This window comes from Apteryx rowi, unplaced genomic scaffold (genome assembly GCF_003343035.1).
Source record: "Apteryx rowi isolate R43461 unplaced genomic scaffold, aptRow1 scaffold_353, whole genome shotgun sequence".
Taxonomy (NCBI): domain Eukaryota; kingdom Metazoa; phylum Chordata; class Aves; order Apterygiformes; family Apterygidae; genus Apteryx; species Apteryx rowi.
In genome coordinates this window covers 335,825-398,863 of record NW_020450008.1, presented here as the reverse complement: position 1 = coordinate 398,863, position 63,039 = coordinate 335,825, and the positions used below count along the sequence as shown (strand labels likewise).

The 63,039-nt window shown below is 36.7% G+C and overlaps 1 protein-coding gene across 5 annotated transcripts; it reads right to left on the bottom strand.

Moving 5' to 3' along the window:
- Positions 1 to 2,308: 2,308 nt before the first annotated feature.
- SLC35B3 (solute carrier family 35 member B3) lies at positions 2,309 to 28,624 on the bottom strand. Of its 5 annotated transcripts, XR_003254739.1 has the most exons (11): positions 26,098 to 26,321; positions 23,137 to 23,412; positions 21,605 to 21,726; positions 19,003 to 19,157; positions 17,222 to 17,329; positions 14,735 to 14,832; positions 10,368 to 10,460; positions 9,855 to 9,966; positions 7,520 to 7,638; positions 5,408 to 5,477; positions 3,853 to 4,273 (listed from the first exon to the last, which is right to left on the bottom strand). XR_003254739.1 is itself a non-coding variant. In XM_026072895.1 (10 exons), exons 2-10 carry the CDS (start codon positions 23,335 to 23,337, stop codon positions 4,123 to 4,125), a joined length of 1,110 nt encoding a protein of 369 aa, XP_025928680.1. In that variant the 5' UTR covers positions 23,338 to 23,412; positions 28,449 to 28,624; the 3' UTR covers positions 2,309 to 4,122. The 5 variants fall into 5 exon arrangements, 3 of the variants coding, with proteins under 3 accessions (XP_025928680.1, XP_025928679.1, XP_025928678.1); XM_026072895.1 differs by lacking the exons at positions 7,520 to 7,638; positions 26,098 to 26,321 and adding an exon at positions 28,449 to 28,624 and having other exon boundaries at positions 2,309 to 4,273; XM_026072894.1 differs by lacking the exons at positions 7,520 to 7,638; positions 26,098 to 26,321 and adding an exon at positions 28,339 to 28,369 and having other exon boundaries at positions 2,309 to 4,273.
- Between the last annotated feature and the right edge of the window lie 34,415 nt (positions 28,625 to 63,039).

Below are 63,039 nucleotides of genomic sequence, written 5' to 3'. Positions count from 1 at the left end.
AAAGAGAGGAAAGAGAGGAAAGAGAGGAAAGAGAGGAAAGAGAGGAAAGAGAGGAAAGAGAGGAAAGAGAGGAAAGAGAGGAAAGAGAGGAAAGAAAGATAAACCAGGTTAGTATGTAAGGCACTCATTAAAGAAAAAAAAGAGCACTTGCAATAATTTATTTCCTCTTCCTTTAGTTCTCAAAAGCAAGCAAAGGAGAAGAGAGATTTTCTGGGAAGATGGAATGAGGTCAAGGAGTTAACTTATAAATGTACTGGGCAAGACTTTTTCAAAAATATGGGGAAGTATAGAAATAAGGAATTTTTGTGGGGGGGGGGGGAAAGGGTTTAAAAGAATCCAGGCTGTCATAACTGATATAAAGCAAAAAATATGGAATATGACCAATTTGTAATAGCATAATGTGAGCCCTTAATAGCAAGAACAGAAAGCTGAAACAATTTATAGTGCATCAACAGAGGATGTTAAAAAGGGAAAGAGTTAGCATCCAGAAGTAATGGAAGACAAATGCTATACACCTATATTTTAGGTTAAAATACTTGGTGAATAAGTTCATAGCACATGAGAGGGAAAAAAGACTAAAAACTAATCTAATGCAGTATCATGAAACACTTTTTTTTTTTTGGGGGGGGGGGGAAGACCATTAGTTTTTCCACAGTTGCATTCACATATAGATATTAGAATAATTAGCAGTTTGTTGGTACTGACATAGTGACATACTGAAGAAATCCACTGCACAGTCAATTATTTTAGTATTCAAGAGTGCCAAGTAAATGCAAAATGCAATGTGAAAACAATTGCAAACATATACTAATTTAGGCAAATAGAGTTCCCTCAGTCCTCCAAAGGAGACAGAGATGGAGGATGTCAGAGAGAGAGCTTGGACAGCCTTAAATTTTACTATGAACTCTGGCCCCATTGGTAGTCATTGCAACTAATTCTTATATCACATTTTTCCTGTTAGAAGAAAGTTGAGTAGCATGAAAATAAAAAACAACTAATTCACATTATACTGTAATTTTTATGGTAACAAGTTATCTTTTATTCTCTAATTTCATAATGCCTATAGCATAAAGATCCAGGAGCTAATGAATATAAATGCCAAGGTTACTACGACCAGCCTACACAGGAGCTTTAGGAAGGGTTAACCTACGCCCCAGTGTAAGTGCTCTTACTTCAAAATTAAAGAATTGGGAGTTACTTTGTGGACAAGCCCTTACTCATATTTCAWAGACATCACAAAAACATTATACAGACACAGTAGAAAAGTTTCTAAAACAGACTTGTAACAAGAATACTTGAAGGTTTGTAAGGTTCTTTTATTTGCATAAAGCTTATTGTGCTATAAAGTGTATTATTAAAAAAATACAGCAATTCACTGAAATTTATGTTTTCTTAATGTCTCAGTGAAAGCATGAAACTGCACAGACCATGACAGGTGGCAAATTATGGACTTCTCGCACTTCTGTAAGTATTTTCTTTAACATAGTTGCATATTGGTGATTAATGAGTACTAAACTCACACCCATGAAAATAAAAACCTGACTCTTAAATTTATGCTATTAGCAATAAAATCTACAATACTGGTTTGTCTATAAAATCCAATTTTTTAAAAGTACCAAACACCTATAAGACAAAACAAACCTTTCTGTAGTTAAAATATATCAAAACTTTGCTTACTGTATACTCCATTAACTCAGTCTTGTATACACTAGAGAATAAATTATAAGGCAAATAATTCTGAACACAGAATAATTCTGAAGAGAGAAAATTCAGACAAAACTGGATTATATAAACAGTTCTGCAACCTACATACTGCATTTTAATTCCAATCAGACACATTGGGAGTGACTTCTTGTCTATTTATATAAAACCAGTACCAAATGAATTATTTTTATTATTACTTTCCACATGTATGGTAGCTTTCATATAGTTTGGCTCCCAGGAAGTTCAATAAAGTTTAGCAACAAACAGTTTACACATGGCAACACCGACACTGAAGAACTGTCAAAACTGATGCTCAAATGCATCAAGCCAGTGAACACAGCAGTCAAAGTTCCATAATTACTTTCTTTTCAATGTTTCAAAACCTGCCCCTCTTTTAAGCATGGTATGTAACTTAACCTCACTGGAAACAGCCATGTAAGTTTAGGGAAAGGAATGCAAAGAACAGAAGATCTGATAAAAACCATGGAAAAAGAAACACAGGCCAATCCCTCCAACTTGGTCCAAATCTACTCCAGCATCAAATCTGAAATTGTAAGCCTTTTCACGCCTTACCATAAAACTTTGGCCATGGTTATCATCACTATCCATTCTAGTGTTACAGCCATCCTCCTCTTTCAAGGTGTATCCATTTGTCACATTTGCACCTCCCTCCCTTGTCCAGGACACAATCAATCAACACAGCAGCTGGGAATTAGGAGAACAAAATTGCCACACTCATAATAAAATCTCATGACTTAGCAACAATGGGTATGGCTTTATGGGTTGAAGGGCTATGCTGACATACCAGAAGTAGCTTGAGTGCTGGAAGCACTGCAGTTATGCTAGTGCAGCTCTCCACTCCACTTATTTGTCCCATCATGCTAATACAGCTACATTATTCTATGTCCTGCTGTGCAACATACCTACCATGGCATATGTTACTAAGTCAGTAGCAAAACTTAAGGCATGTTCCGCATCTGTGCTTTGATTAAAAGCTCCTTAGAGCAGCAATTGTCTTCCTAAACGTCTGAAAAACATTTTGCACTTCTTGGACATTTTCATAAATAATGTTTTTGGCAGAAGGCAGTAAATCCTGTGAGATTCTTCAATTCTTTGTACATTCTTCCTGACTATACAATTCTATTATCAAGTTTAGATTTGTCCAAGTTGAGTAAGTCATTCATTTTGTATGAATGAACACAAACCAAGATGCAGTTAAGGGATATACCAAAAAAACCCATGCCTACATGAGAACATTGAACTGTAAGGTAATTAGTATTTTAACATGCTATTATTAAACATATAAAATGAAAAAGAGTGCAAATCATTCAAAAGTGAGTTGAATTCGAAAGTAAGACAGAGAAGCAGACTGTATGATGGCAATACTGGAATCTTCCTAAATTCAAAATAAAAGAGAAGGGGTGGTAGTTCATTGTCTCTTCCTGTCATTAAATAAAGAAAATTTTAATCTGTAGCCTAATCCTCTTAAATGCATCATAGAAGCAGACAAATATTGACACAATGCGTATCCCAAATATATTAGCAGATGCTGTTATTCTTTACTCCAATATTGGAAGTGAAGAGTTTTGATTTGAGGATACCAATTTAAAGGATTTCCCTCAGTGCCTTTTTACACCACGGTGACATGGAGGACCACAGATCACTAAAACATTAGTACTTCACCACAGAATAAGCAGATTACAGCTTGTTATATCATTGTTTCAATCATGACTTTTTCTGTTCTGTGTTCACAGCTAGTTCAGGCCTAAAAACACACAGGTGTTGACTGCACCAAGTTAATCTCATTTTCATTACTTGCAAGCAATAACTGCAAAGAATAACACAACTTGACATTTCAACAGAAAATTCAATTATGGCAATAAATACTAAGTTCTGGGATGATATGATCAAGAACTTTTAAAAAACCAGCATTTTTATTTAAAATAAGAATGACAACATACCATATTCGAAATCTTCCAGCATTAAAAATTGCAATTTGGTCAACCAGTTGCTGATTAGGTTCCATTAAATGTTAATACAGTATTACATTTAAATAATCCCACCCAAACAATTAATAAAGAAAGAACCACTAATCGCAAATCAGCCATATGGCCAGTATTATTAAAATGCCCAAATTATACTTCCATTGTGCCTCACTTGGAGTGCAGCTTCTCAGCAGTCTGCCAGGAGCTGCTGTCCTTCATTGCCTGATAATGCCATCTGACAATGGCCTGTAACACCTTTTTTGATGAATTCAAGTGCTCTGAAGAAAGGGCTCACAAAAATGTGCATTTCCAGCCACCTGTTAGCAGACAATATGCCTTCAGCTCCTTTGGTTTTAATAATGTTCCCTTTGGAAAGTGAATCAGTTGAAGACTGTTCCAATAAAACAATAAGTCATACTTAGACATGGCATGTCTATATGGTTTGTGACAACGTCCTTGTTTTCCTTTCTTCTGCACTTTTTTTCCAAAGACCATGCAGTGAAGGCAGTTTGATTTTATCCATATTCTTACTGTAAACATTAAGAAATATACCAAGGACAACCAGTAAGCCTGACCACACGTACCTAAAGGGGAGGGAGAGAAGAGGGGAAAAAAAAAAGTTACYGTTAATACTTTATTTGTAATGATTACATACTGGTATTTGTGGATTAAATAAAAACAAAGTCTCTGCCTTAAGGGGAGAATACAAGAGTTTTAGACAGAAAAGGATGAATTAGTGGGCTCAGAGGAAGTCTGAATTTTTGTTGTTACTATCCTTCCAACTTTCCCTTTCCTGTGCAGGCTGGACAGTTTATTAAGGTGCATTTATAGTTGAATAATAATTAAACAGTAACTTTTCTTTCTTATATGAATAAAGTAGTCCTGAGGGGTTTTAAAATGTTCTTCCTTCCTACATTTAGGAGAGCTATACTTTCTGTTACTGCTCCAAAACATGATACCCATTCAGTGCTTTGTGTCTGTACTTTACAATGTAAGCACCTTTTTGCTTTAACTCTCTATTATTTGAAGACTCAACATGTTTAGCAGGAGTAAATTATATTTGGCCATTTGGCCGTAAGCTTTGTTCTTAAGTCTCAAATACTTTTATACATAGCAATAAAATCAAATACTATTTTCTTTCAAACCAGAAGTAACTAGGATAAATGTAGTAACTTAGCTCCATTTTTCAATTTAAGTTCTTCGCTGAAACAAAATAAAACAAAAAAACAAAGCAAAAAATCTCAAGCCTCAAAAACTTGCAGCTTAATGCATCAAGATAACAAAAAATTGCTATTATTAAGAAGGGCTAGCTAAGAATTCAAATTTGAGCTCATAAAAGGCGAAACTATACTGTAACGGAGAAAATGCCTTCCCTTAGTCAAATCTTCCTTCATAGAGAAAGCACTGAAACAATTTATTAACTATCATAAGCATTAGATACTACATAAGATCTTTCTTAAAAACAACAACAAAAAAGCCAGCACATGGAATAGTAGTTTATCTTCCAGACCTTTAGAAAAATGGAAACTATTTTCTCTAGCATGATTGGCATCAACAAGGCAGTCAATATTTACAATAGACTGCCAACATTTATAGAAGATATGAAATGAAAACCATTAAAGCCCGAATATAATTAATTACTGTTGTTATATGTCTATGATAAAGAACCTAATTTTTATAAAATATTGGAAAACCCATTAAAAATTATAAATACTTACTGGAAAGTGAACGGCTTTGCAAAGAACAAAAAAGAAAGCACAATGGTCATTGCTTTTCTTCCTGTTGTTACTGAAGAGGAAAAGAAATGTTAAGTTCTTCAAGAATCTGGTTAGAGCATAAGAATATAAGACAGTTTTCAATATTAGAACATAGCCTAACTACATAATAAAAGTGCCTGACTATACTGATTATCATCTGTGGTGCAAACACAGACTGTAGATGCACTGGCTCAGTGTAAAATAAAACTAGAATCACCCCTGTTTGAAATGAGCACAATGCATCAGTAATATCAGCTCCAGCAGCAGAGAAATGTCCAAAACAAGACTTGCTATTCAATAGCTTCATTCTAACTAGTTCACAATATCTGAAAGCGATGGACAATCCTTGAAAATAACTGACTATACATTAAAAAGTAATAGTCTGTTAAAGCAGAAAGAAGTGCTACCAAGCAGAATAGGATTTGGATATACCAAACCTCTTACTATTTCCACCTCATTTGATTACAATCCAGTGGCACAGAGTGTTGTTTTTGGCTTTATTTTGAAGTGGAAAGGGATCAACATCTTGTAATTCTTCTGAAGCTATTGAAATCTTTACCTAACAGTGAAGAGAAATATAACTTCGGCTAGAAGCCTAATGACCAAGGATGTCAGATTTCAACAATTAAAATATGTAAGTTTTCATCAAAACCTTAGAAAACCTTCTTCTACACGTGATCTCATCACTGAAAAGAATCAAGGTGGTAATAAGAGTTGAGAACACAATCCCATTAGCAAAATGGGAATAAAATATGTTTGGGTTACTCCCAAATTAACTACAACTTCCAACAATTATTTGAACAATTTCAATCGTATCTGCTACAAGTAAGAATAAAATGTTGCTAGTAAATTAGGTACTGGGAAACAAAAAAATTTTATCATTGAAACATGCACTCTCTAAAGGAGTAAGTTATATGAAAACTCTAAAAATGTAATAGTGCAGCCAGACCTACAAATTCAGCTATGGAGATTAGGGGCCTGAGAAACTGTTATATGATAGTGCAGCCTTCTCACTTAAGAAAGACCCTAACACAATTGTCTCCCCAACAAGAAAACTATGCTCTTTATTAACAGAAAATATTTTGTTCACCATGAAGTACTTTTTACTATACGACAAAAAAGCTTTGCTTATATTACTACATCCACACTAATATGATTGTTACAGACTGACAAAAGGAAGCAATGACTACCAACATAAGTACTTCCAGGCTATTATGACTAGTAAAGTGAGTTTCATTCTCTCCCGTCCCCTCCCCATATAAGTATTTCCTTAAAAGCATGTTTAGCATTGGAAGAAGCATCTTTCACCATTGCTTAATCTGCACCAATCTCAACTTTTTGGTAATAATTTTCTCTACTTTTTAAGAAATTTATGCACATCAAATAAAATGATTTTCTATTACATGAAAAATTAAAGGAGAATGAAAAAGAAAATTGAGTTTTAATTAGAAAACAGTTTACAGATGAATAATTTAAAAAAATGGTTAAATTACTTCAGTTTTTCTAATTACGATTATTTCTGTTCTTTCAAATCAGTTATTAATTAAAATATTTATGTAACCATTTCCTTCTAAATTAAGTGCCTTTTCTTCTTTTACCCAATTAAGTCTGATAATTTCTCATTCTGCTAATAGAAATACAATTTTCATTAAACTCCTTCACCCTACTACCCCAGTATGGGGGAGGGTAGATGGTGGGGGGAAGACAGTAATGAATGTGGTGTTCTTCCAAGGCATGATAAACATTTTCACATTGCTACAGGCAAGACAGAAAGGGCTTGAGTGTTAGGATTGCCAAGGTCAGGCACAAGAAAACCTGGGAAGGGTTTGCTATTCTACAGTATTTTTAACAATTTTAGCACAGTAAGATTTGCTTTAAGAGCTAATACCTGAACCAATACTTTCATCTGTGCTAATTTCCAGACAGTAGATGTACTGAACTTTGTTAAAAACAAACATCAAGCAAAAGTGCTACAGCAGCAACAATTCATAGGAAATCAGAGCATGCAGTTTTTAGGTCAGAATACAACTGTCTATTTTCCTCTCCACTAATGTGAATGAAGTAGAGCATTACCTGACAGAAACCAGCTTTTGGGGGCAGAGGGAGGAGAGGAAAGCAGTTCCATGGCATCTTGCTACACCTCCCCCCCCAGTCCCTTGTGACTGATGTTTGTAGTTATAAGAAAAGGTAACCTGAGGAAGGAATGAGCCTGATGTAACTGTTCTTGACAGACTACTATGACGAGTATATAAACGATAGGAGAGACTAGGTAGGCAATGCCCAAATCTTGAAAAATACATACAAATGACATTTTAAGTTTGGAAGCAACAATTTTCTTCAGAATAACAATTCTATTTTCTATAGCAATTGCATATAGCAAAGAATAATAATTTTGGGAACAGTCTGAAAATAAGCATACAAAAAAGATGCTGAAAAATAATCAAGTGTCTTACACACTTTCTTTAGTGTTGTTAGGCACAAAAAAATTAACATTAACTGCTGTTAAAATTAACTACAGAGTCATTTCCTCTTATCCTAATTCAAAGACAAGGATATTCTGATATGCAAACACTTCAGATACTTGACTGTTTACAAACTCAAAATGATATAGGTTAAAAGCATTCACTTGTAATACAGTTAAAATAATTTTCACCTAGCTAGCTTTGCCACGCTCAGGTAACATTGTGTACTTAAAATATTTCATGGCCTCACAAATACAGGTGCAAGCCACAGTAAACTAGTACAAGTAATTTTTGAGTCCAAATTTCTGTCATATTTGTCTTACCAGCAGTTCCTTTGGTTTAATCGTACTCTATACTGCTCCTTCCATTAAGAATCTGAGGCAGACAAACTATCAACAGGCTCTTAGCACACTTCCTTCTTTGAAGCCATATAGTTATCATTCCACACAGAAGAGGTTTAGTTTAAATACTTTGCTTTTAATGCACACATCACCCTACACATTGGTAAAGACCATGCATAAAGAGATGACATCACTTGCCAGCATGGTGCTGAACTCATTGTGCTCAAGCGGCTTCCTCATTCACAGAGAGCCAACCAAGCTCAGCTACTGAGACTTCAATTTCTCACCACAATTTTTTCAGATGACTGATTACTCAACATGAAGAATATGTCCAGTTGCATATGGGATAAGGGTCAAGGGTGAAAAATTGATAGAAGCTGAAAATCTATAAAAGGTTGCGACTCTCTCTTCCTGCAAGTCCTCTTTTTCCTCATCAATCTGGATATATTCCTGTGGCATGCCATTGTGCATAGGTCCGACTTGCATTTATTGCTAGAAAATGATCACACTATTAGGTGAGAACAACACATTACAGAAACTCTTCATTTGTACATGAACTGTCACAAGAGCAGACATGATGGCATTGGATGACTTAACCTGGAGAGGATTCCAGTAACTTTCGACATATTTTAGGGGTTTACATTGTTCCACGTTCATGTGGGGATAACTAGCAGGTGCACCTGTGATAGGCCCAAATGTTTTCAGTACACCGATCACGGTTCTGTACATTTGTTTCTTCTGACCTGGCTGATGCAGTCACATGCTATACCAAGCATTCAACCAAAAATGATGCAAGACTTGCTTCCATTCTTTGCAGGACAGTTACATTGAAAGGGTAGGAAAGGGTAGAAGAACAACTGAAAGACTGTTTTTGTATTGAACAGGTGGCTACCCAGAGTCAACATAAGTTGCAAGTTACAGAAAATCCAGCAGCTGTTACAGAGTCCACCAGAGGCTTGCTTAGCTTAAATCATGACTTCTAAAACCAATTCACATCCATTATTCCCTTCAGTTTCACTAAAACAACTGAGACTGTCATGAAAGTCACAATTTGATCCACTTGAGTTCATTTTGAACTGCATCTGAAATGTACATTTAACATTGCTACAGCAGCATTCCACTTCAAGTACCTGGACATTCAGAAGCTTCAGAGCAGTTCTTCATAGCTTTTCTAGCAATAACATTTGCTGAAAATCTCCAGAAATTGGATGTTTAGAGGCTATGACACTGCCTACCTTGCCTCACTTGAATATGTGCATGTTTCAGATAATACCGATCCTCTTCTAATACCTTGTTATACATTTCCATTGCATGTCTTCTATGCAGAACAGTATTGTTTCTGCATTAAAACACAGCATAGGCTATGTGCACAAGGTTACTTAACAGGCTCTTCAAGGTTGAAACAGTGGCATAGAAAGAACCAGGAAGCTCTCAATCACATACTACAAGAGAAGATCCCCGCTATAGAAATCAAGACCAGTCAGCACAAAGAAAAGAAAAAAGAGCCAGAGAGTGAACAACTCTTAGAAGGTCTGTCCTAAATAGTAAGATAGGATTACTTCATGTTTTTATATTAAAAGCAGTAAAGGTATCATTTGTTCATACCTGTTACAGCCAGAAGGGCACCAAAGATTTTAATCAAAGCTAGAACAAAGGATATTCCAAAATATCCAGTCAGGGAGAAAAAGAATGCATAACCGTAAGTCTGAACTGGATGCTGCAACAACAACAACAAACTGTTAGGAAAAGGCAAAACAAACCCTGAGGTATTGCAAAATGACATAGAACTACAGACTTTAATCAACTGCTTGAGCAATAATAAGCTGTTCAACAATGCATTCATGCAAAGATCATTATTTAATTTTAGTTAAATAATGTAAAAACAATAATGAAATTATAAACTCACAAGTCTGATCCCATGATTTTATTTTGTTTTTAAAACATTACCCTACTTGGTACATCAAAGACTGTAACAACTTGCTTAATGTATGAATTATACAAGTCAACTGGTTTACATGACGAAAACAAAATAGAGAAGTGGTGAGATTTTCAAAACTATACAGAGCAATGTTTCCCAGTGGAGTTGTTCATAGGAAAAAAGGAAATCTTTACACCTACCTTTGAGCAAAATGTTACTGCAGGGCTTAATCCACTAGTGCATGTTAATCCCAATAAAATATACACAAAACCTATTGAATAGGAATACAAAACCTGGAATAGTTTAAGAGAAAATAATTAGCTGTTGTTGCTATACAAAAGTAGAAAATTAAATGCTTTCAAATATATGGCCCTATTAATATATTCAATTTATTTGAGTTGAATTTGTAGTGTTTAAAGATATTTTTACTAGCATTTCTATAACAATTGATGAACAGCGGAAAGTGAATAACATGAGTTAGAGATATTCTTCCTGCCCACAACTAAAAAAAAAAAAGTTTTATAAGCTTGTCAGTTAATAATATCCTGAAGTCAATGTTGATTGTAGTAAATCCTTCAAATTCAGGATCTCATCGCTTAAACAAAACTTAACACAACTATATAGCTACATAGTCTGAATAACATGTAAAACATATTTAGACTTCTGCTACTTATGCCACACATTAAAGATCCATATTACGTTAAATGCACAAAGCCAAGCACTCAACCATCATGAAATGCCAAGTTGTGTCACCTGTGTTACTTCAATTCATCAACACTGTGCACCAGCATTATGATTATAGGATATAAAACCTTCACATAGGACAAGCTCTGGCCTAATGTTCATTCAAGAGAGATTATACTTGGCAAACAGGTAAGCTTTTCATTTTGTTTTATTCTCATTTAATACACAGCCTCATACAGTGGCAAAAGTCTCTTCATCCTACCCTTTTCCATGTAAGAACAGCAGTTCAAGCTGGAACTGCCTGTCTGTACACAGGCACAGTGGGAGGCATCCAGYTGTTGGGCAGCATTTGGCAATCATTTCTCATGGAAAAGGGGGACAGCGAACGGAACTATCCTACAGGTTACCCCCCAGAACACACTGATTTAATACATTTTCAAAACTCAGTGTCTACTACAAAGCTACTTCTTTCTGCACATTTTTTTTTCCAACTGTTTCCTATTGTAGTATCTCAGTGGTTTGCAAAAATAAATCTATTAACAATTGATTAACAATGCCATGAGAGGACAGAATGCTTATTTCTGCTTTATAATAAAGGACGATGAATGGATATTTCAAGAGCAGAATTGTTTCCAACCTCTAGTTTTAAAAACCAATGACCTGATTTTCAGAGTGCTTTCTTTACACGCTGTTTACACATAGAGAAGTTAGTTCTCAGTTCTTCACTTGCCTTTGCAAGCATCCAGCTTTTCTTCCAAACTATCCCAAAGATCTCACTTCGCACAGTGAGCATCACATAGATAGTTCCTTGTCAGGAAGTGTGATATAAATCACTTGCTTGGAATTACATAAAAGGAAAAATCAGGTGTAATTTTCCAGAGCAGTGTTTAGTGTTTTAGCTACAAGACATCTTTTTTCTTTTCAGAATTGCTTAATTCAGGGCAAGTTTCAACTTCTGCAATGAATCAGAGATCCTATTGATGACAGGTTGCTTTACTATTCAATCATATTTCTCCATCAAGACTGTTAATGGAATATATGTATTAATGATCAATTTTAATAAAATCCATTGATGAAAGTGATGATAGCAACCTTCTTAAGAGTGGCTAGGTACTCTGATAGTGTCTATTAAAGAGTTGTATTAATACCATTAAGAAAATAATTCTTTTCATAAACAATTCTCAGAATCATATTTAACATATATTAATGACCCATTGATTTTTAAATGAGAATATGTTCATTACTGATGAATATCGTTATTTCAAACCCTTACTCTGAATTCAATTTACCTTTTAATCTCATTAGCCTAAGATATTTGTTACTGCAATTTGACACAAATCCTCTTGCTTTTGAAGTTTGACTATTCCCAGTGTTTTTCTCCCTTTCTCTCTTTTATCCTTGTTATGAAGCAACAAGGCAGAAAGCAATAAAAATAACTGAAATTATGTAAACTTTATTGATCACTGTTTCTTCTAAACACCTCTGTTCCTGAGAGGACAAGAACTTTAAAAATTGACTGATTACTGCCATGAAAAAAAAAAAATTGGGGCTTCAAATGGAATTTGAAATTCCATACTGCTCATTATTACAGCACAGTTCATTTTACAAACTCTGATTATTTTCTTAAGTGATTTCTAATGGGGTTAGTCAGAGTGCCTTTGGTCTGTACTAGGAACCAACCGTTGAACTCTGAGGAGGTTAAGTTTTAACAAGGTTCAGAACTCTCTCATGATCTCAAACTCTTCAGCTGGATCTGCTGTTCCTTTTATTTTAAATTTCATGCATTATTTTTTTTAAATCATCATTAGGGACTGATGTTAGCATTTCTTTTTTAAAATTTTTTAGTCTTAATATTATTGCCAGTTAGACCCATCAAAACTCTGTCAGGGTTTTCAGCAGTTTCAAATAATACAAGCTGTATCTACATTTGGTTTCCCATACTGTTCAGGACAATAATGCCTTTGTAATATCCACCTAGAAGCTCTTCATATAGCTCTGTTAGCGCATTTTGAGTAGCACTGCTTACTCCCATTTTCCCTTACAACAATAAAATTTGAAGTTAAGGTARTAGAACATGATACTGCAATTACATTCCTTCCTTTACAAAAAACTAATGTAGGCTTAATATTGGTAAGTATTTAAGTCAGATTTTCAAAGATATTTTAGATGGCTAAAGATAGAGAAGTAGTTAGTAAGGTTTCCCGAAACACTAATCATTATCATTGGTATCAATGGAAGTTAAAGACTCACTAAGTTTGGAATATTCAAGAAGTGCCCAATTATCTAAAAATCTGGTCCTAAACTGCAATTTGATTATGCAAAGCAACTGATGAGATGAAGTTAAATATGGTGTCTGATTCAGAAGGCCTTTTAAATTTTCACCCACAGTCTGAGGTCTACAAAAGTGATTTCTGAAGTTCTGCTAGTATTACTACACCAGATTCTTTGAACAGAATGCAAGASTGTCATTTCTAGGCCTCAAATGAAACCTTTATTTCCTTAACCACTACACTGATTCTCTACAAATAGTATGAATATACAAAACCAAAACCAACACCTGTTAAGACTAACACGGAATAAAAAGCAAAGCTCTGGAGATAACAGAAACATCATAAGGAAGGTAGTTACCAATTATCAAATGAACACTGGCAAGAGGCAAATGGGCAAGAAAGCAGTTACAGACTTTACTTTGTTTTGGACCTCTGACACTACAGCTATAAAGGGCTATACTGGGTCAATCTAGCTAAAAACTCTGTCTCTAGCAGCAGTTAACAGTGGATACTGAGGAAAAAAACAGAAATGGAAACAAGAATAGAGTAGTATTTTTCAGGTATATTCTTCCACCTTCCAGTAACCTGCAGCTCAAACTTCTTGAGCCAACCTAATGACTTTGAAGCATAACCCAAGCTTCTTCCTAATTAATTTTATCTCCATTATGAAGCTATATTTACTTGAACTTCATTTTTCATAAGCAAGAGACTAGATTGTCGAGTCGTATTCAACAAGCTAAATGTCCAACACATGTCAAATATTTAAACAAAATTTCAAGAATTATTTGTATTTTTGGCAATTTCAAAAAATGTGTGCTGTAATAAAAGGTTTGTTCATATTCACATTAGAGAAAAAGATGTGAAATTCAGAAAAAGTTTGCCAAAAGGGGGGGGGGGGAAGTCAGTCAGATAATCCATGTTCTGAAGTATATAAAAAATACTAACATAAAAAAACTGAGAAAGACTTTTTCAAAACAATGTATTTTGTTGAATCAAGAACAGGCGTATATATCTACTTGAAAAGACAGAGAAGTTATTACTGATTTCAACATAACGGAACAAGCTCTGAAAAAAAGCTACGTCTCTGAAATACTAGCACACTGTCTAGAATCAGAAGTCTAGCAAGTGATTAACAAAAGCAATTCCAATAAACAATAAAGGAGTTCTGTGTAGCATATACTCATCTATATCAGAAGAACAGTATATATTTTTAGTAAATTGTAAGTGCCAGATCACACAGGAAACACTCCATTGATTTTGGGGCTGCATGGCAGACTCTTCCCTGTCTATATAAAAGAAAATTGTTGCTAGAAAATAGATGCTTTTGTAGCTGCAATATACATTTGAAACCGCGTACAGAAAGCAGCACCCCTGAAAGGTAAAAAGTGAATACACCAAGAGTTATTATTTACACATGCAAAAGAAAAGCAGATTAATTCATGTTGTGTCATCGTATGTCTCATCTTTGATGAAATACACCCTTAAAATTGCAAAGAATTTCAATTTCATATTAATTCAGCGCTTTATCTCCCCCCAAATAGCTCATCACTTTGATTACTTAAATACTCTCAGAGTTTGTGTGACAGAGTACTAAGTTAGAATCTGGTATTTACCATTTCTGAATTAGAACCATTGTGCAACTTCATAGCTTTTTCCTGTACATTTCCTATAACTGCATCTGCGCAGAGGGCAAGGGATATTAGCACCACACCTAATATAAGAAAGCAAGAAAAAAAAAGAAAAAAAAAAGACGTATTCAGAGTATTTATCAACAAAACAGAGTAGTGATGAAAACCACTGTATTTATTCTGAAAAAACTCAGGAATAGAAAAAAAGTAATAAAAAAAATCTTTATATCATATTCCAAATGTCAACAAAACTACTTGGTTATACTGATATAAGTTTTAACAATCTATAAAGCACTTATTTTCCTGCTTAAGCCCAGAGCACTATGTGTGTTTAATCTTGACAGAAACATCTGGGCATTGCTGTAATACAAGTAAACTGTAATTTTTGCAGTAACAAGAATAATAGCATGTAAAAAAGAAGTATCCAAATAAATGCAGTTTATGAAGATAAATTACTAGAGAATATATCCTGTTAAGGAGCAAATGTTAGATTATTTTTTCTGACAAAGGAAAAAATATACCATGCATTTAACATTGAAATATATTAGTGATAGAACAAATGCAAGAGACTTCACAGTGAAAATCTTTCATTGCTAAAGTATTCCTTTTAAAAAAGTACTGGTCAGGTACAAAACCCATGCTTTTATGTTGTCATACTTGGTAATAACAAAGTCACTATGCAGTTAGTAATGTAATCAGCTTTCCAGTAACAAAAATTAATAACTACCCGCAGAGCGAGTGTAGTTTTTAATACTTCTTACCACTGGCTTTACACTTGAGTTGCTGTGTATTTCTGCAATACCAGATGCAATACATTTCTTGTAGGAAGGGTTTTAAGACCCATCTCTCTCCACAATTTATGCAAAAGAAGAAGATATCCTGCTTTACCACTATGAAAAGTTTCCTCTGGTTAAATTAAGGGATGTGGGAACAAAATAAGGTAAAGTAAGGGGCAATGGGGAATAGAGAAATACAGAAAATACCTCCGCAGAAAGTCAGCAGAAGAGTTTAGAACCAGCCTCCTAAGTGGAGATCCAGACTTTGGAATTCTAGCCTTATATTCTACTCTCGCAGAACTATTTTCCTGCAAAGTGGTAGTGTTCTAAACTTCAGTATATACAGATTTGTTTGAAATGGATTCAAAATAAGTTAACAGTAAAAGACAACCCTGTCTCTCCTCTAAAGATATTTAAAGGTTTTTAATCTTGGGTTTTGCAGATCTTTGAGGTTGTAGCAAAGTCCTGACATTTGCTGCACTTTAGCCTCTGCCCTTCAACTGAAGAGGCAAGTTTCAAAGTCTTTTGAAAATTAAGTCATAGCATATATTTAAAATAATTTACATTTTACAAAAGGAATGTATTAAGATGTGAATCCACTTAGCAACTATATTCTAAAATAGCTGTAATTATAACAGGTCTATAAACCAGAGTATCCTAGAAAAATTACATGCATATCAACTTCACACCATATCCAAAATATATATATTTTGTCAAAATGGTCATCCAGTTACATCACATACATACACATTAAATACATAGTATGTTGTATAATTCACAGATTTTTGTAACTTCTGGCACTGGCAATAGCACTAAAATGACATTAAAAGGTATGAGATTCAAATTATGAACAAGGCAAAAAATACAGTTTAAATGACATCACAAGTCCTTCCCATTAGATTATTACTTATCACTAGAAGAAATAACATTTTGTGAGGACAAAAAGTCTCTTTAACAGAGGATTTAATCATTATTTTTAGGAACAAAACTTCTAAATTGATGCTTCCACTATTAAGAAACAGTGAATGTCTGCCGTAACGATTATTATACCTCATCCCAAAATTTTAAAGGAAGAAAACACTAAAAGTAGACAATTCAAAAGTCTTCTGAGGTTCAGTATTAATCCAAACACTGGCCAAGCATGGAACATATTTTTTAAGAATAGCTAAATCTTCCATGCCATTTAAGATAGAAATTCCACTAAGTTTCTAAACATAAGAAGTTCAAAATCTTTTAGTTCTAATTTTATATAATATAGAGAAGTTAGAGTGAGTACCCAGAGTGAGATCTACAGCAAATACAAAGTAAATGATTCTGAAATGGAAAAAGACTGAAAGGTTTAACCAGAAGAATAAAACCCCTCACCGGCTGAAGTATTCGAAACATTCAAATAGGATTTTGACAAATTTATTTTAATATCTCTAGTCAGAAGAAATTATTTCCTAAGAACGAGGAGAGGATATTTCAACATAAAGGACAGTATTTTCAGAAAGTCAAGAATCTAAAAATGAAGGCTTAGAAAAAAATGCCTTTTCTGCCACAGATGTAGCTCTGCTAGTGCAATGACACAATAAAATCTGCATTTTTAGTATGATACCAGAAGGCATTACACCAAGAACACTTAGACCCTTTATGGAATGCTTACTGTAGACAAAATAAGCATTTTATGAAACTATAAAATATAATACATCTTTACCTGTCAAGTTGAAGTTTGGTGCAACCGTGCTATCAGCTAAAGTAAACCATATTAATCCAAGACTCATACACAGGGCAGCGGAAACATCTGCAATATTATAACGTTTTCCTATAAAAGCAATACAAACAACATGAATAAGACTGTAATACTCTAAGTATTTTGCATTCATCCTGTCAGCAGGCTAGAATTCAGAGGAAAAAACTGTTCCAATGTCATTCTTCTATTAAAACAGATGGCCTAAAGTCCTGGCCTTTCATGACCAGAATCAGCTTCCTCTACAGCAGCAGTTCCTAACAGGAAAGRAGGTCTTTGCAGATGTTATCTGATTTTTGTGGCCAATTTTAGTTTTACTCCCAATGACATAGAGTACATACTCTCTCACAAATCACCATCTCAGCAACTTCAGGACAGCTTGGATGCTTTCTGAAGAGCACTTTCTCATGCAAGACATTTCAGCTGCTTTATTGATTAGAGAGAAGTCATTTCCAACCATTTAGCTGTCCAGTTGGGAACCAGTACTTTCAGAACCCTGCATTATTTTTCAGTTTGGGGCAAACAGGATGTAGAGGGGGGAGGAATAAGAAAGAGAGAAGGAAAATAGAAAGGCAGGAGCTGGTATGTCTTGTTCTAAATAACCTATTATTTTTCCACAGAAGTCATAGCTTCCATATAAGCTTCCAAGGAAACTTTTCTGGTAAGGAAAATTGTGACTGAAAAATATTCACAGCTTTTGAGGATATACTATCTATCTATATTCATAAAATCTGTGTGTGTGTGTGTGTGTGTGTGTGTGCGCGCGCATATACACACACACACACACACACACACACAAAGTTTTAGAAAGTTTTCAGAGAGACTGATATTCCCTTAATTCAAATGATACACAACGACTCTTAATAAAGGGTAAAGAGTGTGTGCGTGCACGTATGTGGGCGCGCGCGTGTGCACACACATATATGTAAAGTTGTAAGGTTGACAAGCCTGGATAGAATTTTTTTCTTTAAATGCATTTACTGGCCCAGATACAGTCCTCAGGAAGTTCAGTTTTCTATTGTGAGTAGAAGGCCAGAAGAAACTACAACAACAGAAATGCACCATTTTAGATTCTGTTCCATAACACTTTCACAGGCAGAGTTCTACTGACTTAATGAATCCTTACCTACCATAGAACCAAAACCTATGTTTATTCACATAATTATAGTGTTTTCTGTTGTTTTCTAGATCCCTTTTTATGTTCTTGGAATATGAACAACAAAACTTTAGGATTAGGCATACAGCATTCGGTGCCCAGAATTAAAATCAGGTATATCTCTTATTAAACACTAGTATAAAAAAAAAAAAAAGAAAAAAAAAGAAAAAGGAGGGGGGAGAGGCAGCAGTTAAACAGGCTTTTTAAACAACGTGCATAGGGGACTTCAAAAAATCAGGCTTGGAATTTTTTCATTTCTAAGTTTTTCATAAAAAATGGTTCATTTGTGAAATGATTGCATTTAGAAAATAAAGTGACTTAAAAATTAAGAAAGTCTGTTTAAAAAGGAAGTTTTGTGACTGATCTATAGCACTTCCCCTGTCCCATCTTCTGTTTATCTAATTTTATCTGAACATTTTTTGAGATGTTGTTTCAGAAATTCACATTTTTCCTCATGTAGGAAAAATGCTACCTGCTCCTCTCTAACCAAGAACTTCAGTGAAATTTAACAAAATACAGGATTCTGTACATGATTATCTCCCAAACAAACAAAAATATCTAATACCTGTCTAACAGCAAAACCAACACTTACCTTGTATAAAAACCCCGCCTATCATAACTGGAATCAGTTTACAGCACTTGAAGATGACTTGAGTAGGGTAATTCAGATATCCTAAAGAGGTATTTGACAAACCCATAGTTCCCACTGTTAAAAAGGCTATTATCATGTAGGTTTTCCCAGGAATTCTACAAAATATAAACATATAAATCTTGGTATTACAGACATGTTGCAATTCTAAAAGAGATTTATTTTGGACAATCTAGATGAAAGAATAACTTCATAACAGAACTTGACCATTTTTCTCATTGATTTTCACCCCCTAGTAGAAACTTTAAAATGCATAAAAATGAGCGTTTTCAAATTTAATTTATTTTAATCACCTCTAATAGATTACATTCAAATACAAGACGCTATAAAAACTTCAAGGTTCATGAAGTACTCAAGCGATAATTCTTTAATCTCCTTCTGAGGAGGTATATTATTTATAAAAGAATCAAGACATAGGCTTTAAGTTATTTGGCAAAGGAGATACAGAAGGTTCGTATACCTAGATATCCTGAATCTCAGTCCTGTCATGGACTCTGGGTCAATTTTTTTGGTGACGTTTTCACAAAAACATTGGCATTTTAGAGTGGAGAAAGTGGAAAAATGTACAATTATTTAATAAAACTCTACAGAAATAAAAGATATGTGACTCAAGTATCATCAAGTGACAGGCTCCTTGCAGATGTTTTGTCTGCAGTTTGATGAAATTATCACCCGATGACAGGTGATGCAGCAGTAATTTTTAATGACTCTGTTGTATTTGTGAAGTGACTTTTCACATTATTGTGCATTATTGTGCACATGTTCACCTAATTTTTATGCATACTCAAAGCCAAATTAAGCAACATAAGGAGATGTCTTGCTGTAAAACCCTGTCTTACCCATAACTCAGTGTGCGATGTAGGCATACTGAGGCATGCAAGAAAAATAATTGTATAAGAAGATTTAAGAAAGACAGAATTCAGAATAAAAATTAGGAAGTAGATTTTTAACATCTAGAAGAGGATGCACAGATTACAGAAAACAAAATGTAAAATATATTTAAGATCTACCTTTCCCACACAACTTACTTGCAGGGCCACATTCTATAAACTTTAGCAACTGTTTTGGTAATCAAAATATAAATACTAATTATGGAAAGTTAGACAGGTAGAAATTTTGCAATATCTGAAGCATCTGAAAGAGTCAGATATCTCAAAATATAAGCTGTCAGTGTTTAAAATACAAATTATAATTTTTCAAAGTTACATTGTTTGGCTGTAAAAGAATTCTATAATCTAAAATCAGTATATAAAACATCAGCCAAGGATGACTACAGGTAAGGAAAACTGGATATGCTCAGCTAAGAAATAATGCTTTTAATGCACTTTTTAAATTTATATACATCATGGCAGCCTCTGTCCAAGCTGCAAAGAATGTACAGTTTGCAGAGGCTGTAGTTGGAGAGGAAGCCATAAGAATGGCCACACCGAGTCAGATCAAACTACCTCATTTCCATGGGATTCAAGACAGAAAGAATCTCCTTGGTCAACTACAGTGAAGAATAGTTTTGTGGCAGGGTGTTTTGAGCGCAATTTGAAATGAAAAATATAAAACCTTGAAACAGCTTTTGAGGAAAACCTAAATGATCACGTCAAACATGCAGCAGACCTCTGATGCTCTAAGATATATAGCTTGTTACAGGAATGTATTGCTGAGGATGTGCAAAGGTCTGAGGAAAACGTATTACGTGAGAGATGGCTTCAAGTGCTGTGAAGTGCAGTCTGCCTGTTCAGGATATGATAACCCAGAGTAGCACATACATGAGTCAGTCCACATCAGCTAGCTTGGGGATAGAAATTGCTCCATGACTGGGTCAAAATGATAATACAGACACAGTCAACAAGACTACTTACGAGTTTGAAATCTAAGCAGGTGCATTATCTGATTATCTGTATGTTCTGCCAAGGTCAATACCAAAGGCTTCCGTTTTTTTTTTTTCTTTTTTCTTTTGCCTACATATATAGAATACATTCTACATAGTACTATGGAGATTTATTTTAGAAGCTGCAGAATATATGCTGTAAATAATCCTACTTTATATAAGATCCAAGTACTGAAACAAAGAGCTTCATATCTGGGAAGCTGTTTGTTCATAGAAGGACCCCAGTTTAAAAGCATCCCGATTCCGAGTTTAAGAATCAGTGATAGCACTTATCACTTCTTAGCTTTAACATATCTATTCTCACAGCATATCTAAGAGGACAGCTTACTTTGCACATATAAGAAAATGAGACAAGAAAAAAAAAAAAAAAACCCAATAGGCTAAATGGCTTTTGCCAGATCCTAAAGGATATATACGTAAAAGCAAAGGATTAAGATTCAGGAATTTCTAATTCTAATTCACTAACCACAGCATGTCAGACATGACAGAAAATGAAGGGCACTGGTATATAGTTTGAAGATACATGTTGCTCTTTACTAATCATAAGCTCATTTATGAAATATTTACTAACATTGCCCAGTAAGTTAATTTAACTATGGAACTGCTACCAATGCCTCACAACATTCATATTCAAACAACAGATGTTAAATTTATCATACATACCTTCTCCTTTTGTCCTGAATCARCTGCAATTCTATTAGTCCAAATACAGAATAAAATCCAAATTGCACTAAAGTAAGGTACCAACCAAAGGGTTTAAAGCCTTCCACTGAAAATATCAGTTCCTGTAAAAACAAAAATACAACAAGGTCATGTACATATACAAAACAGTAAATCAAAACAAAATCAAGAGATTTATTTTTTCTTCATATACATGCAAATCTATCCTTTGCAGCTGTTAATTATTTACTAGAATTCACCTGCCATATACTGTTCAGGACTTGCAAAGTACTGAAAAAGACAATTATTTTCTGCAAAATACAATGAGAAAATTTATTGCAAGTGTAATCCACTGAAATTAATGGACTGATCCCTCAAGGAAATACATTTGATCCATGAATATTCATCTCAAATTACAGATGGTTTCCTGTCTGCTTTTCACTTGGTTTTCTATTCATTTACTCAGACTAACTTTGTTTTTAGCCAGAATTTATAAGCAGCTCACAATAAATTAAATACAAACTTTCTCTAAAAGACAAATTTACTGGTAATCTTCATTCCTTAGGAACATGCGCTTAGTATTTTGACTGTCTATATCAAATAGCACTTGTGAGCTTGTTAATTGGCAGGCTGTATGGATATTTAAAACCAGAGTGATTTTTAATGAAAAAATATACACAGTGCATAAGAAATTATGTAGCTGTGTCAATTACAGGCAGAGATGGCAGCAGGGCCTATAGTTAAAAAACCCCAACTGCCTAAATAGTTTCCTTTTTAAGATTCTGCTTTCAATTACTGACAACTTTGTCAAATGTAACTGTTTAGAATTTTTTTTTTTCATTTTAACAAGCTTCTCACATGTTTTTGAAAACAGCACAAGAAAAATATGATGATTTGACAAGTTCTGAGAAGATTCAGCTGAACTTCAAAAAAGGAACAGAAATGCAACTGGTCAAGATAAGACAAAAATGGTTAGCAGAAATAGAAATGCTTACAGAAATGCTTAATTTAAACTGGCATAAAACTTAGGATTTGTCTAAACATTACTCTTCTGCTTAACAAACAACCAAAGCACATATTTCAGCATTGTCAAGCATTAAGAGTAGAGAGAACAACAAACTATTACTATTGCAATGGACTTACTGAACTCAAGCTGATCTAAAGGTTTCAACTTCAATAAAGACTTATATGGCAGTCAGTATGGTTCTACAGTTCATTTGTTTTTAGAAGATTATGAAATCAGATACAAAAATATGTATTAAAAACAATATTGAAAGGTAAGTCATGCACACAAAAGTAAAAAAAAAAAAAAAGGAAAAAAAAAGTTAAGAAAGTCCAGCTGAACCAAACCTCATAGATAAGGAACAAAATCATACATTATACACTTACTGCTCCTAACTTCCGAAACCTTGACTTTGCAATTGATAATTGTTTCAGATGTCTTTACATATTAAATTAGCTACTATATTATTATGCTATTAAAAAGAAGGGGGGCATAGGGGAAGTGGCCTAAGACACAAGTTCATAGCATTTACCTGTAAATATCCATAGATTAGATAAAACATAAAAACTCCAGAAACACAGACGAAAAATTGAGTAGGTTTGTTAAATTTGCTGAGATTCATGCCAAGAACTACAACGTCATCTACTGATTTGATATGAGGCGACATAGCCTGAGATTTAGAAGGTACACTGATGGAAATGTATTTTCTTGACGAATTAAATTTCAGATCCATGATTCCTAGGTCGCTGCATTTGGTGCTGTTATCTTCTTTCTGTTCTTCTCTTTTGTTTTGTCCTCTGTCTGAAAGCTGAAAGAAATGCCAAAGTCAGATAAGACATAACATACAACCTTCCAAAAAGGACAGTAAACAAGTGTGGAGTTTACAGAGAAAATGTAAAGTTTCAAGGCTTTTATCGGATTGATTTCATCCATTTTTTCTGTTGTCCAAAGCTAAAAGGCCTCTCAACACTCTTACTTCCATTCATGCGGGAAATAGTATTCCTATACTCCACACATACACACACACACGCAAAAAGGCAGTAGAAAAACAGCCTCTGTTTCACAACAGTTCAAACTAGCCTTTTTATGTCAGTACTAAGAGGAGTGACTGCCTGGGACAGAAGTGATCTCTGTGCTCAAATCATAATGGAAGTACGGTGTGGAGGCACTGCAGTTCTGCCTTGTTTACTTTATTTTCACAGTGGGGTATACCAAATTAGCCTATTATATATGAAGATTTGCTAAGAGCTATAGAGCTGAGCCTGTGATTGGTTACAAGTGTTGAACTGCAAGAAATTTTTGCCTCATTCTCACTTTTGCTCAATRTTTCTCATACACCTTTAAGAAAAAGGACATGAAGATGAAAACAAAAAGATTAAGAAGCCAGTTCTAGAAAGAAGTCTGGTTATCTGATAATTTACATAGTACGGCAGTACCTTTAACATTAACCACATGTAGCCATTTCCACCTGTAATCTAAAACAAAATTGGATGACTGAAGTCCAGAGAAGGAATTTAGCAGCTCASTAGATTGGCAGGCAAATAATTCTTTTCTCCAGTTTAGTGGAGGGTGTAATGTTTGAGGCAGAGGTTTTTCTTTTTTCCTTCTCCCCGCTCCTCCTTTTCTTCTTTTCAGCCTCAAGCTACACACACTGGTCAGTAAGTCCTCCCATGATTTTTAGGTGTAGGTCAGCAGTCAGTAGTTAAATTTTATTTGTCTCAACTATTTAATGTTTTCTTCTCCCCAGCTCAAAAATACTTCTCATCCCACATCTACAAAAATCCTTTTTCTCCCAATTTTCAAATGGTAAGTGTGCTAATATATGAAAGGCAGATCATGCCACATTAACCCATTATCTCCCCTTGAATTTATTTTCCAGGCAAAGGAAATGCAGCAAGTCTAGCACACATGGACTTCGGTAAGTTATTATGCAATATGAAAAAAATTACAAGTTTAGCTGAAAAACGAAGGATTAGTATAAAACTTGCAATGCCATCAAGTTTTCTTTTCTGATACAACCTATTATCAGGCTGGAATAAAATTCCTATTAAAGTTCATAAAGAATAGCTTGGGGACTATAATAACAATTTAGGACCTATGATAACAATTTCTGTTTAAATTCAGAGCTCCTCAGTTGAAAACCAAAGCAGGAGATAGAAAGTTTACCCTCGTGGATTTTTACTTAAACACAAAATGAGGCGGCCGTTAAAAAAAAAGGTGGTGGGGGGGAAGAATAAAGAAAAGGTTAAGCAGCCACTTTTCAGCAGAGATAGGAAAGATGGGACAGAGTGTACCCTCAGCAAGTTTTCTAATGATAAAACCGGGAGGAGTGGCTGATACACCAGAGGGTTGTGCTGCCATTCAAAGGGACCTCGACAGGCTGGAGAGATGGGCAAGGAGAAACCTCGTGAAGGTCAACAAAGGGAAGTGCAAAGTCCTGCCCCTGGAGAGGAACAGCCCCATACACCAGAACAGGCTGCGGACTGACTGGCTGGAGAGCAGTTCTGCAGAGAGGGACCTGGGAGTGCTGGTGGACAACAAGTTAACCATGAGCCAGGCCCTCTTGGCAAAGATGACCAATAATATCCTGGGTTGCATTAGGCAAGATGTTGCAAGCAGCTCGAGGGGAGTGGTCCTTCTCCTCTACTCAGCTCTGGTGAGGCCGCACTTGGAGTGCTGTGCCCAGTTCTGGGCTCCTCAGTACAGGAAGCATACAGAGCCACTGGAGCAAGTCCAGTGAAGGGCCACTCAGGTGATTAAGGGACTAGAGCATCTTTCATATGAGGAAAGGTGGAGAGCCTGGAGAAGAGAAGACTGAGGTAGGATCTCATCCACGTGTATAAATGTCTGAAGGATGGGTACAAAGAGGATGGAGCCAGACTCTTTTCAGAGGTGCCCAGCAATAGGACAAGAGGCAACTGGCACAAATTGAAGAACAGGAAGTTCAGTTGCTTCCTGCAAAGAAAAGCTTCTTTACTGTGAGGGTGAATGAGCACTGGAACAGGTTGCCCAGAGAGGTTGTGGAGTCTCCATCCTTGGAGTTATTCAAAAGCCATCCGGACACAGTCCTGGGCAGCCTGCTCTATGTGACCCTGCTTGAGCAGGGCGGTTGGACTAGATGATCTCTAAAGGCCCCTTCCAACCTCGACCATTCTGTGAAGTACCATCATCATCCTACAAGGCACTAGTGAGACTTTACATGGAATATCATTGCTCTGATCACTCTCAAAGAAAGATGAATTCAAAGAATGGCTGCAGAAAAGTGTTATCAGGATGACTAGGGGAATAGAGAGCCCACCTTATGAAATGAAACGAGACGACAGCTTAACTTGTTTAACCTAGCAAAAAACATATGAAAAGGGGATGAACTTACTTTCAATAAAAGCATCACAGAGGTTACCACTAAGGAGGGAAAATAACTCTAATTTTAAGGACAGTGGCATGAGAACAAATGGGCATGAACTGATCATGCACAAACTTTACTAGAAATTACCTTCTGATTTCTCATCTATTGGCATTCTGTAACAGCCTAAAAATAAAAGAAGAAACAACTCAACTGTTTTAAGATGAGAAGTTTGTAGAAGTGATTATATATAGCTGTTAAGATTGGGCTTTATGACTGAGCAGCTCCCCTTTAGTCCTGTGTTTATAGCATTTCTCCACTGAAGAAAGCATAGTAAAGGTGCCTCCTGGAGACACTCAGTGATCCTTACTTGATCATCAAAAGGAGATCACTAAAAGAGTGTATGAATTATTACTTTCCCCAGAAAAACGATGTGCTAGGTTAGGGCTCTAAATTTCAAGCCCAAGAAGCAAATCATTATGAAGACAGGGCAGGGTATTTAGAAATATATCTATTGTTGACATCTTAGCTGATCCCATATTTTTATTAGCACCTGTTCAGATCTCTCCTGACCAGTGTACACTTTCCCTTGATAGACATACAGCATTTGTTAAGGTCACACTTTCTCAGCAAGATCAAGAGCTGCCGAAATAATCTGAGTCTCATTTTTCACTTAAGCAGGAACACAGAGAAGGCACAGTCATGTACTATCATGTGTACTTCTGGAGTCCCACAATATGGTGAACTGTACAATGCATACTTTTGTACCTAAGTTTTCCACTTTGGCCACTACTTTAAATATTATTTAACAGCTTCATCAATGGGACAAAACACCAAAGCTGAATCAGAAGAAGTAGATGGAAGAACAGATAGTAACAAGTGTATTTATTAACACAGTTTTGAATTTTCAAATATTTATATTCAAAATACTTAATCAACAACAATATCAGGTTTTATGATCTATCCATTTAACTTCCTGAAGATTACCAAGTCTGCCACTAAAGCCGTAAGAAACAGCACTGGTAATTATAGCCATGCCCAAGGYCGTCCCCAAGATGAGGCATAATAACTGCTTTTTCTGTATTATCTTCTAAATAAAACAAAAAAAATTTATCATGCTCCAGAAACACTTCAAAGAACATTGTTTAAAGCTGGAGAAACAGTAAATGTATGTACCCATTTGAAAAACTCTCCACCAAGTAATTTCATTACCAACAGTGATGGAACTCTTCTGATGACCGTTACGACTTCTTAAACTGTTATTTTTTTAAGTATCAAAAATGTTATTCATCTTCCTCCCACTGAAATCCCTCAAGCAACTGATTCACTTTTTGAACAAACATGCAGCAGAAATCCATTTAACAAGAATCTAGTAGCTCTTAAGTCTCCCTTATTTACCTAACCTAGCACACTCCCCTCCTTTTCTCCTCCTTGGTGTAAAACAAATAAAGAACACATTCATTAGATCGAAGATACTTTTTGTTCCTTCCCCTTTCAAAAAAAAAATCCTAGGCAGAACAACAAGATTTTAACCTAATGCAGTGGTAAAAAATAGTTCAGAGTGATTAATACACAGAAAAGAAGCAAATGATCAAATAACTAGAAAAGCAAGCTTTAACTTCTGAAAAGTTCATGACTTGTAACAACAATCATGGAAGAATATTTTAAGTGACAGATAGRGCTTTTTCTTTTTTAATCCTTAAGAGCATCCTTTTAAAAACAGCCTAGGTGGAAGCAGACTGTGAACTTCAGCCCTACAACCTCACCCATTTGGCAGAAAAAAGCACCTCAAAACTTCTTCAGAAAGATCACTTGCGTGAGCCGCCCAAGGCGATGGCGGACCTAAATTCCAACCCCGACCCTGACCAGGACTCATATCCTATGGAACCAATTCCACAAGGCCCTGGTAGGCACGACAGCAGCAGGCACCATAGCGGTAGCTCCCCGCAGGGATGCCACGGGTTGCAGGGCCGCAAACGCGCGTCCGTTGGAAACCCGAGCGAATCCTTCGCTTGGGGGCGGGCACCTGGCTCCTGCCCCGGAGGCAGGAGAGCGACAGGGAGCAGAGTGATCCCCTGCAGCCTTGCTTCCTGCCCCTCCGGCTGCGCCTCCCCGGTCGGGGGAGGTCGGGCCCACGCCCCGCCCCGAGGCCAGCACAGACGTGGCTCTGCCCTAGCATCTGCCACTGCCCCGGGCGGGGCCGGGACAGCGGTGCTGGCGCAGCGGCAGGCCGCCACCCCCGGGGGTGGGGGGGAGAAAAGGTTCCCTGATCGCCAGCCCGCGGGGCCCAGGGCAGCACGAGACACCTTCCCCTGCGGTCGATCAAATCCCTCCTGCGCGACGGAACCAACCTCCCCCCCCCCCGGGCCCGGCCCGGTCCCCGCTCCTCACCGCCGTGTCCATGGCCCCCGTTACCCGGCGACGCTCCCCAGGAAGCGACCCCGCCTCCTCCCGCCTCGCCCCGGGGCGCGAGGAGGGGCGGCCCCGGCCCCGCCCCCTACCTGTCGGCAACGGGAGGGGGCGTGCGGGGAGGGGCACGGCGGCAACTGCCGGCCGCCCTCCGCCGCCAGCCGCCGCGGCTCCGCCGCCCTTCCTAAGCTCTCTGTCCCCGCGCGTCGCCGGAAGTGGTGATGGGGGCGGTTGGGGTCAGCGCGAACGCCAAGCGCATCGACCGAACGCCGCTCGCTCGGCGCTCCTCTACTTGCCCTGAGGCCCGTGGCCGTTGCCGCTGCACCGCCCCGCTCGCGACTCCCCCCCCGTGGGGTGGGGCCTYCGCAGGAACCGCCCGCGCGAAGGGAGTGGCGGGCGGTGCTGCGGGAAGGTGGTCGTGCCCGAGCAGTCTCTGCCCCTCTGCAGGCGGCGCGGCGTGCTCCCAGCCGGGGCACGGCTTCTGGGGGTCCGCTCTCTAGGTCTGCCTCCCCCGGAGGCGTGCCGTGCCCAGGGGACAGCTCGCTACGTGGTGTTCCCCTCCAGAAACTCTACGAGGCAGGAGCTTCCCGGAGTGGGGAGGCCGCCACGGGGCGGCAGGAGCTCCGGCTCCTCCGCTCTGGCCGCAGGGTCCCCCTGAGCCCTCGCTTTTGTTTCCCCTGCGCCGCGGCGGCCAGCGGCCGTCCGGCAGCGATGAGGGAGGGGCGGCTTGGTTGGGGTGCCGGGGCGAGCCCCAGTGTAGCGGGACAGGTGTGGGTGGAGGGGCCAACCGCCGCCGCCAACCGCCGCGCTCGCGCCCCGCAGGGCCCGGGGGCAGCTGGACTTCCCCATGTTGCTATTGGTTTAATTAAAGGGATTTCAAATTACGGCACTCTGATCATGAGGGTTGCCTCTTACCGTGGTTTAGTTGGACGCTGGTTCAGGTCCGCAGTGAGCAGGACAATCTTAACACTCTCAGAAAGCCCCTGGAAAAAATATGATTGTATCTCATGTGACAGCGAAATCAAAATACTCCGTTCCCCCAGTAAAGGGTAGTATTGTTAACAAGAAGTTTTGTTCCAAGATTTGTCTGGTACTCTTGATATTCAAATGTAAGTAATAAATCCCCCGCATGAACCTGCCTTCATAAAAGTCACAAAAATGCATTTAACTCTGCAAGGAGACTTTCTTGTGATCTTTATACATGAGACTACAGAAAGAAAATCATAACATTTAATAAAGACAAAGAAAATCATAACATTTAATAAAGACAAGCAAAAAGGCAAATGAGAGCAATAACAGCAAAAGGCATAAAGAACATAACAGGCAAAAGAACCAGGTAAAAAGCTTAGAAGGAATGTAGCTGAAGGCATTTTTGTGAAAATACATGAATTAGATACAACTTGAAAATACATAAAATTAGTTATTAATCATACCAGGCTATGAAATGGAAATGTTGTGTTTCTAGTAACAATGTGCAAAAATATTTAATATTTATATATTTTATATATATAAATTTTGTACATATACTTTCTGTAGTGTTTGGGAAATTCAGAGTTTTCTTCAGTGTTTTAGAAGTTTTCCTTTGTCTTTGCCAAAGCTGGCATAGTAAATCAGTRTGCTTTATAGATAGTACTGACAAGTACATGCAACCACATTTAAAGTTAGCATTTTTAGGATAATTTTTAAGTGACAAACACCAAAAAGAAAGTGTGTGCCTGAGGCTGACTTAAAAAAAMCCCCAAACTCCAAAACCTTTCAGCAAAATGGCTGTTTCTGAAAAGGGACAGCTTTTGGTAGTTGCTGAGAAAATAGAGCAACAATCTTGTTGAGAGGTTCTAGTGATTCTAGGTTTGGGTTTCATTTGTCTGGGTTGAGGGATTTCGCATTTGGCAAACCATAATAGGGATGATGCTTTTTGCTGTCTCCATAAAGAAGTAACTATCCCAGTAACTCAAGTAAGTAAATGTAAGCTTTCACATGGTCAGTAGGAGTTTTCTAGCTTCTTACAGCTAAATTCTCTAGATATGTCATCCTTAATGATCTTTCCTATTAAGGATATAGTAGAGTGATCACTTCTCTATCATCTTGTTTTTTCAGCTGCTGCTAGGTGGGGAAAAGGTATCAAAATGGAGAATTTGCTTGTGCTGTTAATGTTAACAAGAAAGCACCCATCCATGTGCAGTCTGAAGACAGTTAAAATACAAAGGAGGCAAGAGTTGGACTTTGATGAGTGCTGGTGAATGTGCCGGAATGACTGAGTAGAAGTAGGCAGATAGGAGGGAAAAACAAACCATACTACTAAACAGGATTGGCTGAGTAAGTAACCTGTATTTGGAATGAAGAACCTGGGGGCACAGGGATTTTGTCTAGAAAGAGGGTTGAGGAGAGGCACACTGGCAAATGTAATTCTGGTATCGCTAATGTTTGAGACTTTGCAGTCTTGTTGTTGTCTTAGTGTAATTTTTTTATTGAGAAATGTATAAATTAGACTGCTTGATTTAGTCGTCAAAGGTCTTCTGCCTGTTCCTGAAGAATATGTGTTTTTTCCATTTCCAGTGCATTATTCCATTGCCATTATCCGTCTTCCATCATTCAACCTGGGAAAAGTGCGGAGTAAGGTGTATACTGAGGAATGTTTTTTTTAAATAAAGTGGAAGAATGGACCATGAGTAGGATGCTTATTATTGATCTCTCAGATGTTTTCGCAGTTTGCAATATGAGCACATATGGATTACTGATAGAGCTGGAAAGCAAATTACATTTTCTTTTATTGTTTTTAAAAATGAAGTTAGGGCTTATGAAAGGTACTGGATTCAGACTCTGGAGACTGAACTTCTCTGTTTATCCGCGAAATAGATATTGTACATCACTAGCAGAGGCAGTGGAAATACCAAAGATCTCAAAGTTCTCATGCTGCCTGTCTGTACTTCTGGTTCTTGACCAAGTGAAGGTACCACAGGGGAAGCTCTCTCTCTGCACAAAGCACAAACTTAATTCTTTGGCTTTCTTCTGGTATGCATAAATTAAGATGCAGAATAATGATGGTTGTACTTATTACTGACAGAAACTTTTGTTTGCTATAGTCATACTTAGAAATGTCAACTTTATTGTGTTGGACCATGTTGTCTTTCTGACCTCGCCTAGATTGTTTCTGTATTTTCCTACTCTTTGAGACTCCTTGGATATAAGCATTCAAAATTTCTCAACTGTAAAATGGTATCCATGTACCCATACTCCATTTAGTGTGTTGTGAATTAACCAGAACAGAACTGTTTTTCTTGTTTGCAGAGGGGAACACAAATATGGAATGTTTCTAACAGRTGCACGTCCTGCTTTTTGCTAGCAGATTCTGGACAGTAATATGCTTGTAGCAAAGTATGTTTTGCTATTAAGATTTAAAGGAGTAAAAGCATCTTCCCTGTATCTGCAAAAATTACCTGCTACTGCAGGCATTTCCTCATGAAAGGCATAGCATTATTGACACAAGTATGCACAAGCATTGTCACCTGGTTGATAAATAAAAGAAGTTAATGATGCAAAATAATGCATTTTTTCTTATGTTCAGCATGAAAGGCAAATTAATACTGCTTTCAAAAGCTTAAACCATCCTCTCAAAGCTGTGAGTTTTTTTAGCTTTGTATAAATAATTTCAGAATCTACTGTGTTGACTGAAACATGATATATTTAAATCAGAATGCAGTTTGTGACACTTGGTACAGCTAAAACCAATGTAATTTACTGCTTTTAATGCTTTTAATGTCTTTACCAAAAATGATACGGTATTACACACAAAGTTTTCTATTTTTGTATATGTTATACTTTAGAGTTGCACACAAGATGACTAAGTATTATGCAGAAGTTAGTACTGATTAGATAAAAGTGTTTTTTGGYTGTCAGAACTTGTTGTCCACTGAGTTTGTGGGAATTAAATGAATGTAGAAACTTGATTGACAAAAGAAGAAAGGATGTTTATCTTCATAGTTGTAGGGGGGGGTTAGCAATAGTTCCATTCTCCTACGATGAATATAGTGCTGTTATTAATAATGTAATACAGTACATTTCATAGTAAGACTTTCCTACCAGCTTTGTACAGATTTTTACTGCTGTTATTCTTGGACGGTGCTGCTGCAGAATGAGAACAAAACAAATAAGGCACATATAGAAGAAAGACTTACTTGGCTTTTTGCTGGGAATGTTTTTTATRTTAGGTATATGTGCTTATCCAAGCTGGGGATACCTAGTTAGGTATCACAATATTAATGTAATTTTAAAAAGATCATATTTTACCTTGTAAATATATATGTTATTTAGGCTTCTGTAACAAATGTTTCCTGAATCCTCTCCTGTCATTTTCTACACTTAAATTCCAGCTGAAATGATTTTTCTTAGCCTAATTCTTAAAAAATTTTAATGTATTCCATGTAGTACTGCACTTTACTGCCTCAGAAACTAAATTGCAGTTTTACAGTAACAAAAAGCTCTATGATTATAGAATACCTCATTTGAAATGTGTGATACATCACTTTATATTCAAGCTATTGTTTCTAGAATTATAAAGTTAAATTAAGTTCTGCGTCTGAGATTACAAAGTACTGTAATACTGATTTTTAAATTTTTAAATTTCACTTAAAACATGTAACATATGACCAGACAGATAATCTGTTAAGTGTTGATTACTCTCTAGATACGACTTCATTATTTCTGCCTTGTCACCAATGCATGCACATGCTAGAACTCAGAAACCCAAATAATATGTAATTTTTTCAGAAAGAGTGGGTTTGCACATGTATATTTTATCATTTGTTTGGAATAACATCATAGGAAATTTTGTACTCATAACTGGTTTGCTATTAGGAAAATTGTTGTTCTTAAGGCAGACTGTATTCGAATTGCTTTGAAATCTGTGGTTGAGGAGGTTAAARTAACATTACCAGTCAGTTTAGGTCACAAACAGCTTTCTTTAAAATAGCTTGTTTTTATTCATAAGCAGTTCTGAGCAGACATTATGACCCAGACTTGACTGTGTTACACTCGTGACACTCCAGACTGAGCAAGTGAAAGCTGTCTCACTTGTGCCTTCAGGTCTTTTGTTACACTGGAGACAATGGCAGAGTAAGTACCAACAGGGCAGGTTGATGGATAGAATATTTTCTATCTAGAAATTTCTCACTGTCCTATCACATTGTTTGTAATAGTTTAAGTCCTTCTAGTCTGTAAATAATGGGGAGTGCCATGGCTGTGCGAAGTTTGAACTCAGGCCCTGCTTCTGAGAACTGAAGATGCAATGGATGTTCTTTCTTGAAATGTAAGATTTGGGAAGTTTGCTGGATAAGAATATGGCATGTTGTACATCCTGAAGATASACGATGTGTACTGTGATGACATGTGAAATGGGAGATCTGAGCTTGAGAGCTAATCTGAGAAAGAGTATTGGGCCAGATCAAAGGTCCATTTAGTCACTCTTCTTTGACAGAGTCTAGGGAAGAGCATAGTAAATGGGGAAACATCAGATAGTCCTCCAAGCATAGCCTCCTAACTTCTAGTAGTAATTGGCATGGAGTTTGTGTCTAGATTGTTTAGTAGCTAATACTGGAAATCTCTTCCCTCGCTTTGTCTGTCTTGCTTTGAAACCATTTAAATTCTTGAGTTTCATAACATACAGGGAGATGCTGTAGAGAATTCTGTCCCAGTTGAGAATGTGTTTTGGGATGGAAGAGTACAGTAAAGGTTGTGAAACGGATAAGTGGAGACATAATACAGTATTGTGAGAGTGATATATGAAGTTGAAAGGGAGATGTTTGACAAGCAAAGTATGTTCCTGGAAGAGAAAATAACCAAAATTGTCTTGGTGTCAAGTAGTGCTGGAAAGGAAGGGTTGGTATTACTCAGAAAAAGGAATGGAGAACACGAGGTCTGTTTCATACTTCTGGTTGGTGGCTTTAGGGAGAGAATAGGTTTGTACAAGCTTGGCTGGAGAATGATACCCTGAGATAAACATCAAAATATTTTATATTGTGTTGAAATAAATTTGAATAATAATTCCAAAGCTTCTGAAGCTCATTCATCACTGTGTTTTAATTTGGCTTAAAAGGGGATTGAAGTAATTTTTAYGTTTCAGTGGTTTCTCCTGCTGAATTAGTTAATATTAGTTAATAACTTGGGTCAAAGAACTCTATATACCTTGCTGATATGCTAGAAAAATAGTCGGCTGGGAATTAGTTACAATAGCAGTTAATAGCAATATACTGTATTTATTACTAAAGGCTTGGTGCAATAAATAATGAGTTTTATGTGTATTCTCAAGTTTTCTGAAGGCAAAAAAGATTTGTGAAAAACACCATAACATAATGTAATTTGAAGAAACTACCATGTTACACATGGGAAGGTTTTGAAATGAATTCTCACATCATTTGTTTTGTATTCATGGGTGTTTTTGTGATACTTTTGTAATGACTTGTGAGTACCTTGCAAACATGAATTAATGGATAAAACAGCACTCCTGTGAAGTAAAGATTTGTGACCACTTTATGGGCATCAGAACTGGTATGCTACAAGGTACAATGGTATGCCCAAGTTTATCTGCACTTTAGTGGGTGAGGTAAGAAGCGAATGCAGATCTCCCTCTTGTTTCAAGTCTTCCTTTTGTTTAACAGTGATAGCAAAATTGTGATACGTGTGCCAACACTTTTTTTGCAAAAAGTTCTACATTGCAGTTAAGCTAACAAAATCTCTACCCTACATGTACCTGGATGGATCCATACAGCACACTAGGGCAAAGAGTCTCCACTGAAAATGTTTACGGTTAAGCTCATTTTTCTCTACACCAGATCAACATAAAACTTTATCATCAGTGCATGAAAAATATTTTGGAAAGTACGGCAAATTTACTGTGGTAGCAAGAAAATTCATTATCAAAGATATTCTCTGTCAGTGGATGGAGTCCCTTTTGAACTGACATGTGCTTCGTTCAGCTTCCTGTCAGTTGGTGAAAAATTCAGTTCAATTTTCACAGCAGGCTGGTGATCAAAAGTGTCAAAGATAGAAACTTTTGTAACTGCCAGCTTCACCCTCTTGGGTCTTCTTTGCTTTCAAGTTGCATTCTGGTTTGCTCCGTAGGGTTTGGTGTCATCAGTATTATTTTCTGTTATAGGAGACGACTCATCTATGGTTTTTCCACATTGTGGAATTGATGATATGCAAGTGATTTGTTAAGCATATTTTTCTATACAACCTCACACTTATTTGCCATATTTCAACTGGCAATAAGAAAACTTTGGGTAGCCTGAGGATTATTGTTAACTAGGTGTCTGGACCACTGGAATGGGCCTACAAGAGCATTGCTTTGCTTCTAAGTATTTACATTAATCTGAAACCTTAGCATTCAAGATCTTATCTGCTCTTTCTTCTACACTAAAAGGGTGTAAAAACAGTGCAAATGACTAAAACACCTTTAGAAATGTGAATTGTCCAAGTTCGGCAGCTGTGCAAAAGAGTAGCAGGGGCAACAACACAACAGACTTTTTTATTTTTTTAGAAAAGGATCATTATTTTCCTCAAGAAAGGTTTCCTTAATCTCCTAAATGCTGTATTAGCTTTTGTTTTCCTGTGTGTTTTTTCAATGCTATTATGATGTACAGAGACAACAAGCAGAACTAATTGATGCCTTTCAGTGTTATATTGTCAGTGCATGTTTACTGGCTTCACCTACTTTCTACTGGAGTGAACAGGACCTCTGGTTTCTTGTGTTAACAGTCTGGTCAAACCAATTGGCAATACTCTTGTAAGGCAGCAGTGTGCTGCGTGCTTTTAGGCCTGATCACACGATCAGCATGTGGTTGTTGACAAAGAACATGCCATGGGCCAGCAGCTTTACGGCTTTTGATTTAGCACAAAATMTTTTCAGGTTGAAGATTATGCATCCATATGATACTGAAAATGAACTAAGCTGCTAAGGACTGGATCAGACAGAAGGCCTATATATTGTTGCATTGTCTCTTACAATGGCCAGGAGCAAATGCTGAAAGACGAGTGTAAGAACAGAGTAAGCACACCGACTTTCCCAGAGTACTCTCCGAGCTCCAGTTTCTGTGCCATCTCTAATTACATTGCTGATGTTAAGAGCAGGTAAGAGTGCCTTGTTTGGAGACACATCTGCAAGGTTCTGACGTTCTGACCCTTGTCCTCATGCCTTTGCAGAATGAGTGAACCAGTATATTCATGATCTTACCTGGATAGCTGAATTTGTACAGAACCCTCAACAGACCATCATAACTGATGATCCTGGAGTTTTTAGCTAGGTTGACAAAGACGATGTATAGTTGTTTATTCTGCTTGCTGTACTTTTCAGATTTTCCTCTTGGAAAAGAAAAAAAAAACATTTCTTCAGCAGCCTCACATTTTTTTGACTGGGATTTTTTTCAGCAGTTGAGAGAGAAGCTATATCTCACTGTTTCTGTGACATGGATGGTCCTATTTCTCTTTCTAAGTAAGCACTATTTGAATCCTTGAACTCCTAAAGAACCATCCCTTCTTCCCATCTAATAGGAAACATCTGCCTGTGTTTTCTAACTAGGTGATGCCCTGTGCATTGGAATGTGTCATCAGGAATTTTACTGGAAATTGCTGCTGTAAGAAAGTTGTAAGTCACTGGAGAGACGGATTTTGATTAAAAAAAAGCATGTTTCACAAGCTTAATTGTAGCACCAATAAGAGTAGAAAATATTTATTGGGTAGATATTTTGAAATATGAAGAATGAATGTCACAAAAGGACTCTAAGCATTTTATTTCYATAATGTTCCCCTTTTATAGCATTTTTTTCCAGAACATTCAACTTTTTTGCAGAGTATGTTAGAGGAATGTACTTCCTCTCCTGCTGTTTCTGAATGTTGCAACAGCAAGTGGCAAATTTTCATTGCAGCAACAAAACAAGCTGGTATATTATACACATCTACCTAACAAGTCTCTTCTTTTTCCCATCAATAAGAAAGTCTCCTAATCCAATTTGGGTCTTATTTGTTTTTATTACTATGACATCTAGATTCTTCAAGCAGAACAGGGTTCTGATTATGCTAGAGTTTATAGAAAGTTGCAGTAAATAAACCTCTCTGACTAGGGGAGTTTAAAATGTGAAATAACTTAGGGAAGGATAGAAGTAAATAACCTAGGAGCATAATCTCCTTCTGTGGGATCACTTTTGTTTGTACTGTGCATGGAGAGACTCTGCAAGCATATTGTATACAACTTAAAAGTATATAGCAATTATCAACAGCTAATATGCATAGTGGATAGCTAGCACTAACATGCTGGGAGATGATGCATTAATGTGCTCACCACCTTCAATGGACGCATCTGATGAGGCTGACCAGGAGGTTGTTAGGTAGGGAAGTATTGGTCTCCGTTCCTCCTCAGAACAGACTGATCCTTAATCTTGCAGAGTGTCTCTTTTCAGACATTTCGGTTTTCTTGTTAGGCTTTTCATGTTGGTATTTTTCACTTCAACTCTTGAGTTACTGTTACTATCTCAACACATTTGCTTCAGTCTGTGTTTTTGCTTTTCTTGCATGGGTCTAGCTTAGGAATTCTCTAATAACTCARTAGAACTGAACTAAGATCACATTGTGTGTTGCTCAAAACCTAGTTTTGGGTCACAGACATCTGAGTCCCAGGACTGTGGGTTACACTGGGAATTTTACTGCTTAACTAAATACCCAATTAAGCAATGTGGTTAGATCCTTCAGTGTGCCAGCAAATGTTATAACCCTTAGTTTGGGGATATGTGATTTAAAAACCAACCAAACAAAAACCAACCAACAGAAATTAGTGTCTCCATGCATTTTGATAAATAACTGAAAGGATAAAATTAGTATTTATAGTTGTAGACAGAGAACATAGTTGTCTTTTCCAGTTTTGAACTTTATCAGTGTTATTGGAGTTATGTTAATTTATTTTCTATTAAGATAAAGTATATCAGTAAGTTTTCTTTCTCTTTTCTCCTTCTAAACATTGTGTATTGACTGTTGGAAATAGGCTAAGATATCATGTATCAAGAGTCTGTCTAAAATGCTTCAGCAAAAAAATATTTTGTGGCATAATTAATGCAGCTGACAAAGAGAAATTGTTATCTAGAAGTTATCTTCAATGTCCTGAAAGTTGTCTCATGTCACGCATGGCTTCATTGACTTCATTGGAAATCCCTGTGGATGCAGTCAACATTTACCTGCACAGACAACCTGGAATATCAGAGTCTTAATTGTGAGGGGTGGTGTCCAACTTTGGGCTCAACTCATTAGATGAACATTCACTTTTGTTAGAAGATAAGAGGAGAGTTAAAAAACAGTATTAATCCTAGTTTAAGTTCTAGAACATAGCAAGAACTTGGAATACCATAATAGAGTCATAGAAAGATTTGGCTATTATATTAAATTCTAAATGTTTTATTTTATAATTTGATTTGCATCATTTTTGTAGCAACTAAGTTACTCCTGTAGGCATTAACTAATTAAAACGCATGCATTTCTTTGAGTGTTTGTTGAGTCATTATAGGTACTTTATTTTTTCTTTCATTTTTGTTAACAGCTCATGCACTAAATGGAAGGAAAAAGTTTACTGATTTTGCATGAAATTGCTAATTCCACAGTCTGTGAGTACCCATTACACCGTGAAACAAAAAAATACAATTCTCTTCTACCTTCTACAAAAATGAGTACATTATTTTTTTGAAAAATCACCACAATTTTTGCCCCTTAATTTTTCACTGGAAATAGTAATTGCAATAAAATAGCATACTGTCTTTCCAAATATGCTGAAATGTCAGACCATTTACTACCATAGTAGAGAGGTATAAAGAAACTAGTTTTGCTTTACTGAGTAAACAACCAAGAACATTTTGATTATGAATAGGTAAGCATCGTTTATATGTGGGGTGACTGACTTTTTTCTATATGTCAAATCTATACAGATTAAGAGTCTGATGTAAATGTCAATATGAATCCAGGTATGACAGCTCTATTTATTTCTAAACGTGATGTACAGTGCAGTGCTGTTTTCTGTAACCAAGTGTGCCTGAAAATTAAGTGTGTCATAYGCATTTGTTTAAAGAAACAGCCTACAGTCTGCTAAAGACATCATATAAAGAAAAATATCCTTTTCAAGAAGGAAATTTGTTACTCAGCTATTTTAATGTGAATTGTTTCTTCTTTGCAGCATGTCTACTATGTCTTTGGTAGCCAACCTGATTACCCCATATCATAAAAATTTAGTACCTTTCTACTGCAGTAGTTACTGGGTTATTGTTCATTTTGAAGGTATAATCAAGTCCATAAATTGCTAACTCTGCTGCTGAACTTAGGCCAATAATCTGAAGTCTTTTTTCCCCGTGGTCCATCTTGCAAGCTTTTTTCCTTTGCTAAGCAGTTTAAACTGATACTTACAAACAAGTTAAGTAGCATTATAACATGCTCATTATTCTCAGTTTATTACAGTTGTATTCCAGTTGCTTGGTTATATTGAAGGTGTTTTTTTCTTCTTCTTCTGAAACTACAGCATTATTATTTTGGGCAATCTGGTCAATTCTGCTAAGGCCTTCAGCTTGTTCTTTATAGACCCAAATCACACTGCAACACAGTTAGGTTGCAGTGTGCCAGAATCACTGTAGCTGGGCTCCATTAATTATATTGTTTAGTGGTAACTGAAGCAGTAGCAATATTAATGGTGTGTGAGAAAGATGAAAATTACTTGGGGCGCAAAAGCTGGTGACAGAAATTCCTTCTCAAAGCAAGAACCAACAGGATTCACTGTAAAGAATTAAAGGTAGTGTGGAACAATTTTCATTTAGATAAAAACCAGTAGCATTTAGTTCCAATGTACCTAGTGCGTTTAATTGTGGAGAATAATCAATTCTTTTTTTCATGTTTACTAGAGGAGAGAAAAAGAAATTGAAGGGAAAAATAAATATGTTTGGTAGGTTCACTAAAATGAATACCTGTAGTTCTTACTATGTTGTTGGCTATAGGAGGATGCTTTGACTGGTGATCATAGCTGGTATTATTTTATTCATTTGTGTAAGCATTAGTATTATTTTATTGGTTTGTGTAAGCATTAATCACAGTCCATCATTCTGAAAACATACTCTACTATGGTTGCATTAGAAAAGCACCTTGTTCTATGAACATGTTCAGTTCATGATCCTTTGCCTGTAAGATGTAATGCTTCAGCTATCTTAAAGGCCATTGTTTGTGGGAAGTAGCTAGAACTCTGCAAGTTTTGAACCTTCCTAGGAATTCTTTGAATGATAGTTCACTCATAATTTTCTCCAGAGCTCATCAGCCGGAATCATTGCTTTTGGCTGAAATATCTGGATGTATTTCAGTGAATCTTCTAAAACCAACAGATACTGACTGAAAAAAAGTTCCTTTGTGTAATTTTGCCTAGGATTCTTCAATCTCTTAATGTTCAGTGTTTTACATGCTGGTGTACATGAAGGCATTTAAATTCCGTGACTACAAAACTTAACAGAAGAGGAGTTTAGTTTTAAGTGATTGAGTGTGTAGACTTGACCTTAATAGGTGTTGAACAGTGATGTTTCATGACTTAGTCCACCCGTTTATAACATTTTCCATTACTAAGGAATGGAAACTGTTCTATTTGCTTTGTTTCTTTAAGCAAAAAGTATCATCTGCGTAGAAATGTGATCTTCTGGTCCAGCCATTTACCTATAATGCTTGGAACTAGTACAGTGTTTGATAATTTTTGAAGATAATGTAAGCTCTAGCAAGTTTCTATGGTCATGAATGTGAATATGAACAGTACTGTGGGTTAAGYAAATTTTCCTCATAATAGTTTGTGGATTGAGGTACTTGTTTCATCAACAAAAGATGAAGCCCATGGATTAAGTCATGAGTTATAAGGGACCATAAATGCAACCAAATTACTAAATAAACTTTTCATACAGATGTCAATTTTTGTAATGTTATTGAGCAGCAAATTGTCTGTTGTCCTCCAAACTGAAAAAAAGAGTCTGAAAAATGGAGCTTTGGCCTTGCTGTTTTTTGTGGCCATGTGATCAAATGTCATTATGCTCAGCAAATATTGTCTGAATTTAATGTTCTTTGGCAAAACTATTTTTCATTTCAAGTAATTGGATTATCAGTGTGGCATTATTAAAAATGATGAGGTGTTTTCACCTGATACTGAACTGAAAGTCTGGGAACAGGGAGAATGTTTTCTGTATCCCTGCTGCACACACTGTTTGGCAATCTACACCTGCACTTTTGCTGGATTTAATTTTGCTGGACTTGATTTTTTTTTTGGCACTCACTGATGCTCTGCAAACCCAGAGAAAGACTTCTTCATGCAGCTGTTTTGTTGCAAATACTATTTTTTTTAGGTGAAAGTACTTTTCACTGCACAGTTTGATTACATGTTTTTGTAGGCAATAGATTTGTGTATATTATTCATTAGTCTTCAGAGTCAGTAAGTGACTGACATAATTTCAGCTTTGAATGTGTGCTCCAGTATTGCTTGTTCACTTGGGGGCTTTGGTTATTTGGTTGGTTGAGCAAAAGGGACAAAAGGATTAGGATTGTGTTTTTCCATGCCATGGAAAGATGCCCCTAGAGGCAGCTTTTGTATATTTTCTGGTGGCAACTAAAATGGATATAATACTGGGTGACACAAGGTATTTTGCAGTGTATTTGTCATGAACATTTAAGAGAGTGCAAGCAATCTTCAAGGAGCAGTGAAGGGTAACTCAACAGTTCTGTTCATAATGTGATCTCTTGGTTATGAGCATGTTCAAAACCTTCCATACTCATTCAGCTCCTAGTATAATTTACCTGCTGAACAAAATCTGAGAAGAATACTTTCACCATGAGTAGTAGATACATTTTGTTTATGAAATGAATTGTTTAATTCCAATTCCCTTTTGACTGTTAGTGAATACTTTGCACAAATACAAATTGTTTTACAAAAGTGTGTCTAAGAAGTATTTACAGAAATGTCAGCTGCAATTTTGTCTTACTGTCAGTTTGTTAAAGGAAAGACTGCACTGTTAGAGCTGCGATAGTACATGCTCTAGATCCTCTGAAAATGAAGTACAACAGCAGTTCTTAATGAACCCTCCTGGTTAAACTGAAACTGTTCAAATTCTGAGAGTCAGAAGTGTCAGGGGAAGGATAGAGGAGGTTTGTAAGCCAAGAGCAAATAGTAACCCTGAGATGGTGGCAAAATGTCGCTATTAGGAGGGATGATTATACCAGAAGTCTTGTGAACTTTTTCTTAGGTCAGCGGCTGGCTAGGAAACATACTCCTGTTGGCACAGCAAATTCTGCTGGCAGCAGTGTTGAGACCTTCTTGTATGCTTGCATTTCTCTGTCTGATTTTGATTGCTAGATGAACTGAAGTATGCTGGAGTGCATGATACCTAAATCTCCCTACTAAAGTAGGAATACTTGGACGGCCTTAGTACATTTTAAAATCTCTGTTAAACTTGTATGTAGGTTTTGGAACTCTAGTTACTTCTAATGAATAACGATGTGTACGATGAAGACCTTTAAAGGATGCTCTTCTCGTGCTCAGTTCATGTAGTATTGCTACAACCAATTGCTTAGAAGATCTTTAGCTCTCATTGCACTGTTACCTGTTCTGCTTTTATGGTAACAGTGAACAAATTCTTTAAGAGGAAAGCAGCCTTAATTAATAACAGAAAATACTTCTAAATGTATGAAACACTGAATGTGGTACGTACACACTCTGCATGTATTTAACTGTGTTTTCTTGGGTCACTCTAAGCATATATGTTTTGATTGTGCCTGTTTCTTTTTAAAACTGGTATAGCATCTGATTGAGCATGATGTACATGTAAGAGGCTTGTGCCAATAGACATAATCTACTCATAGACTGTGCTTATCACTTCCATAAAGAGTGGTCTGAGAAAATTTTTTTTGTCTTGTGTAAGGAAAATAATTGCATGTTCCTACATGATAGAAGTACACTGTATGGCTTTCATTGCCTCTTGCTCGGATAACGTGTCACTAAAGACATTCAGGTCAAAGCAACTTTGTTAGACTTGGTATGGATGATTGCTTCCTTGATGTAGTCCTCCCATATGATTGCATCAATTCCATTTCTAATAGCACGGATTTCTGCAGCTTAATGTTTTGTTTACTAGAAATGCCAGTGTAACTTCAAAGGGAATTGACATCAGGGAAACTAGATCAAACAGTATGGTGTGATATACACATATGTATAAATGTTACATTGTACTTGAGTCTTCCATCCCTTTTTGAGTATTAATTGCCCCAGAAGACTGTCCATGTTCTTTTCACAAGGATAGAAATGGAGAACATTTATAGAAATTAATGCTGTATGGTTAGCCAGCACCAGAACCCTAAGAACTTAAAAAGTATGAATAAATGTATTCCAGTTATGGACTAATGCAGGTAATGGGTTTATGGTACTTAGAGGGCTGGATCTGTTCCCTGACAGCCTGCAGACATTAGGGGCCCCTCATGACCAGCCTGCTATGTAGGCATTATGGAGTGATTTTTACTTTACTGCCTTTTCCATCAGATCATCCCCTTCCTTTCACACACAAGGTTAATTCACTTCTTGATCACATTATTTCCTCGCTGCTCTTTGACAATATAAAAATTCTGAGTGGACAGCTCAATCCCTCTTCCATCTCAGATTTGATTGTTATGGTATTGCCTGGCGTCCCTCAGAGGCCTCCAGCAGCCTTTGCTGCACTTTATGACACTTAAATGGCTGGGCTACAATTTCTCCATCTATTCATGAAATGCTGTTAATAACTCATTTCCAAAGAGGCCCTTCTTTATGTCTTGGCATTAAAGGTTTTTTTATTAGGTGCCAGGATAGGTGACACACAACCCCAGTAACCAAAGAGTTAATTAATCTGTTGAAATTTATTGCCTTTTATACTGCACTCAGTGTGACAGTCCCTAAGAGAAACAGATACTATATTTACAACCGAGCTGAAATATTCAGTAATATAGTCTGCATACTGACCCACTCCATCAGTGTATGCCTTTTGCTGGAGTATCCATTAATCAACTAAGATGGATTTGTGTAATCTGTCTTCTTTCTTATTCTGAGATTCCAATAAATATTGAAATAATAATTTATTGATTACCCTGCAATATAAATGTGTAGTAAAGATACCCAAGATATTTGCATAGTAATGTGTTTCAAAGCTCTTGGCATTCTGTGGGTATGAGGGAGGGAGAGATTGTTACAGAGGTTAAGGGTGATGGAATTTCTTCGGTATGCAGAACACCAAATTCAATGTTATCTGGTGTGGTGTTCCTCTAAGGTCATTTTTGAAATGGTGAAGTATAAACTGTAACAGGGTTATAGTTCTCTAAAATCAGTATATTAAGGGTAAGCTTACATTGTGTTATTGGCCTCTCATTTGAGTAACAGTAAGCACAAGGGTGTTTGGCTGTTTTGTTTTATAAACAAAAATGTTTCAGATCTCTTCAAGTAAGCTGCTTATCAGAAGATACAGGCTTCATTATTTCCAGAAACAAGTGTGGGCTGCCCACTGCATTAAGATCCTGCTGTAAATGATGCATATTCCTATACTGTACATGACCCACTGGGGCAGATTATTTAATGCTTCTCTCCTGAGAGGTAAAATACAGAAGACTCAGTCAAGAGAGGGATTACAACAGCCCCTGGCATAAGCTAGAGAACCTCTGGGGACTGCTGTAATTCACAGCAGCTTTTCTTAGCCTGTGGGATGCCGTGTATCGTATATTTTCCATAGTACTGAGCTCTAAGGCTTTCACACTCCTAACCATGCTCTGTAGCAGGGCCTGGGATGGAGCATAGGGCAGCTTTTGTTGTCTCTATCTTGCTTCCCTATGGGAATTTCTCCCTGCCTCCTTGTGACTTACTCACATGTCTTGTTTATCACTTTGGTAGTGGATGGAGGCCATGTCAGAAGCCCAGAGCAGTTCCCTTTAACTCATAGAACTGTCATCTACAGGTAGAATGTTTTGCATTGATTTACAGAGCGAACCTCTGTGTGGTTTATGAGCTTGAATAGTATATGGGACTAACTAGAACTAAAACTGTGCTGGAATTTAATTCTGTTTTTTAAGAACTGCTGCCTTAGGAAGTTAGGGATGGACAATCTACTTTGGATTTTACCTTTTGAGATGGTTGTGACAATTTACCTCTATTCTTTTCCCCTCTTATTTTCTGCATGTCTTTCTGCTGGTAACAGATAAAAACAGCCTTACAATACACAGTAAGACTGTGTGATATTTCTGATGGAATGAAAGTTGGAAAAGAAAGGCTAAGCAAGTTTTCTGGATCACCCTTGGAGAGGTAATTTTACTAATTCTAATTAGGATTCTTGCCCCTTTATTTATATTTATAAAGGTTCCTGTCTTTGCAGACAATAGAACAATAATTAGCTAACAGGATTTCTTGGCTCCCATTTATGAAAAATAGATCATTGTCCTTTCTTTGAGAATGCCTGAAAGGAAAAAAAAAAACTTCTCTAGCAAATCTTCCTTTAGGAATTAGAGCCAGTCAGTATGGCTGATGGTTTGCACTTCACTTCACTGCACTTCCTAGCAGTGCCTAAATTTCTTCTAAGGCTTCAGTGGCCCATTTAGGAGATTCAGTCTAGTTTCTCCAAAGATGAGAAGGATCAGTTTTCATAGAATTAACACAGAAATACATCCCTCAAATAAAGTAGCTTTCTTATTAAGAAATTATTCATGCTTATCAGCATGACTGTTGTGTACTGTATGAGATATTTAGTTTTGCTTATTTCTTACGCTGTAAATACAAGCTTTTTCTCTTTTGTTTGTGTGTGTGTGTATCGATAACCAGTGTGTGAGACTTTCAAGGTAACTGCTATACTGTAGGGTAAATAACATGTACATTTTGTCCTGGAGATTTAAATGCAAAAATTCATTGCTGCATGTTTTTCCTGGATCCTGAATAAGCTACCCAGACTGGAAGGATTTTTTTTTTTCTTTTTTTTTGCATATGAAAAACTTAACCCTATTTGTGAATCCTCTCAGCACTGCTCTCCCAACATCTTGGTGTCAGTTGCTATGATCTATTTGTCTAGTAGCTCACAAAGCGTATTCCCGCTCACCAAAACCATTGCTGTGACTGGAGTTTTGGGGGATAATTCTTTCTTGCAAAGTGCGGGAGCCCTTACTTGAATTCAGTCACAAGTGGTTTATGCAGCACATTTCAAGTCTCCATAACAATTTGTCATAGTTTTGGGTAACTGCCTGTGATCAGAATAACTGAAGCATAGATAAAATTGTACTGCACAGAATTTGTTTTCTAGTGCCTTGCTGATAAGGTTAACCAGATGGTGAAGTATAATCATCTAGGCAGTACCGTAGATCATCACAAAAAATGATGAAAAGGGAGAAGGAGGATGAGTTTTCAGTTAGTTTTCTTGATAAGTAAATTGAAAAAAACTCAAAACTCACAGAAAACCAAACCAACAAAAACTAAACTAAAACCAATGCTATTCTTTTCTGTATTTCTCTGTATAGCACAACATCCCAAGAAAGTCTAAACCTGTTGGTTGTACGTTCTTCTTTAATGAAATTTCACCTATTGTGAATTCGATATCTGTTTTTAAAAGTGCATGTTCTGCATTGCTTTCTTCCATAGTTCATGATGTTAAGCATCTTAAGACCAAACACGTTTTTAAAATATAAACTACTTCATACTTTTTTTTTATGCCATATTGCTTTGAGACATCTGAAATCAGCTATTGTCACAGAATTAAGCTGCTTTGCAGCATGACCTGGCAGCTAACCCACAGTTGTACTATTTTAAGAATACTGTGCATGTATTTTTTTGAATTTGATCACTGTTCTTAGGAAGAGAGATTACAGTGATAACAAAAATGCCAGCATGGTCCTAGGGTATCTAGTGAGACTTCTCATGAATATTAAGTTATCAGTTGTTTCTTAGGCAGTAGTGTTCCCCAGGGCTGTCTGGGGTGATTACAGAAGTTTGATATAAAAATGATTGCAGCATGAAACATTGCAAGATGAACATCACTCAGTAATTCTGCATCTTCAGTCACAAATTAAGCTGTGTATCATTTGACTATATAGATCAGATATGATAGACAGGATCAGATATGATAGACTTTTTGGGTGTTACTACTCCTTCTGTTCAGTACAATGGGAATTTTGGTTCATTGAAGCGCTTCTCGGAATGCAGGATCAGGTCTAATAGCACCGATGTAATGATGTTAAATATTGTGAGACTGGGGTTTGTAAGCTTGTCAGGGTTATGATCCTGTTTTACCGTGATTTTTTGCAGGATCTAAAACAGACTGCCTGACTGCTTTTTCAGCACAAATGATAAATAATGTGAACAGAAACAAACTATAAGAGTATTACATATGCAAGAGGGTACATTGGGTTGTCTGTTGGGGATGTGATAGGATTTGCCTAAAGGAAAGGAGTCGAACATGCGAGTGTTGCAGGGGTTAGTATGAGAATCTCACAGCTGCAAGTTGTCTCTCATTAGGATATTGATAATTTAGATTGTCAAAGAAGTTTGGACAGCTTTTAGACTTGGTGAGTTGGAGGATATTAATGTAGAAGATGAGGGTTTACTTAAGTTTCTGGCTTCTCTTTATGCGTTTCCTTTGCTTTTGGGTCAGAATTGTAGCTATTAGGATGACTAAAAAGCGAGATCTTTCAGCATTATTGGAACATTGCATGCAAGTCATTACTATAAGCAAATAGAGAATCTGCACAAAACTCAGTCTTCTTTTATCAGCTATATTAGCAAAGTCATTGTTGAGCTGCCTGTATTTTGCAGATGCTCATAAGCTGAACAAGAATGGAAGCATAACAAGATATCCATGGGAAAACATCAGGATGAACTGATCAATATACTGCTGTTTCATGATGATTTCTAGGAGATCAATCATTTAAATTTCACAGTTGATTCCATTTCTGGAAATACTTCTCCAGCTTTATGCAGAACTTTCTTTGACTGTGATCTCTACCCAGATTAAAAATATTATCTGTTATAACTGCAACACTTTGTAACTCTTCAAATTTTGTGGCAGCTGCTGACTATTATGCAATTTAGGGCCTAAGAGTCATTTTCTGACCAGTAATTTTGGCAGAAAAATTACTATTTCTATCTATTTTCTATCTTACTATTTCAGAGATGTCTCTAGACAGGACTTTTTTTTTTACTTTCAGAGAAAATTACAGTGTGGAAAGAACTGTTTTGTGGGTGATTGCACCCATCGGTTTGGCACCAAAATAGCATATATGTTCTAAGTAAAAATATTCAGGAAAAATGGCATTCTGTGGCTTAAAGGTGATTTCTTCTTCACAATACTCCAAATACTTTCATCACAACCCTGAAAGAAATGAAGGTTTATATGTATATATACATTTTTATATATACATATATAAATATATATGTGTGTGTATATTTTTTACAGTTATACTATGGTGAGCTTAAACATGAAGTTTTTTAAATGGATAGTCATTTGAGACCATGCACAACTTTGGATGGTGTAACACTTCCTTTCACCAAAGTTAATGGCAGTTATGCCCTTATATGCCAGGCCTGACTATGGCCTCTGTCTGTTTAGCCATACTACATTAATATCATTTGGATATTCCCAGAGGTTATGTTTTCTTACAGGCTACATGTTGTGTTTGGCAACTTGTGACAGGTGCACTCTGGTTCCCATATGTCTTATGCAAAACTGCAGGAAAATGTATCCGTGCTCTTCACRGCAATATGCCAAAATGTCAAGAGTCACCTCTCAGCGTAAAGACGCTCAGAAATACAAAAGAAAAGTACTTGGCATCATCCCTTGTAAATACAGGCCTGCCTGAGAAGCTGTCTGTAGAAATACRTCTGTCAGTCATTGCTGAGTGCTGTATGTGAGGGGACACCATGCAGCGCTGTTGCATCTTAAACATTACACCTTCCTTCCATGTATTGGTGTATCTGGCATGAATACCAGTTGACTGCAAAACTGAATGACACTCAAGGTGAGTCTGTCATTTGCTGTTGGCTTTTATTATTTTACTGTCAAATGGCATAGAACAAAAGCTGGGCAAATTGTAATGAATGATCTATGAAGCTATAGATAATATTGCAACAGATTTTCACCTTGCTTAGGTTTACCTCTTAATTTTTGCCAATTTTGGTGTGAGTAAAATGTTACTGATGCTCATCTGAAGCACTTTTTCTGGCCTTTAGTCAAGATACAACCTTATAAGTTAGTGTCATGTATAGCTACATTAGACCCCTTGGAAAAAGAAAGAAAAGCTAAACTGTAAAGCTGATTTCCTTCTTACCCAACTGAGCTTTTTTTCTTTTTTTGCTGTGTTTCTCCATGGTTGTGACTAATAAAGATTTCTTTACATTACATTAAGTTTAGAAAGCAAAATTCAAAAGTAATATGAGAGTAGGCATAATATTTAATTTACATGTGTGTCTAAAGTTAAACTAGTGGAATAAAATTACAGTCTCTGTTGGCACCATCAGGAATTAGAAGAAAGTTGAATTATACTGAACTGCAACAGTCCTTAAACTTGACATGTAAGGTACAAAAATGTGAACTCCTGGCTTTTAAAAGTCAGGGGCAAAACTCTTAATGTATTCTGTAGATCTGTTCCCCCCCATGGCCCCCAGAGGAATGATTTAATGTTTTGTTTGAAAGTTATAGGAAACCGGAGTATAGAAGATGAGGGCCAAGTAGTCTCATGACCATTTAGCAGAATTATTAGTAACTTAGTTCAGAGTAAATGCTAATTCATATAGCCTTTTCTTAAGAAGCTAGGTTGTAGGGGTTGATTCAAATACCAAATTTTGAATTTTTTGGAAATTTGCTACTTATGTGACTTAAATTTGAGTTTATTACTGATGAGAGCTGTCAGAAAAACAAACCGCATGAGAAGAAAAAAAATTTCTGCTTGTGCAGTTCTGTGTTTGTCAAGATATTTGACAAGTTTTCTGTTGACTGCTTTCATTATTTTTCTCGCATACTAAAAACTGACTTATTTGTAAAAATTGTAAATTTTGTGTGAGGATATTGTGAAAATTTCAGATTGCTGAAATGTGAAATTTTATCTTGGGGTTTGTTGTTATTTTAGTTACAGTAATAAAATTTTGTGTTTATTTGGGGAGATGACAATATTTTGCCTTCCACATTAATACATTTTGCTTTACAGTTTTTTCTGCGCCAAGAAAATCCTGGAAACTACATGCAGAAGGATATAAAGCACCTGAAGGTATTTTATACAGCACTTCTAATACTGACATTTAGAAATTTGGGGTTCAGTTTGCACGTTTTTACCTTTATTAAATACCACTTTGTTGCCTTTATTTTTGTTAAGTAAATGCCTTATCTGGAGTACTGCTTATCGTCACTGAAGTTGGCAGAATTTGTCTTTTAATTAGTCATTCTTTATTCAGTTGGACTCCTTCCTTGGGAAAGGGTTGTTTGTCATCTAGCAATGCTAGCATCCCTTTGGGGTGGATGAGCATTGTTGGTGCATTATAGATGGGGAAGTTGAGGTTGAGTAGGCAAAGCACCTGAGCCAAAAAACCCTTATCAAATCTTATTTTAATATTCAAAACTTTCTGAATCTCTTTGTTTTGTCTAAACTGTATAACCACTCTCTATCATTTTTCATATAAAAAGTGATGGAAAAAATCTTATGCAATAAGTAGAAGTAGCATTTTATTTATAGATTTATTCCAAAAAAATCCTATTTGGAAAAGCATTCTATTACAAGCAAATTTGTGAGTTGTATAGACAGTGTACGTTTAAGGAAAGCCTTCTAAAGTTAGAACATGTATTGAAATTCACTGTATTTCAATGCAAGAGGAGCACAGAACTCAGCATCATTTAAGCCCCATTTTGGCCTGTGACATAAATTTCACTTGCAAAATGTTTTTTCTTACTACTATTTCTGAATATTTTGTAACTTTTCTTTCAGTTAAAAAGGATTGTATTTTTATCAAAAAATGGATTGCCTTGAACTTCCAGGACAAAATTGTTATGGAAAGCCAAGCAGAGTATTTTTTTTCCTGGCTGGAATTTTTTCAAGGTAAAAAAATTGTATGTATCTCATACTGAGAGCAACAGTACTTTGACACCATGACAAGCTCTATCCTTCCGTTTGATTCATTATGGCACCACATTTTGCTTTTCATGAAATTTACATTTTTAAAGCCTCTCTTAGAAACCATCACGTAAATAGAAAGATATGAACAAAACCTGGACTGTATAGTATCTGCACATTTTAATCCTCTATAACCTGCGTTTGGGACATTTTAGAAAACTGAGCAAGGCTTACTCATTCAGCCTTGCTTTTGACCTAGCAGGCAAACCAGACCTAAGCTGCTGGGCAATCAGATGCTTTTGCTATGCTACAGCTCTGTCTTAATTAAGCCATTCGAACAAACAGAAGACGGAACTGTATGTTTTAAAACGTTGTCAGACATGCGAAGGAATACTGATTGGTCTTACACAAGTTAAGAAAATTTGAAGAATTGTTTGAAGAGGTGGCCCACATCTCCTCATTTGGCTATATCACAGCTGAAAGGATCATTTCTATTTTTTCTTTTAAATTTCTCTCTCCTCTTTCAGTTTAATTCTCCTGTGTCTCTGCAAGAGCAGTACAAGTTGACTTTTCTGGAAGTGAGGAAAAGCAATCAAAAACATAACCAGCAAATAAGTAATTGCTCTCTGTATACTATTGCTAGGGGTTCAAGGAATTCTAATCATGTAATCAAAGAATTTGCACCATCCTATGTAAAGTATTCCAGTTTGAATAACACTATTTTTACAAACAATACAGAGCAACAGTGAACTGCAGTCATGGATGAAAGGCCAACACTCTTCACAGACTGTAAAGAAACTTTTGGTGGGAAACTTTTTCAGTGTTAAAATACCACTCATGAAAGTCATGGGGACTGGAGCATCTCTCTTATGAGGAAAGGCTGAGAGAGCTGGGCCTGTTTAGCTTGGAGAAGAGAAGGCTGAGAGGAGATCTTATCAACGTGTACAAGTATCTGAAGGGAGGGTGTCGAGAGGATGGGACCAGACTCTTTTCAGTGGTGCCCAGTGACAGGACGCGAGGCAACAGGCACAAACTGAAACACAAGCAGTTCCATCTGAATATGACGAAAAACTTCTTTACTGTGAGGGTGACAGAGCACTGGAACAGGTTGCCCAGAGAGGTGGTGGAGTCTCCTTCTCTGGAGATATTCAAAACCCGCCTGGATGCAATCCTGTGCAACGTGCTCTAGGTGACCCTGCTTGAGCAGGGGGGTGGGACTAGATCATCTCCAGAGGTCCCTTCCAACCTCARYSATTCTGTGATTCTGTGATACTCCAGAACCAGTTCTAATTGAGGCTCTCTTAAATAGTGTGCTGATATAAATGTTGATAAATTAGCCTTCACARCACCCCTTTGAGTGCTGTGGGAGAACTGGTTAGAAAAACTGCATCTGATGAATTTTCTGTCAGAAAATACAGCTCTGTTGAGATCAGTCTGCTTCACAAAATTACTGCTTTTCCTGAAAATTTTATTTTGAAAAACAGAAGATATTTGGATAGTGGCAACATCCTGCTGTGGTAGGAAATGCTGTAGTAGGAAACATTTGATTTTTACTTTCTCATTATTGCTTTCAAAGCTTTTTTTTTTTTTTTTTTTTGAGTGTGAGAGAGTTTATATTTTAGGGTTTTATTCCAAATGAAAAAGAAAAAAAACCATAATGTTTTCCTGGGTGGATAATAGGTTTTGAGTTACTGTCCTTTTAATGGTAAAACTAAATCATAAAGTTGAATTATCTGAAGGTCCACAACTCAAACTCATAATCCCTGAAACCTGACATCACTAAATACCAGCTACATTCTCGCAGGACAGGTGCTCTCTAGAGAGAGCAAAAAGTGAAAGTGTCTGAGGAATCATGTTCCTACTCCTATGGATGGACACATCCTGCACTAGGGGGAAGAAATTCAAGCCATGGAAATCATTTCTTGTGCAGGATGACTTTGGAGTTCTCCCTCTATGCTGTTACAAGAGACAGTGGCTCTGGCCTCCGCTCCACCTCTGACCAAGCTGTACTGGTCCCATATTTCTAATAACAGTAATCAGGTCTCATTGGCTATGTTTGTATTAGTAAAGCAAATGGGCAAAGGCCTGTTTTCTTACCCTGAAGGTGTAACYCTCATCTTAGGAATTACCTTCCTCCAAGGTTCAGCATTATTGGGGCAGTGTAGCTTTGCCTCAGGGTTCTGAGAAAATTTCTAATAGTGAGAAAGTGTGCAGACTAGAGCTGTGTAAGATAGGAAAGGTAAAATTGTAGACAGAGGTAAGATGGCTGAGCTGGGATTAGCTAGGTTTCAAGGATGCAAGAGGAGAAACAGTGGCATGGAAAGGTATAAAGAAGAAAATGGAATTGGCAGATGGGAACTCACACCACCAAAGAGCAGCCTGTTCCAAAGAGCAACAGAGGCCGAGCCTTCCCCACCTGACTGGTGCCTGCCTAGTTAGCAAAGAACTCATTAGGTGTATTATTGGGGGTGCTGAGCATATTAATGCTTAGCATGGTAGCTCATCTGTCCTAGCTCTCTACTAGGTATGCTAGCCAATAATTATCTACTGTAGACTTTTCAGTTGTGTATCTCCTGCTTGCAGAATCTTTTTACTCGTGGTAAAAAAGCAACGCAGAGAAGAGAGGGTTGCAAAGGCAAATTGTATGGGTTGTGTCCATAAAGCTAAACTCATCTTTATCCCTTCCTTGCCTTTGTTCTTACAGATTAGGCTGGCCGTATCTATACTGTGTATTGAGAACAGTCCCTGTGTTGTATCGGCCTTTGAACTAAGCCTGAGCATTGTCTAGGAGAGTGCCTAGTTGGCATGGCATGAAGCCATACTAGAGAATTCATTAACAGCTGAATATTGTGGATGCTCATAGATTAGTGCTCAATCCTGTGCCTTGGTTCTGCTCCATTTGCTACTGTAGATGTAGCTCTTCATTGTAAGCAAGACTTGCTCTTTTGTGACACAGTTCTTTATAGAATTATTTCAGTGGCAGATTTTTCCAGCATACACACTAGCATCTTGTCCAAAATCTTTCTTTTGTCCATCCATATTCTTGCTTCATGGTTCTTTTTGGGCTGCTCCAATGCCAAAATGGTATGCTGTGTCCATTTGTTTTTAACTGAGTTGGTTGTTGTTGTTTTAACACTAAACTTTGATTGACTTGGTATGATTTTTCTTGAATAAAAACGCAGGATTTGAACCAGTAATAGACCCAGTTCCTGAATAATAATGACCCACAAATGAAGGCAGGCAAGTGAAGGAAAAATGAGAGATGTTAAAGGAATTCAGGATTATCTGCCCACATCATCTTGGTTGTGTGTGTGGGAGAATCCTTTTACAAACAACATTGATGCTGTGAGTGCATATAGAAATCCAGCTGAGTGTAAGTCCTAAAGCACAAGAGAACAGAATAAATATTTTATCATGTCCTTCCCCAATTTGTCATCATTAACCAGTAACCGTTGCTTGAGTAACGTCTGCTGCACAGTGAAATCTGTTCGAAGTTTTTTATATAGCAGTTAGGGCTGATAGGATGTTCACACAGCGAAAAGCTGAAAGCCTCCTAGGAGAGGGACTAGAATGTCCTAGAAAAGTATGAGTTTAGAAAGCACATTGTCTCAGCTCCAAAACTTACTGTTGGTTTTTGTCAAGAAGGTGACAGCATTTGGGATTGCAAAAAAGTGAGGCTTCTGGGAATGTCTGCAGGATGTGATATGAAAAGAGGAATGGATGTGGGAGAAATGGTGCCTAGAGACAAGTAGATGGTGTTCGTACTAGGCAAATGGCTGGACTTAGTCTGCTTGTAACAAACTGATGTGAAGCACCAAATACATCCTTTTTTATGTCTATTGCTACTTCTGCGTGCATTTCATTAGAAAAGCATGACTGTTAGCATCAACCCTAAATTCTTCATTATCTATCAGAGCTTTAGAATCAGAGTAAACTTTGGGTCCTGTGCAAGTACTTTCATTTCCATTGTCCCTTCCTTTGGTTAGAGTTAACCAGAAAGTATTTTTGTTGCAGCTTTTCAGCAGTTTCTTTGTTGTTTTCCGCTCTTTTTTGCTAGGCATTTGTAAATTGCCTTGTGCGTTGTGTCCCAGTGTTTCATTGTTGCCATTAGTGTTCTGAATGATCTCTCAGGCAGTTTTAATACAGTTCTAAACTGTTGTGGTGATTCTTAAGACAATTGCACTTTTTTTTTGATATTTTATGATAAACAAGTATCAAAAATTCTTGCATCTTCTCTGGTTTCTACATTGTTTATTGTACTGATCTTATTTCCTTGGATGAGGTCCAAAATAGCCTCTGAACATATAAAACCAGACAATTACATATTTAACTTTAAAATTATATTATTCATTTATATATTTTTTACTGATTGCCTTAGGAGTTGGTTGCTCTTTCAGTTCTACTTGGTATTTCCTGACTTGTTGGTACAAATTCGTATATTAAATTATTTCAGTATTTGCCTTGTAGTGAAAAGATAATATATACTATTGATTGATTGAACAATGGCACTGTTAGTGGCATAGTTTGGTTCTCAAATGGAATATATAAGAAGGAGAGATTCTGGTTCAGGGCTTTTTTTTTTAAATTTATGATTATTGAGCCATGCATTGCCATAGATTATAAAGTAGCTCATCTATCAATGAAATTGAAGATGGGTAACAAAGCTACTTTTGCTTAAACTTGCTGTACAGAATGGCCCATTGTTTTCTGTCTTTACCTGTGAACACTACTGTATTTTTCTATTGGTATCAGCAGGTGTTTGGATTCCAGCATTGGTGGTAATTGCAAAGTTAGTCAGCGTCAGTGGAGGATTTTTTTTTTTTTTTGCAAGTATGTCATTAAATAATCTTTTGGATTGGTTTAAAAAGTTTCTTATGAAGAATGCTTAATGAACACTTTTGCATACTTGAATACTTTTTTTGAGTCAGATACAAGTTGCTTAGAGTTATGCTAATATTTGCTTATCAGTAAGGTGATCTAAATGTGAAGCATCACACACCAGGTACATGACCTCCCTTAAAGAGTTTTCTGAAAATTACCTCATTAGACTGTCATCTCTGGACTAATTTCTGAAACTGTAACATAAAGAAGTTTTGGTGGCTTTGTTGCAATGTAAAATTGTACCAATGTTTTTATTTTTGATATTTTGATGTTTTTATTTTTGATATTACTGATTATCCAATTTCAACTGATATTTGATATTACTGATTATCCAATTTCAACTAAAAAGTAAAATCAGAACTTAGTCTCCTCCAACTTTGGCCAGAAGAGGGAACCATCTCACTGCATCAGCCACTTACGTGATTCTGCACTTTGAAACTCTTTGCTTTTGTTTTTTTCCTGCTTTGCAACCACCTGCTAATCTAAAACTGCCGAACCATCTCAGGACTCCTTGAGGATCATAAATATATTTATTTACCTTAGGGTGTATTAACACCTTGTAAATCACATAGGGCTTATCRTGTTCTGCACTTACTACCAGAAAAAAAATGTAGCTTATTATTGGCTTGTTAACTTGATTTCTTTGCATGTTGAGAGCTTACTTCTGCATTGTTTATGCACCACCAAAATAGTATTGTTTTCAGTAGTAGTGTCTGAGATGTGCAGTTACTGCAAAAAATGTGAATGTGGTCGGGTGGGTCATCCTGGATGCATATTAATGCAGTCTTCATTGCACAACTAATTCATACATACAGAGGACTTCCAAATTGCAGAGAATGGAGAGTACTCAATCAGGAATGACCCATATATTTAGGGGCTTTAAAGATGGGAATCTTGCTGCTGGAAACAAATAATTCTGCTTCACTACACAGAAACCTCCTTGTAGATAATTGCAGATGCTGGGTTTCACTGATTGGAAGGGGGCAAGAATTTTATCTTCCCTCAGCTTACAGAAATTATTTATAAAAGATGTTGCTGTCTTAATTACTTTGCATGAGCTTTGATATTTTATAATAAAATGAGTTTTGGAACAGGGGACCTCCTCCATCCCCTTCCTGCAGTTGCTACTGAGACTGGCAGGAAGAACAATACCAGGCACATTTCTCTGACTTCCAACAGCTCCCTGAACTCTTTACAGTCCCTGTGTGCAAGTAGGTGGGTGGAGGAAGAATTAATTCACAGATCATTTTTCCCGTGTTGGGGGACAATCTGGTATGCTGATAGGCAGAGGGATACAGTATTGTTTCCTTACTCATTTTTCCCATACCTTAGAACTCTTTGCAAAGTGGTGGAACCTGGGAAGTGAAACGTGCTGCTGTAGTGTTTTTTGCAAGCTTTCTAACTTTAATCCACAGCTTAAGTAATGCTAGTGCCTAAATATCAAGGTAACTTTCTGTTAAAAAAAAATCAGCTTTGAACTGGTCTTTACTTGTTGAGCTACATTGTGTGCCTGAGATTATCCATTTGTCAGGATGCCACTCTGGTCTGAGATGAGTTGCAGAAGCCCTTGTACACTGGGCCCTCAGGACAGCAAGGCTTTACATTTTGCATGACACTGGAATGCTTTAGTGTGTTATGTCAAGGTGTCTTTTGTTTTTCATTTGTTTCCAGACTTCTGTTTACCAGTTTGCTTCAGCTAATTTAAAACTGCTGGCAATGATAAAATAAAAGGTGATCAATACTGAAATTTGTAATTCAGCTGATACGCTTTTTCATAGGGTCAATGGTTCTGAATTGAAACCAGACAGAGCAGACCCTTCTCTGATAAAATTCTGCCATTGCATTCACTGCATCAAAATATCCCAAATACCATAAATTACTAGCCTTTGGACTGAGATTTTATCATTGAATATCAGATATTATTATTATGCCAAAATTTTCAAGCTTTTGGGGGAGAAACTTGATTAATTTTTCAGTTGTACCGAATAGCTCAGCCATGTACCATTGCTAAGTCAACTGGAGGCATAATGCCTGGCATTCCAGGAAATAAACTATACCTCGGTCCTTAAAAATGGATGTAGAAATATAACTTTAAGCTGCTAAATGTGAAAATACTAAACATACTGATAGACATAACATTGTGAAGTGACATGAAAATGCTCTTAGGAGGACCATCCACTTTAAGAAAATGAAGTCAAACAAGGATTATGACCAATCGAAAATGCTGTACTGAGCATAAGCAGAAGAAAATTTAATTGTCTGAGATGGATATTTCCTAGGGCACACGATTAATTGTAGTGGAAACGTTCAATTGCTTGCAACTTTGCAGAAAATTCCCTCCTGGGCTCTGAAACTTTACATGTTTAGTCATAGCCTAATGGAGCATTTTCTTAGAAAGTTCAGCTAATTTTTGTTATTATGCATATGGGAATAAAAACAGTTTTGGGGGACTTAACTAAAAATGGCTCGAACTGAAGATATAAATTTTAGTTTTAAATGAGACAGAGATCAGAATTCGGTCTTTTTTAGAATTTGACATGTGATATGTTTTGATGGGGGAATACAGTTTTTGAGGATTAAGCAAGAAGTGATAAATGTATTTGTCTAAATAAATAAATATATACTTTAACATTTAGTTCATGGTTGCAGCTATTTCTCACAATGTTAATATGGCATATGTTCAGCTGTATGCTGAAATACTTGCTCAGTACCTCCTAGAACAACTGAAAAGATTTAAAATGTGAATATATTAACAGTATCAGTGTGTAGCCCTCACTCAGTGTTCTTTGCTTTAAGAAAGTTGCTGGAAATTTTGCTTGAATACAGGGACTGTCTAGACCAGCATGTGCTGTGTGCAATTGGTAGTTTGTTCCACTATTCAAATGCCAATGTTGTTTATTATAATACCCAGAATGGTGACCTTGAGTTGAGGCATGGTCTTTGTCCCTTTACTGACATATGTTACATTTTCAGTTCGTGCTGCATTTCATTTAAAGTTGGGGTTATTTCATGATTAATCTTACTTGTGTAGTTTATTTCTACTGCTGGAGATTTACATATGCAGCAAACTGTAATGCATTCCTTTCTAGCATTTATTTCTCACAGAATTATGGYGTCTTCTAAGAAGTATTAAAATTGTATTAGTGATTTTGAGAAAACTTTGATCAAGACGAGAAATACTTGTTTGCGTGTCACATTAGGATTTTGCAAGGTATTTTCAGTCTCAAAATTAAAATGTTTCTGGTCTTCTAAAGCTATATTTAATTCTCATTTTTGTCCTTGTATTATATGAACAGTATTTTACAATGCTTTTACAGCTGTTCATTGAAATGTCTTCCACATGATTTTCACAGAAGATGAATTATCTCAACTCCTGTTGAGTTCATTTCAGAGCTCTGGGTGCTGATTACCTTTCTAAGTTATGCTTTGAGAGTCCCAAAATGTGAATCCAGGAACTGAGATACTCAAATGTAGTAAACAGTTTTAAATGCACAGCCTGTAAAACCTGTCTTTCGGTTCCTCCGTTTACAAGGATGGAGAAAAGCATTTCCCTGTCTTACTTGGGTGTTACAAGGTTTAGCTGGAAGTCTGTAGAACACTTCGAAAATGTAGAACATGACCAAAGAACAATTTAGTTTAGGCCAGAATCAGTTGTGTCCTGCATACTGGTGTTAGGGAATACAGAGGTTCTTCTTCATCTTTTGTGTAGGAGGTAGCACAAGCTTCACAAGCTCGGAGGAGATTGGGAGTGTGTAGTAATATGTCTCAATTCAGACTCACAGTATACTCACTGAATTGGGAAATCTCTGCAATAAGTTCCAGCTTGTTCCCCTTCTTCCTTGGAGAAACAGAGACCTTGGAGACCCTGTTACCTCCACTTACTCTGCATAACAAACTCATCATAAAGCATTTCTATATTAATTCACGTTAAGATTGCATGAAAGAAGTATTGACCAAAGGCTAAATCCTGTTAAGAGCTCAGGGTGGAATTCATTGCACTTGACTTTAGACTGCTACAATGTAAAATTCTAAACCTGACCCTATACTTTCTTTTCTYAGTCAATGTAAAGAAATAGGCACTTCAGATTATGGTTCATCTTGACCTCCATCTAAAATATGAGATAGAACAAACCTAGAATTACCACTGGTTAGCTCATGAGCAGACATCTGCACTGTAAATGTCTAAAATTAGAGGAGATGAATCCTATCCTTGCTTTCTGGCCATGCCCTGGTGTTGCTAACTGGAGAAGGGCCTAATTCATGAAGCTYAACTGGCCTGAGGCATAGCGTGAACATTACCCTGCTCACACTGTGACTGTTCTGTGCATGTGGGGAAGCAGACATATGGTTCTCTGGAAAACTTCAAAGCCAAACAGAATAGCTTTATGGAGTTTAGGTTAATTAGCTGATCAATGGGAAGATATTTCGTCTTAATTTTATTCTGGAGCTCCTTTGTTCTGTCTGGGTTTTGGGCTAGCTGCTTACATCTCTTTCTGTATTTGGACCAATATGCCTCTCATTCATGTTTATAAGCCAGTGGTTGTGTATCAAAACTTAGAGTCACTTGACTAGTATGTAAAGACTCAAACGTGGGCTCTGAGCTCTCTCATGGACTGAGAGTATCAAACAGGAACAAAATTCAGTCAGTATTAATCTTAGCAAGATAAACAGTAAGAAAAATGTGGTCATTTTCGTGTCTACTGAATGAAGTCGCCCATCAAGTGAGCTTACATTCCTTTTAATCTGTTTTTTCAAAGATTGACTTAAGCAAAACCACTTGCTTGAATAACTAAAAACTCACCAGCATGCATAAAGTCTCTATGATCTGTCCTGAGCTCTTTTACTCTCTGTAAATGGTTCATGAGAAATCCAGGCACTAAAATTCACACAAAATATACCTGTTTGAATAGTGTACAGATTCTTAAAGAAAAAAAGAGTCTAGTCAAGAACAATTCATGAACAGGACTAAGGCTAAAGAAGGAGAAAAGAAAAACATAGAAGGAACTGTTTGCTGTTGAATTCTCCTCCCAGCTCTAATAGTGGATTTCTTTCCAAGCATAGGGACCGATTCAGAATTCCTGTGAAAATCCCTTTATATTGTGAAATTTGCTTAAAATGGCCTTTTATTTAAAGGCATTTTTCTAGTACTAAATTAAAAGACTACAGACTGCTCTGAGAAGAAGAAACCCTAACATGGGAGGATATTGTGTGCAGGGTCCGTGGGTACAGTGCCAGCAAATGAGTTTGTGAGAGGATACCTGTCATCAAATTAAAAATACAAGATCTCAAATATTTAATACTAAGCTTCTCTTTTTTCACATTGTCTTTTTCATGCAGTCCAGCTAATATCAGTTAATACTGTGAGTCTCTATGCAATAGTGCATGCTGCTTGCCTAAATAAGGACTAGATCCTGCTACCTTTGCATGCCTTACCAGGAATAGTGAGCTGATGAAAGCTACCACTCATATCAAGGTCGTAGTGGTACTACCCCAGCAGAAGTCTGTTCCTGAAAGAGGCACCATGTTCCTGTATATTTCAATGGGAAAATCATTGAATATGTTGTTATTTAATGTCAGAGAGAAAGACAGAATCTTGCCCTTGGAGAACAAAACAAGAGCAATTTTGATAAATCAGATGAGAGTTTATGACAGTGAGCTGTGAAATGCAAGGATAGCAGTTAAATGTTTAAATTAAATCAAAAGAGAGAAGTAAAAAGTTTGAAATTGTAAAGAATTTTTTTTCACTCCTCTGATACCTTTTGTTGAATAGCCAGATCATTTTATTATTGCAAATACCGTGGCAGTAATCTTTTACTGCTTGCAGTATAGGCCTACATCATTAAGTTAGTATAAAATTACATATAGTTTAATATATCTGTACAACACCTTTAAACAAGCTTCTCTAGGCAGGAAGGTTATCCGTCTTATAAATCTATTATTTCATTGTACATCTTGATAGCCTAGCATTGCTCCTAGCCATGTTTAAGCATTAAATAGTGCATTATTATTTCACATAAATCAACCAGAGATGTGTGAATTCATAAATTTTGCATTTGCACAGACAGTATTTTAAACGTTTTACGGCTTCATGGGAACTCAGTATAGGAGCCTGTACACAAATCAGTGCCCGGGAAATTTCAATAAAATTTAATATCACAATTACTTCTTTTCAAAGTCATTGCTTGCATATTTTAGAAATGTTTTAACAGGGTCTAAATATAAAAACACAACTTGGAACAGGGTCTTTGGCCATACTTTTGCTAGATAGCTTCTTTGCTACTRTGGAATGGATTACTTTTTTTTCTGATGTTGCTTCTATTGTCATTTGTGTTGTTTTTTCTGTTTTATTTGTGCTTTTTTAATGCTCCAACTTTTTGTTTATTCTTATATTTCGTTTCAGTTCTTCTATGTTAGTGCACTGTGAAGAATCACGTGCAAGCCTGATTTTATTCCTACAAGAAATTCCACTGTCGCAAACTTAAATGTGTGTGAGGTTTTGAGGTTCAGAATCTTTTTATTAAAAAGCATGAAAATATATTCTTGCAAGAGTTGCTTTTCACACAGTATGTTATATATATAATTATTCAATCAACATAAATATTCTGGTGTTAACAGTGATAAGAAAACAAGAACGAACAAAAGAACTACGTGTGATGTATTATGCCCTTTGTATCACAT